Consider the following 72,089-nt stretch of genomic DNA (forward strand, 5'->3'; position numbering starts at 1 on the left):
CACGGGAGGGCATGGTGGGGTTGTGTCCCTCAGCCCGGCCTGCACCCTTTCCATTCTGGGACTCCTCTGGGGATGTTCAACTGTGGGATTGGGCCTAAACCAGAGTCAGACATCCCTCTCACAATCCAGGACTGCTGGCTCCTAACTGCTCACCTGCCTGTCTGCTGGATTGCCCCTAACCACTGAGCCTGCCGGCCTGCTCGCCCCCAACTGCCCCCCCCTTCCAGCCTGCTTGCCACCAACTGCCACACCCCCTGCCAGCCTGCTCGCCACCAATTGCCACCGCTCCATGGTCTGCTCACCCCCAACTGCCCCCCCCCCCCGCTGACCTGCCTGCCCCCAACTTCACACACACACACACACACACACACACACACACACCCGCAGGCCTGATCGCCCCTAACTGCCTCCGCCTTGGACCTGCCACCATGGCTTTGTCAGGATGGATGTCCAGAAGGTCTCCTGGTCTGATTAGCATATTACCCTTTTATTAATATAGATATTGTTTCAGGTCTATGATATAGTAATTCGACCATTTTATCACCTCACCAATTCTTATAATCAATCTGTCACCATGCAAATTTATCACAATATTATTGACTATATTTCCCTTCTACTTTTCACCCATCCCCCACACTGTCCTTCTGGTAACTATTCCTTTTTCCCTTTTTTTTTTTTAAATGAGTCTGTGTTTTGTTTTGTTTTTAGAGTCCACATATTAATAAAAGTCTATGGTAATTGTTTTTTGCCTCCTGAGTTAGTTCACTTAGTATAATACTCTCTAGACCCACCCATGTTGTTACAAATGGTAAGATTCCCTTCTTCTTTATGGTCCAGTAATATTCCATTGTACATATGCACCACTCATCTTCATCCATTCATCTGTTGATGGATACCTAGGTTACTCCCATATCTCGGCTATTGCAAATAATGATGCAGTGAACATAGGGGTAGAGCTTTTAGAAGCCTCCTAATATTAAACCATACTTGTGTTCCAGTATAAACTAATGAAGTAAATATGCTAATGTTTTATGTAGGCTTTTGTAGTCATATTTATTAATAAGTTGGTCCACAGCTGGTTTTTTGTATGTGCCAAACTTACTTTTTATTATGATATCTGTTGCATTAACTTCCATACTAAATTTGCTGTCACATGTGTTTATTTTATACTATTTGGATTTTGTTGAATTTTCTTTAATATCCTGAAGTATAAAATGTAAAGGAAGTAAAAATCACTTCACATCCTGTTTACATTTTCTTGAAAATTCTTCCCATTTTGTTTTCTTACTAAATTATTTTTTTTCACTCATTGTGCTGGTGAGCATACTCTGTAAATATTTTCATCATTTTTAATGGATGCATGCTATTACATTTTATGATTGCATAAGATATAGTTTTAATCAATATTGTGATGATAATATTTCGTTTTTTCCTGTTTTACCTATTACATAAAATGCATCAGTAAATGTCTTTGTACATCTTTTTTGGGTACATTTCTAGGTACATTCACAAGGAAACACACTTCATTTTTATACATATTGCCAGAGTGTCGCTCTGGAGTGCCTCAGAGCAGCATGCCATTGGGTAAAGCCAGCATCCACTCTATTCTGTTCACTGGGATTTTGTCTCTCAGGGCCAGACAGTGAAACAAAGGCACCAACTCAACAAACTCTTTGAAGGCCCACTGACAAATGCATTTGCAAAACATGTCATGTGCTTCTCTACGCACTTGAAGAAAAATGTCAAGGGAAATCTCGGGGTCTTTGATCCCAGTCAAAGATTCAAGTGATCACTTTTGATCCACAGGCATTTATTAATACCTTATGGGTGTCTACTCCTGCCCTGGGCACCTGGGCTCAGAGCTACCAGACATGGTAGAAGTTTAGTCCCCAGATCTCCTGGGACCAGGTCATAAACTTGTGCAAAGTGGAAATAACAAGACATGTTAACCTGGATTATCTCTGACCCCAGAGATAAAACCTGGCTCCATGTAGTCTCCAGGGAAAGGAGGAACTAGGCTGAGAGGGAGCATCAGGAGCGCCCACCAGGTCAGGCATGAGACTGCCTCAGTGTTCCCATCTGTGTCCTCACTAATGCGGCTCCAGGGAGGATCTGCTTCCTCCTCCCTCTAGGTTCCTTGACTCAGATGCTGCATTAATCACTAGGAAGGTCTCTGCCATCCATCCAGGTCAACCCACTTAGTGGGTAAAAGTTGGATTATTTGGAAGGTCTCTCAGAAAACCTGTTCCCCTTCCCAGACATGGGTCTCCAAAGGGCGAAGGAAAATAATGGATAAGGAGGTGGGTGGTTGTTGTTTTGATTTTTGTTTTCTTGGTTCAGGGCTCCATAAATCATATGCCTCAATTCATGACACCTCGTCACCACCATTCCTTGCAAGATATCTTCTTAATATTATTGTCTCTTATTACATCGAATCTCCATTCCCTTCTTTTCCCTCCATAAAGGTAGCCACTGAAAAATAGGTATGTGCACTTGAATAATTCATGTCTTTGTATGCTTGTGTGTTTTATATACACACAATGTTGTGCTGTAAACTCCAAAGTGTTTCTTACTTACTGTGCTAACACTATAATTTTTATGATCCACTTTGCTTGCTGTGTGGATACTCAAATACCTGCTTCTTTTATCTTTTTCCAAACCATTCTCTCTACACACAGATGAATTTTCTTAGTCTAAATCAAACCCTATCAATTTCTTGCTCAAAGCATTTAAAGAACTTCCCATTACCATTAAAAGATAAAAAGGAAACTAGCCTATGAGGTCTACTTGTCAGCTCCTACATACATCTCCAACCTCAACCAGTGTCCTCTTTCCTCTGCTCCCCACACTTCAGCCATATGGGCTTTCACTCAGTTTGTGGAATTCACCAAGCTCTTCATCTCAGCGCCTTTGCCTTCTCCCCCTCGCCCACCTCATCTCTTGGAAAGGCTTCCTCTTTCTCAGCCTTCAAGCCTCTCCTAACTGTGGACATTGGTGCAGCCCTTTTGGGGAGACTTTGGCAATTTTAGTCATCTTGGGCCAAGCTCCCTGGAAGCAGTGACTTCTGGGAACTGGGACAGAGTTTAGTGAAGGAGTGACCTCAGAAGGAGAAGATGGAGGGAGGTGAGCAGAGATGTGGACTCAGCACATTATGTTCAGCCTGGTCTTGAGAGGGGATCTGGAACAGGAATTGTACCCATTGAGTGAGTCCCATTGGAGGTAAGGAACCAGACTTGTCTACCCAGTGCCAGTCATCACTGGCCTCTGGCTGAGCCTACATCCCAGGGCAGTGGAGGGGGAGCGCCTACTCCCTCTGAACAGGGAAAGGGCTGTCAGGAGCCATGAGCAGCCAACATCCACAGCAGCTGTGAGGTGGGGATGGCTGAACCAGTGAAGTTGCACCCACTAGTAAAGCCTAAGGTGTGCATGGCCTTCCTGCTAGAAATTCATTCTTAGCATCATACTCTGGAGAACCTTCATTCACATGCCCATGAAGAAGGATACAAGAAGTCATTTCAGCATTGTTTATGATGGTGGAAAACCAGAGATAACCTAAATGTCCTTCAACAGGAGAATAAAGTAATCATAGTAAATACCTATTAAAGCGGTAAAAGTAATGGACTGGAGAATGTGTATCAACATGTACAAATCTCATAAAGCATGATTTGAGTGAAAAATCAAGACTAAATATAACTGTGGACACAACTTTCGAGTACAATTATAGAAACCTACTTAAGGACAAGCACAAAGTGGATGATAGTAAGTAGCTCTGGGGAAGGAAAAACTGGGATGAAATCAGGAGTTCAACTGTCTCCCAACTGACACCCTAATGTTCTATTTAAAGACACACATGAATGGCAGCATTTTAAGATTCAGTAGTAACACCAGTCATAATTTATTCTACATATATTTTATTCTTTTACATTTAATGCATAATATTCACACTTTAAATATTACAAAAACTATTTATGTGGCTATATGTACACCTATAGTGATACTTTTTGTTTTTCCTATGTTATCATTTTACTTGCAAATGACAACAGAAGGAAGTACACAGACGATCCATTCTCTTTTTTAGGCTCCATCACAGCACTTTGCCGCTTTTCATCATGTCACATGAGTTTGTTAGCCATGCTGTTCATATACAATACCATTAACATTGCGGGAGGATGTTTATGTCAGGGGGAAAATACTCATAAAAGGTTAATGTTTCTGAGATGGAATGGACAGGATAAGGTTTGGGGACACACTTACCCAGCTGTCTCTTTGCTATCTATCCTAGCAAATATTTCCAGTGGTCCATTCCCACCCAGTGATGCTGACCTGAAGAACCAGGTTCATGCTCTTGGACTCTGAGGGGCTATATTTTGACACAGAAGGCCTACTTTTCCCCGTGTGTCCCAGCCGAGCAAATGTTATTCAAAAAGTGATCAGTTCAAGCTTGAGAATGAGAGGCCTATGTTATAGGTTCTCCTACGGTGATTCTTCATGCCCTTTGGACTTAGCACAATTATATATGTGAATATTCAAATATCTAAAAGCATATTTAATTTTAATTTTGCTAAGTACTTATAGATGGTCTCCTGGATGCCTGAACTAGTTTACAGTCCCATCAGTCCATGATGTTTCCATTTGTCCCATAGCCTCACAAACACTTCGCATCATCACACTCTCATCTGTCATGCAGATGGGTATAAAGAGCGCCTCATTACTTCTCTGACTACAAGTGCAATTTAACGTCTCTTCATAGCTTGTTAACATTTTGCATTTCCCTTTATGAAATTCCCTTTTCAGATACTCTACCCATTTTTTATGTGACAGATGTTTCTTACAAACTCTAGATATTAATCCTAACATGGGATTTCAGAGAAAGCTTGCAAGTTTTAAGACAGAGCTCCTATAGACATTTGTGCTCAGGTTTTTGAGTGGATGAAAGTTTCGATTTCTCTAGGATAAGTGCCCAGGAGTTCAATTGCTGGGTTGTGTGGTAGTTGCATGTTTAGTTTTATAAGAAACAAACTAACTGCTTTCCCTAGTAGCTGTAATAGTCTACATTCCCACCAGCCTTGAATGAGTGAGTTTCTCCACATCCTCACCAGCATCGAGTGTTTTCACCGTCTTTTATTTTAGTCTCCTTGTTGTTTAATTAACCTTTTCCTAATGGCTTATGATGTTGAACTTTTCAAGTGCGCATGTGACATGTTATAGCCTCTTCAGTGGTCTGTTCATTTATTCCGTTTAATTCTCCAGTGAAACCACCTGGGCCTGGAAGCCCTTCATTAGAATGCTGTAACTACAAATTCCATCCCTGTAATAGACTAGTCAGGGCATCACATTCTTCTGAGGAAGGTTGAGTAGTTTGTTTCTTTCCAGGAATCGGTCATTTCACCTAACTTGTTGAAACTATGTGCACAGCGCTTTTCTCTGTTTCTTGATCAGAATGGCTAGAAATCTGTTTATTTTACCAATATTTCTAGAGAAGCAGTTTCCCAGTTTGTTGAAGGCTATTTTGAAATTCTTTGTTTTACTGATTTCTGCCATTATGTTTTCCCCTTCCTTGTTTCTTCAAGGTCACTCTGTTGCTCTCTCTAATTTACTATTTGGATACATAGATCTCACTTCACAGATGTAATTCTTTCCTTAGAAGTCTATTTAAAACTAAAACTCTCCTTTGTGGCTGCTTTTGATCTGCAGCTTTTCTTTATTGTTTTTTAGTTACCAGTATTCCATTATCTCACTCATGATTTCCTTTGAACTCAGGGTTTATGTAGAATATACTTCACTTCAGCTTCAGTTATACCTTCTTAAGCGTCCAGATATTTGGAAATTTTTAAGCCATCCTTTATTATTAACTTACCTTAGTACAGTATGTTAGAGAACATATATGCATCATACATTATGGTTCATGAACATGTCAGTGGAGAACAAACATATATTTATTCTTTGGAATTTATTGAGACTTCCTATGTGACATAGTAGGTGTTAATGATTTAATTTTGTTTAAAAGACTGGGTATTATCTGTTAGTCTGATATAATATGTATAACAAAACAAAAAATTACTTCCATTTGTCAAATTTTCTTCTGATTTTTAGAAAATCATTTATTGCTTCTCATTTAATAGGTTCTATTTCTTAAAGGAGGTTAAAATTAACACACTCTATTTTGCAAGACACAATGCTTTCCCTTAACTTAAAATACATTTACTTAAATGTATCCCTGTGGTTTCTTACACATGTCTATATTTCCTCAGCAAGATAAGCTTGTTAACATGCTCTCCCTCATCCACTACACAGTGCTGACACTATCTGTATTTTAGAATTTTTTCACACTTTTTCTATATTCTTTTAGCCAAGAATAAACTTAGCATGGAGCCGCATTGCTCACTTCTGGGATTTTTGGTTCTGGCTTCACCCAGGACCGGGACCCCTCATAGAATCTCTAATCTCTGTATTTAAGGAGAAAGGAGCTTAGACCAAGGCCTCATGTAGAATCGCAAATGAGGTAGAGGCTTTGTCATGAGGAAGAGAAAATGGCCCATGAGCTCAACCACAGCCCGTCCAGCAGACCTCTCCACTGTCCAGGCACCCAGAGAGCACTTTTTAGGGAGGACCCCACTGAGTCTCTACAATAAACCTGTGAGTTTGATCCTAGGCTCACCCCATGTTTAGAGGCACAAGCACTCAGACACACAAAGTAAACTGAGACTCACAGCAAGCAGATGGCAGAGGGACCACTGTGCTGTGGAGGGGCAGGGTGCTCAGCTGGGAAATCCATGGTCCCACACTTGTTGGGTGGTACAAATGTTCTGAAATAACACAGAATGATGAGGGCAAAAGTGGAGTTTCTGCTCAGGAAGCGGGCAGCTGGTGTTCCACCCGTTTGTCTAGTCCGTGTGCCTGGGGGTCTGCACCATACAAGGTATTTTTTTAGGGAACCACGAGTGGGTGGTACTGGGGCCACTTGGCTGGTTGGCAGCTGGGGCCCAGGGCTGGGCTGACTGGCCTCCGTGTTCTGCTCAGGACCCCCCATTGGGAGGCCAGCCCTTGGCATCTGACCACCAGCTCTGAGTCCTGTGGGGGCAGAGTCCTGGCTTCCAGGAAGGGCAGGTGGAGAAGGTGAGAGCCCTTCTATCTGGGATTGTTAGGGGTCCTGAGGCCAAACTCACCTTCTATGAGTCTCCAGCTCAGCACTGCCCACCAGACCTCCCACCACCAGAGAGTTCTGGGTAATCAGCAGAGCAGTTGAGGGCTCCCTGTGGGGTCCACCACTTTAGTTTCCGGGTTGTGAGCATATTTGTACTTACGAATGTTTCTCTTTGTGTTTCCAGGGTCAGTCTCTGTACAAAACTGAAACATTCAGAGAAAAGCAGATGGGCCCTCCTGTGCTTGGCGTCAGCAGGGCCACAGGCAGGGCTGGCAGGTGGACTCAGAGCGTCTGGAGATGCAGATGGGGAAGTGCTGGACGTGGGAGGACCCTGGGCTGCCAGCTGGAAGAACTTCACGTCATTCCACACCACACCTTTGATGAGGACCCGCAGCATGTTCTGCTGGTGCTGGCCCTGCAGACCAGGTGGCCTATGCCCTCCAGGCACTGGCTTTTGGACTACACGACCTTGTCCTTGGTTTTCTTGGGAAAAACAGCACCTTCTTCTTCTTCTCCTTCGTGAGCAATGTCATGGATGGTGGGTGTTGCTGTGGCCCCTCCACTGCTGGGCAGCCTGCTGACCTGGAGAGAGTGGGAGGTGCACTTGAGGGTGATATTGACAGGAGGCAGGTCTTTCTTCTTTGAGTCTCCCTGTCTGTGGACTGGGCTGCCGTCCAGTAATCCACTGGCCGCTCCATCAGCGTGGCACCATCGCCCTGGCTCGGGGAGGAAAACCCCACTCACTGACAGGGAGCAGAGTGGGGTGACGAGGCCTCCTTGGTGACCATTGGTCTGGACAGAGGGATGGACGAAAGCATGCTGCAGCCCAAGGGGGCCCATTATCTGAGTCTCCTGACATGTCTGCGGACTATTGCACTATCCTATCTTTCACCCACTCCCCCGAAGGGAATGAACCATAAGGACACCTCGTGGGGGCTCTTCTGCTTGTCGGAGAGCAGGGCTTCCACGATGGGCAGCTGGGAGGCACAGCTGGCCCTGTGATGTACTGTGTGATTCTAGTCACGATGTCCACCGTGTCCTGCATGGTGCTCTGGGCCTCAAGCTTGTGGAACAGGTCCCACCAGGCCAGGCCCTGGAAGAAGCTGTTGTAGAGGTAATGCACGGAGCCCAGGTGCCTGGCCATGGGATGGGAACCCAGCGGAATGACCAGGAAGCGCATGTAGCCCAGCCAGTCGAGCATCTTGTAGGACAGCAGCTCCAGGAAGATGCGCAGCACAGCGCTGAAGTAGTTGTGCTCCTGCCACCAGGATCTTCACTGGCTTCGGGGGCTGGGAATTATTGTCAGAGTATCTCTGTATCCGCCAGATGATGGAGCTGAAGGCCGCCAGGATGTCAGCAGGAGAGCAGTTGCACAACAAGGCAGCGTGTGCCCCTGCAAGATGTCCAGGGCTGATGGCTCTGCCTCCGGGCTGTCCTTGGGCTGTGCTGGCTGCTGCCCTGGGTGGGCATGCTCTGAGGCGCTAAGTGGGCGACACTGTCACTTGGCTATTGCTGCCTGGGCTTGGTCTTCTGGGGCAATGCAGCCAGAGTAGGAGGCTCCTTTGTTTGTTTAGTTAACCTTCACCGAAGTTTATTTTTCCACTGATTTTTTAGAGAGAGTTGAAGGGAGAGGGAGATATAGAGAGGGAGAGAAGCATCAATGTGAGAGAGACACATGGATTGGTTGCCTCCTGCACATGCCATGACCAGGGCTGGGGATCAGGCCTGTAATTGAGACAGGTGTGCCCTTGACCAGAATGGAACCCTGGACCTTTTAGTCCATGGGCCAACACACTAGCCCCCAATGAAACTTACTAGGGCTCGGAAGCTCTTCCTGCCTCTAGGCACCATGGATGCACCCATGACCTTTTTCGAACATAAATGTGACAGGCCTTCGCAGTATGGTCTGAGCTTGGCCTTGATGTTCTGAGAAGGTTGTCATCCTCCTCCCTGTCAGGGCTACTGTCGCTGGTTCTCAGCATGTCAGACAGAAGGTGCAGGTCCTCCTCCACTCAGGGACATGACTTGCAGGGTCCTGCTCTGAGTGTAGGACCTCCTCTGATACTTAGGCCCTGCTCAGCCAAGCCATGACTTTCTGATTTAAGTTTGGATGCCTAGTCATGGACATGGTTGTGACTTTCAATAGTCGCTGCTTCCTGGGCTCCCCCATGTCAAAGTCATCCTGGTCTGGGTCCTACCCATGGGCGGCATCTTCACTGGCCTCCTGTTCTGAGAATCTCTCGTACTCCTCCTTAGAGTAGTGATTTGTGGACTTGGCCTTGGGCCGGCCTGCATGGCACTGTCCTCATGATAGTCATGGCAAAGGTACAGACCCAGGAGACCTTGGGGTTGGGGCTGCTGTGGGCCACCGTGTTCCAAGCACTGTCGCTGGGCTGATTGATGCCTGGGGCTCATGTGTTCTCTCACACTTTGGCCAGATTTGCAGGCTACTGTTGGCTCCGGGCCCTGTGGATGCTCCCCATCTTTGTCTGTGAGCTGGAGTGTGCCAAGCCTTCAAAGAACAGCCTGAGCTTCGGCTTGGGGGTGCTGAGGGTGCTGTTATCATCCTCCATGTTTGGGTCACTGTTGCTGGAGTTTTCTATAGGGTCATATAGAAGGTCTAGATCCTCCTCCAACTTGGGGACATGCGCGAGTCCACAACCTCCTCTGACACTTTGAACTTGCCCAGCCATGCCACGACTTTCTCCTTGATATTTTGTGGCCTGGTAATGGACGTCTTTCCTAGTACCCATGGCCTCTGCTTGTTGGGCATCCCCATGTCAGTGCCCTTCTCAGCCTGGTCTAGCCCATTGGTGGCATTGTAGCTGGCCTGTTGTTCAGAGGAGAAGCTCTGATATACCACATTGGAGTAGTTAACCCTTGACTTGGCCTTGCATCTGCCCTGTATGGCACTGTCCTCCTGGAGGATGGGCTGGCTGGACAGGAAGCAGATCCAGATCTTGGCCACTTTGGCAGAAGCCTCGTTGATGCTGCTGCAGAGGCACAGCCCGTGGCCACCCTTCAGGGGTTGTTGCCTGACCTCGGCCTTGTGGATGGCGCCCGCAGGGAGTGTCTTGTAGCTCCAGATGATCTGGTTCTTAAAGCGATTGCTCCAGTGCACAGGACCTGTAGCTTGTTGCCTTCTCTCTTGAGGAAGTTGGGGTCTTGCAGTGAAGTCAGCCCCAAATCTGTCTCCAGTTGTCCACTGGGGAACAGCACACTCCCATAGGATGTGCTTGTAGCCCTGCATCTTCATGGTGATCACCATTGATATGAGGTTGGAGCCCTGCATCTTCATGGCAATCACCATGGAGATGAGGTCCTTCTCCAGCTCTTTGAAGACCACCATCTTCACTAAGGTCAGATTTCACAACCTGGGCACGAATCTGAGGTTGGGGCTCTCAAACTCCCAGGTAACAAACAGGTTCATGGGCATTGGTGTGTTGACCCTGGGCACGGGGGTGGGGGTGCAGAGGTTTGTGGAGACCAGTACTGTGGGCATCAAAGAAGCTGCAGCTGCTTGCCCCATACAAGTCCTTTCTGTATTCGGGGGTGATGGTTTCTCTTCCCTTGTTGGGACAGAGGAGAGACATTCTGTCAGGGGCAGCTGATGACCTGCCAGGTGGTTTGGGGGCTGTAGTGCAGACCGAACCCCTAAGCACTCAGTGATTGTTGTCAGGAGGTAGGACACGAGTGATCCAAGGACAACGTGTGCAAAAAGGGACCCCATGCTCTCTGACTAGCTCAGGGAAGGCCTGTGTGGTGTTCTTGCAAACTCAGAGACCTAAAGTTATTACAAAGGATGTTCTGAAATGAAAACTTGTAGCTAAATGCAGTTTATGGTGGGTAGTCATGTCCTAGGCTGGCATCTTCCCTGACTAAGGTCAATCTCTATCTTAACTGAGCCTGTCTATTGTCTTTTGGCAACTACAATAATATATCTTTGGAAGGTCAAAGGAATTTCCTTTTTTCCAGACCCCTCAAAGCATAGGCAATGCTCTGTGGAGACCACAAATGCCCTCATTGTACCCGAGTTAATTGTTGACTTGTAACTCTCCTATATCCACCTATGTAAAAGAAGTATGCCTGTGTCATTTTAATGTTTATCCAGTCACATAGGATTCCCCACTTTGATTTCTCTGGGACCCTAATGTATCACGACTGTATTTCATGTTACCAACACACATCTCCTGCTTTGATGTAATGTAGAGCATAAGGTGCACAACCGCCATTCTCCAGAGCATTATCTCAATCCACTGAGATTTTCTTCCCACCAATTGTTGACAGCTGGACTTAAATAAACTCACAAAAATTCTTCACAAGTTTGAGTGTTTCTTACTTTGACATTTACTTGGCATAGTGGGGCAGGATTCCAAAGAACCCGCTCCACCCCCCTCCCGGACCAAACTGTGGACCCAGTGGTAGGATTGAACAAAAAACCCATTGAACCCACTGGATCCCCACCCATCAGGTGAACCTGGGTGAATTGTGTCTTAGACCAAGGACTTTCCCTTGCTGGTGGTAGAGGGTTTGATTTATTTGAGCTGTATTTTAAATACTCCAGGTGTAACTAAGATTAAGGGTTGAGGGAATTTAGGCTAAGACAAGACAGGAGGAACAATGGATGCCTGGTTTTATATTGTGGCTTTCCAATTGGAATTGCTTTCTGAGAATCTGAGAAAAATTAACCTTTGCTGTATAAATTAAAGTTGAACTTGATCAGCTCCAAAAATACAGGGGCATGTCCTCTCTCCAGCCTGAATATCGCGTATTCTTAGGTGACTAAGAATCTCTGTGAAGGTGTCAGGTCTTTCCTCATGATGTGCAGGGGCCCCAAAGCCAAAATTTCAACTCAAGTGTAATTAAAGTGACTGGTTCTGGTGGGGGAGCACCCATAAGTTTTGGTCATCTAGTTCCCTGAACCCTCTGGTTGTTTTAGACAGCAGGGAGATAAACCGAGGCACATAAGAGGATTGAATGTTACTTAAGGGGTGAGAGCCTCATGAAGCTCAACCATAAGCAATAATTATTGACCAAGTACATTATATTACAATCCTAGAAAATTTGCTCAGATTCTACAGATATCAGAAAAACAAACAAACAAAACAACAACAACAACACACACACACACACACACACACACGCAGAAATACAAAAGAACAAGATCAAAACACACCTAAAATTAACATGGGATTGTGCCTCCAAGGCCAGGACATGCCAGATTCCAGCCCTCATTAATGCTCCTGACAGGAAGCTTTTACTTGCAAGTGCTTTACAGAAATGGGAAGATTTAACTAGAAAATATCCTCCTAAAAATGGCCAAAATGCAGTTTTATTTGCCTGCCTAAATTAATTTTTGGCATGCAATAAAAATTAGAAAAATGCCAGGTCTAACATTAAACTGAATGAATGAATGGAAGCATATCTTGATTTGGAAATGAGTAGATTCTAAGGAGAAGCACATATAAATTCTTTTTTAAAAAAATTAAGGAATTAGAAACTGTCTCTGAACTCCTCCGAAGCTAATGAATGCCAACATCCCATCTTCCCCCTTTTCTAGCTCCCCACTATATCCTTCACCCTTTCCCTCCATTCTTCCTTCCCCTTAAGTCCCCTCCACTACCACTCCCTACTGACTTAAGGAATAATGAGAATAGGAATTCCAACAGCTCCCTTTGGAGAAAAGCTTGTCTCAGCAAGAGAGGAACCAGCAATTGTTACTGATTTTCTCAATGACCCTGATGGGTTCACAAAGCATTTATCTGTTAGAACATGTAATCCTGGCTATTCTAACCGATTCCAATAAATATAGCTAATGGTTTCTGCCAGCAAATGCAACACAATTTCTAAATAAGGTTTGTAAGAAAATTCCTGTAGAGAAGTCTCTCCACTGTTAGAATCATAGGAAACTGAAATAAGATGTAGTAAAAGGGGAAAAAACCCCACAAAACAACCATAGGGTTGACCCAAGGGTGTTTCCCCTTCTCACTGATAGTTTGGGAGAAGTTGAAATGATCATAGAAAGGGAAGCCACTGAGACCCCTGTAGATACTGGGGCTACTTTATTTGTTCCTAACCACATCCAACTAAGAGGAATTTTCCTTTTATTTTATTTTCTTTGTATTGTTTAAAGTATTACGTATGTTTCGGTTTTCCCCCCAGGGACACCCCCAGCCACTCCCACCCCCTAGCACACGCTCTCACCCACCTCATTGTCCCTGTCCATTGGTCAGAGTAAAGCTTCTGTGCAAATAGCAGGAATATTTACCCAATGTCTGTTTTTAATCAAAACCTGTTTCCAACTAGGGAATGTTATAGCAATATCAGCAAATATATATCTTTGCTAATACAATCTGCCCCAATTCACCTTATAGGGAGAAGTGTTTGTTTGTTTGTTAATTTGTTTTATGAAATCAGTGATACCCACTCATGCTTTATCCAGAAGGGTAATATGTGTTTAGAAATAAATGAACAAGATACCGAACCCAACAGAGCCTCAGATGAACCCAGCGGTGTGTCCTCCAAGTTGGGGTCCTGGCTGCACCCAGGTTTCCTCAGGGGCTCTGGAAATGGATCTGCTGGTGGAATCATGCACAGACATGGAGAGGAATGGTGGAAATGGTGAGCATTCAGCAGGCAAGATGGGCATTTGGCCAACAATTGTCGGAAAGGAGCCCAGAGTTGGAACCACATTCATGCACCTCTGTCCAGTACCTACCCAGGGTGGAGGGAGCTAGGCCCCTTTGTTCTGACCTCAGGCTTATGCAGTTCGGAACCCAACCCTCAATGGAAAATGGGGAAACTGATGTTCATAGAGTGGCAGATGTTACCCAATGTCCATGACCTTCAGAGCCCAGAGTTTAGGAATGTTCAGACCTTCCAGGCCAAGGCTACAATCTCTCCAACAGAGTTGGTCTGGACATTAGAAATCTTGACATACTTGGAAGCTCCTTCCAGTTCCTCTGTATCTGGGGGCTGGGGTAGGAGGGAAGGGGGGTGCTTGGTTCTGGGATCCACAAAGAGCACTAGCTATTTTGTTTGTTTGCTTGTTTGGTTTTTACTAAGAGGAATTTTTATCTTTTTATTGTTTAAAGTATTACATATGTTTCCATTTTCCCACATGGACCCCTGCTCAGCCACTCCCACCCCCTAGCACATGCTCCCATACCCCCAGTGTCTGTGTCCATTGGTTATGCCTATATGCATGCATACAAGTCCTTTGGTTGAACTCTTACTCTCCCCACCACTCTCCCCTGCCTTCCCATTGAGATGTGAAGATCGGTTCAATGCTTCTCTGTCTCTGGATCTATTTTTGTTTATCAGTTTATGTTGTTCATTATATTCCACGAATGAGTGTGATCATGTGATATTTATCTTTCTCTGACTGGCTTATTTCGCTTAGCATAATGCTCGCCATGTCCATACAAGCTGTTGTGAATGGTAAGAGTTCTTTCTTTTTTCACAGCAGCACAGTATTCCATTGTACAGATGTAACACAATTTTTTAATCCACTCATCTGCTGATGGGCACTTAGGCTGTTTCCAAATCTTAGATATTGTGCTGTATGTACATAGGGGTGCATATATCCTTGCTGATTGGTTTTTCTGATTTCTAGGGATATATTCCTAGAAGTGGAATTACTGAGTCAAGTGGGAGTTCCATTTTTAATTTTTTAAACAAACTCCATACTGTTTTCCACATTGGCTGCACCAATCTGTGTTCCCACCAGCAGTGCACAAGGGTTTCTTTTCCTCCACATCCTCACCAGCATTTGTCCTTTCTTGATTTGTTGATGATAGTCACTGACAGGTGTGATGGTATCTCGTGTTTTTTTAAAATATATTTTTATTGATTTCAGAGAGGAATAGAAACATCAATGATGAGAGGGTCATTGATTGGTTGCCTCCTGCACACGCTCTATTGGGGATCGATCCCCCAACCTGGGCATGTGCCCTTGACTGGAATCAAACCCTGGACATTTCAGTCCACAGGCCGACACTCTACTCACTGAGCCAAACTGGCTAGGGCCCTCATTGTTGTTTTAATTTGCATCTCTTGGATGATTAGTGGCTTTGAGCATGTTTTCATAAGGCCAAGAGACATATGAAAATGGAATTTTTTTCTTGTGACTAATAAAAAGAATTTTATTAAACTCACTGAAGTCACATGTCCACATGAAACCATCATCATTGTGGCCAGGCCAGTGAGATGTGCTGATACCTCCACTCTGCGGCCCTGAACCACACTCCCCAGAACCAGCTGGATGTGGAAATTGGCAGCTGTTAGAAAGGAGGAAATGGAAGTCATGTCCACCACAGGCCATTGTCAAATAAAGCATAGACTTCTGGTTTCCACTCTGACATATAAGAGCTTGGAAGTCCTTACTCCCATCCTTATAAGAAAAAAAAAAAAAAAGATTAACAATCCAAAAAACAGGAACTCTTTATCAATTTATCTGAAATTAACTATGACTATGAAATACAATACAAGCTAGCCTATCTTCCTGATAAGACAGAAAACATCTTTTCCACTCAAAGTGAGAGACAAAATAAAGAAGCATGATAAGAGAAGACAGATTTGACCACATCAAAATGTAATGAACGTATTTGGCAAAACACACATCAAATTGAGACAAATGGCAAACTAGAGAAACCATTTGCAAGTTACAAAGCTGATATTCATGACAATTCAGATTTGCTAACAATCCAATGGAAAAGAGGGCAAAAGGTCTCAAACTGAAATTCCAAAACAAGGAATAGGCCGAAAGTATGAGAAAGATATCCAACTTCAGTTTAAACCAGAATGAACAATTCAGATGAAAATATTGCTCTTTCTCACCCTGGACAGGGTACCTCATCAGTTGGTTGGGAAGTCATCCCATATACCAAAGGGTTGCAGGTTTCATTCCCGGTCAGGACACATACGTAGGTTGTGGGTTCTGAAAATGTTCTGGAACTAGACCGTGTTTGTGATGTTATAGAACAGTTGCAAAAAATTGTGAATGTACTTGATGTTGGAATTTATACTTGGAAGGATCATAGGACGAAAATTTATAAAATTTAAATTTATTTTAATATATTTAAAATTCATTTTATTTTACTCACTAGTATAAAAAAAATACACCAAAATTCTAAGTGTGTGTAAGATAAACACAAAAATGTTTTAAATTGCTGTTATTGGGGAGGGGAAGTCCTCTCTGCCATGGCAGCTGACACACACTGAGGCCCAGGACCTGGGACCACAGACCTCGCAGGAGCTGAGGCGAGTGGCTCACAAGCTGCAGGTGGTTCCACATCTGGAAGTTCAGGGACAGCAGTGCCTGGAGCCTGCTCTGGCTCTGGAGAGGGCAGCAGAGTTGGCGTTTCCTCTTTAGGTGTTTCTTGATCTTTCTCTGGAGCTGCTTCTGTAGATCCAGGAAGAGAACATGTTACACCGTGACTGCCTTTTGTGCCTTCCAAAGAAGGGAACCTCCCATCTCCATCACTAAAGTTCCAGTTCAAACCATACCCCAGGAAGTCCTCCAGTCTGCAGGCCAAGGGCACTGACCTGAGCGGCTGTGTGCTCCTGCCTAACCACAGCCTCTGGGAGCTCTTCTCTGTGTGGTCCAGCCACATGGCCTCTTCCCTCGACCACACCACGTTCTCTGACTCCTCCTGTGTCTCCGCCTCAGTGGGCTCAGGTGTTCCAGCTGTGAGGGAGATACTGGGCCTGGTTTGGCAGGTCTGGGACTGGAAAGGTGAGCTCTATGTGGACAGAGCAAAAGCATGATGAGTCTGGGAAATTCTGGTGGCCGATATAAATCTGGAGGGTACTGGTCCAGCCAGATGCCCAGGGTGCAGGAGATGGCCTTGGGGAGAGAGAGAGGTGGAGAGCAGGTTTGAAGCCTGACCTTTCCTTCCACACAACCCTCCCAGAGCACCACTCAGAGAGCCAGGGGTCCTGTGCCTGCTGCTCCTGCCCATCCAGAAGCCAGACCTACTCTTTGCCCACCTTCAACCTGGCAGTCCTGGCAGAGACACGCCTGGTCACCCAGGAGGGGCTGGCAGAAAGCCCTCCTAACTGACAGCTCTGGATCAATGAGGGAACCACCTGCCCCCTTCTTCAGAGGAACCTGACATGCTCTCTCAGTGTCCCTGTCCCTCCCACTACCCTCCTCCCCAAATGTCAACTCCATGAGGACAGAGAGGGCTGGTGTCTGTTCTGTCATGTCTTTCACTCATTGGCACACAGTAGGTGCTCTAGAAATAGCTGACCAATGAGCGAGCAAAGAAAATCTGTCTCCACCTCCGGCGACCCAGAGACCTCCTAACACCTCAGATTTTGGCTCCTACACTTACATGCTGCCTAATTCACTAGCTGCCTGTGGGGTTCTTCTCCCGTTGACATATACCTCCCATGGGTAGAGAGCGACAGCCACACTGCCACTGAGGAGGTTCTACCAGATTAGTAAGCAAGGTCCCAGGATAGGGGTGCAGGCAGGGCTGGGATTAGGAGCGGAAGGGTATGAATTTTCTGAGGGGCTCACTCTGTCCACTGACCTCCCACTCGCACACACCACCCATATCCACATGCACAGCTCTCTGACTCGTGTCCTTTTTTCTAGAAGAAGCCCACAGACATCTGCCCTCTTCAGAAATCCCACCATGAGTGGGATCCAGGGTTCTGCCAGCACCTTGAATTCAGTCCCCATACTCCCCTCCTGGCTCTGATCCAACGCCAAATCACGTTTTCTGCTGGAACAGAGGTCCGCCGTCCTCTTCACTATACGGGAAGATTCGCCATAGGAAGAGGAGGCCAGGAGGACGTCACGTTGGCTGTCCTGTGGACACTACGAGCCTGTGAAACCTAGTGTGCCTGAATCACTCCCAACTACAAGGAAGCTCTGCAGTGCAGGCTTGGGGCATGCTCTGAGCACTGGATTATGGTCAGTGCCTAGAGAAGTATCTGCACCTGGCAGGACTTCAGATATATTTGCTGAATAAATGAGCCTAAACCAGCCCCATCTCAGATAACTGGAAGAGCCTGCGCCCCACTGCTCACCCCTGGGGTCTCTGCTCTGGCTTCACCCAGGACAGGGACCCATAATGGAAGTGCCAATCTCTTTATCTAATGAGAAAAGAGCTTAGCCCTGGGCCCTGAGGAGAATCACAAATTTGGCAGACTTTGTCAATATGAAGAGAAAATGACCAATTGGCTCAAACCTTCCAGCAGACCTCTCCACTGTCCAGGCACCCACAGGCACCCCACTGAGATCCTACACTAACCTTATTGGACCTCATTTCTCCCCATGTTCCGAGGAACAAACACTCAGAGGCATGCAGTGACCTGAAGTTTCATAGCAAACAGACGGCCAATGACCACTGTGCTGTGCAGAGGAAGGGGCTCACCTGGTACATGGCTGGTCCCTCATCTGTTATAGCAAATGCTGTATAACAACACGGAAAGGTGGGGACAAATGTGGGGTCCCTGCCCAAGAAGGTGGGCACCTGGTATTTGCCCCATTTGTCCAATCAGTGAGCCCAGGTGGTCAGTACCACACTGGTCTTTTGCTTTTTCTCTTCTGTTTTGCCTCGAGAGGATGGAGTTTATTGGACACCACAAGTGGGTGGTGCTGGGGCCACTGGGCTGGTTGGCAGCGGGGCCCAGGGGTGGCTGACCGGCCTCCGTTTTCTGACAGGTGCCCCCATGGGAGGCCCGCGCTGAGTCGGGCACACAGTGAGGCTGACTCCCCGGGAAACAGAGTCCTGGCTTCCAGAAGGGGCAGGTCTTGACAGTGAGAACCTTTCTCAATGGCGGTTTCCGCGTCCTGAGGGCCATCAACTCAATGATTGTCCAGCTCAACACTGACTGCCTGACCCCCCACTCGCCAGAGCATTCTGGTAATAAGCAGAGCAGCTGGGGCTCCCTGGGGGCTCCACCACGTTAGTTTCCAGGTTGTGAGCTCATTCACACTGAATAGGGTTCCACTTTGTGTTTCCTGGGTCTGTCTCGGTGCTAAACTGAACTGTGAACAGAAAAGCAGCTGGTCCTTCCCGGGCTTGGCTAGGGCAGGGGGATGGGCAGGGGACAGGCAGGCTCGAAGGTGGTATTGGAGTGTCTGAAGATGCGGGTGGGGAAGTGCTTGACGTGGGAGCTTCACATTGTTCCACTCCATGCCGTTGATGAGGACCCACAGTGTGTTCTGCGGCTGCTTGGCCCTGCAGATCAGGCGGCTGATGCCCTAGAGGCACTGGCTCTGGTACGCCACATCCTTGTCCTTGGTTTTCTTGGGCAAACACATCACCTTGTTGTTCTCCTTGTCCACAGTCATGGACCTGGAGGGCGTGTCTCCAGCCTCACCCCTGCTGGGCAGCCTGCTGACCTGCAGAGACTAGAAGGTGCACTTAAGGGTGTTGCTGGCAGTAGCCTGGTCTTTGTTCTCAGTGTCTCTCTTCCTGTCTGTGGGCTGTGCTGCCATCCAGTAATCCACATGTGGCCCCATCAGCTCAGCGCCAGCACCTGGCTGAAGGAGGACTCGGGAGGAGGGAAGATGTGTGAGGCCTCCTTGTTTGCCGCAGACCTGTGTGGCGGGGTGGACGACAACACGCTAGAGCCCAAGTGGGCCGCATAATCTCAGTGTCCTGAGGCGACCCAGAATGGTCCCACAATTCCAGTTCCACCACCCCCACGAAGGGAATGATGGTCAAGGACTCCTCATTGGGGCTCTTTTGTTTGTAGGTGAGTGTGGCCTCCACGAAGGGCAGTTGGTGGGCACAATTGTCCCCTGCCACGTACTGTGTGATTCTCAACACCATGCCCAACGTGTCCTGCACAGCCCTCTGGGACTCCTTGTAGACAGGTCCTGCCTGGCCAGGTCCTGGAAGAAGCTCTTGTAGCGGTAATGCACGGAGCCCAGGTACCTGGCCAAAGGGTGGGAACCCAGCAGATGACCAGGAAGTACATGTAGCCCAGCCGGGGGCCGGGAGGCACGGTTGTAGGACAGCAGTTCTAGGAAGAGCCACAGCACAGAGCTGAAGTACTGCTGTGCCCCTGCCACCGGGATCTTCACAGGGTTCAGGGGCTGGGAATTGAGGTGACAGTGTCTCTGAATCCACGAGATGATGGTGCTGAAGGCCACCTGGACTTCAGACTTGGAGCAGGTGCACACCTCGGGCAGCATGTGTTGCTGCAGGACTCAGACGGGAACTGCCCCTGTCAGTCAGAGGTGTTGAGGAGGAGGATGTTCTGGGGCAGCTGGTGTCAGAGATGAGGATGTGGTTCAGCTGGTCGTATACCGTCTCCCTGGGGATCTGCAGCTGGCTCAGAGGGTCGGGGCAGTGCTTGTTGTCCAGGCTGTGGGCCCACTTGTTCTGGCTGTGCCACCAGCTGCTCCTTCAGGGATGTGCCCCAGCCCCAGCCCCAGCAGCCCTCCTGCTCTCTGGGATCTGGTGGAGGGGATGAGGAGAGACTCGGTCTTGGTGATGCGCCCACTGGTTGCTTGGGGCTCGTCTTCTTAGGCACGTGGGTTGGACCTGGAGGCTCCTCTGGCGCTGGCACTGTGAATGCTCTAGCTCTCCATCTGAGAGCTGGGCTGGGACAGGTCTTCCAAGTATGGCCTGAGCCAGGGCTTCGGGGTCCTGAGGACACTCTCATGGGCCACTGTCACTGGGCTTCCCTAGTGAGTCATACAGCAGATCCAGGTCCTCCACCTCAGGGACCTGCTCCGAAGACTCCTGCTCTCAGTCCAGGACCTCCTTCCACATTGGGACCCTGCGCAGCCACCCCCCAACTTTCTTGTTGGCATCTTGTTGCCTGGTCATGAATGGCGATCTTACTTCTCCTTGGTGCTGCTTTTTGGACTCCTCAAAGTCAAAGTCCTCCTCCTCTTGGTCCTGCCCGTGCACGGAATCATGGCTGGCCTGCTGTTCCGAGAAGATTTCATACTCCATCTCCGAGTAATGAACCCTGGACTTGGCCTTGAGGCGGGCCTGCCGGGCGCTGTCCTCGGGGTCGATGGGTTGGCTGGACAGGGAGGAGATGCTGACCTCAGCCAAGTGGGCAGATGCCTCCATGATGGTGCTATGGAGGCTCAGCATCTGGCTACCCTCGAGGGGTCGCTGCAGCACCTCAGCCATGTCTATGGTGCCCTCGGCGAGCGCCCGGTAACCCAGGATGGTCTGGTTTTTAAGAGGCTGCTTCTGCTGCAGCATGATCTGTAAGTTGTTGCCTTCTCTCTTGAGGAAGTGAGGGTACTGCAGGGAGGTCAGTGCAAGGTCGGTCTTCACGTGACCACTAGGGGGCAGCAGAATCTCGTCTGACCTCAAGATGTTTTTGGAGCCCTGCATTTTAACAGTGATCACCACAGCTCTGAGCTCCTTCTCCAGCTCCTTGTAGATCAGCAGCTTGGCTAAGGTGAGGCTACACAGCCTTGGCACGCAGGCGGGGCTGGAGCAGTCCACCTCCCAGGTGGAAAACAAGTTCCTGGGCACCTGTGTGTTGAGTGTGGCGGGCATGCTGTCCAGGCCCGTGGGCGCTGACATAGTGGTCTTATTTCTACCCTGTGTTGGGAGAGGGGGCACATGCCATCAGAGGCAGCTCATAACCTGTCAGGTGGGTTGGGGGCTGCAGCTCAGACTGAACCCCAAGCACTCAGTGATTGGTGGCAAGTAGTGGGACAGGAGTGATCATAGGGACCACATGCTAACTTGGCGGCCTTGAAAACTAGAGACCTAAAGTGACCAAACAGGATGGTCTGAAATTAAAGTGTTTGTGTGTGTGTGTGTGTGTTTTACCTAAAGGCAGCTTATAGTGGATAGTGGTGTCCTAGGTTGTCATCTTCCCTTAAAAAGGTTTATCTTTATCTTAATTGAGCCTGCCTATTGTCTTTGTGCATCTATAAGAACATATTTTTGTAATATCAAAGGAATTTTCCTTTATTCAGACCCCTCAAAGCACAGGCACTGCTCTGCTCTCTGCAGAGACCACACTTGCCCTCATTGTTATTGAGTTCATTGTTGACTGTTCACATCCTGCACACACCTGAGTGAAAGAAGTATGTGTCTGTCATTTCACCTTTTATCCAGTCCCAGAGAGTTCCCTGCTGTGATTTCTCCTGCTTCCCTAATCTGTCACCAAAGGATTTCATGAAACCCACACAAGTCTCCACTTTTGATTGTAATGTATAAAATAATGTGCAAAGCTGCCATTCTCCGGAACATTATTATCTCATTTGGTTGAGATTTTGCTTCACCGCAATTGTCTACACTTTGGCTCAAATAAACTCAGAAAAATTCTGCACAGGTTTCCATGTTTTCTACACGGACAAGAGAAAAGGTTCTCGGCAGGCAACGTAGACTTGGAGGTTTGTGATGATGAGACACATTGGTGTCTTAGTCATTTCTTAGGAGAGGACAGACAGCACCTCCCTGTGTTAACATGGTCACCTTGAGATTTCTGACAGAACATCCCATTCTAAGATGGGAACACAGAGGCTTGTCCTGGGGTGGGAGGGTCTGGATATTAGAACAATGGGGTGTTCAGGGCAGCACCGTTGACATGACAACAGGAGGGGATCATGTCCAGGTCCCACAGCAGTGAAGAGATGGATCGCCAGCCCTGATAACAGGTCCCCCTCCAAGTATGTTGTGCAGCCCAGGGAAGCCCCAGCTCCTGACTGAGAGGGACCACAGGGATGTGATCCTCCGGGCAGCAAAGGGCAAAGCAACAGACTTGGTACCTTGAGCCCCGTGTCCTTTTGGGAAAAGCATCCCTACTAATCACCATGATGTGTAAGAGTGGGAGACGGTGAGTAAGGATTGTCTGGACAACATGGACACGTAGAGATGGGCATTAAAAGGGAAAGTCTGTAAAAAATACAAGAATACACTTGACTGAGCATGACATGAAATGGTACAAAGTCTTCTGATATTCCTAACACTTTGTGGGCAGTGACTTTCCATCAGTGAGAGTGGGTTGTGGGGAGGATATAGGCCCCAGATTCCTTTGGAAATTGGACTCTAGGAGGGAGCTAGGAGCGTGACAGGGCATCTTCTGGAACACAGGGCTCTCTTCAACTACATGGGATCCTGGAGTCTGGGTCACCTCAGCACCTGCACTCACCCTCCGGTCGTGCTGCACGCTGGAGGGTGGTAGGGGCACCTGTGCCTCCTACAGGGGCATGGAGTTGAGGACCCCATCTGTCAGCTCCTCTCTGTTGTCCTGTGCGGAGCTCTGTAAAGACAGTTCACAGTCACCAGGGGAAAGCCTCAGCGCCCTGTTTTGCTGGTTCTGTGACCCTGTGACCCTCCACTCCAGGCACACACACACACAGTGTGATGCGCTCCGAACTCCACTGCGAAGGAAAAGGCATGACAACCTGAGGGCTTGGATTCCCATTGGCAGAGATAAGGGACCCCTCTGGAACCACATCTCCAACTAACTGTACTTTCCTGGGGTGTGATCACAGCAGGACCTCTAGGTGATCCACTGCCCCAAAAGCTGTTCCTGCCCCAAGGTTCTCCCTTCAGTTCCCTCTTCTCAGCACATGAAAGGGAGGGGATTTGGGCTGTACAGGGATGGAGCACAGAGGTGGCCTGGCCTGAAAGGGTCTGCCCAGGCCACCTTGTGTTACCTGAGGCCATATTTTTTAAAATGGCTAGCAATGTCGGGGACAAGGGTTGAACCAATGTCTGCACCGTCTGGTAAAGCTCTCACTATGGGGTCTCCGGAAGCAAGAGCACCAATCACTGGGAACACAGCAAGAGAACATGCTGCACTGGCAAATGCCTCTTGGCAAGTATGCTGCCTGTGGGGCTGATGTGGGTGCCAGGTTACAGGGTGTCCAAGTTCTATTGGTTAGTGACCTCAGTACATGGGTTTGTCTTGCCTGAGTCCCCTCATCTCATGACAGCTATGCAAATAGTCCTGTGGGCTGCTGTCTGTTGTCCCCTCTTCTCCATGAAGCACCTGATCTGTACACACCCTTAGGGGCAACAACACATCTCTCCCCCAGCCCCCAGAAACTCTGGGTGCAGCCAGGGTCCCAGAGTTGAGTAAACCAAACTGGACTCAGACTCAACCCCTCATTCTTACCTCTTCTGGATCCTGGATAAGTCATTGTGCCTGTCAGAGCCCGTCTCTCTCCTCCTGCACAATGGGTTATGCAGCAAGTGCTTCTTAGGGCTGTTCAGGCTCATGTGGGGAGTAGCTGTGAAGCAGGAGGAGGACGGTCACATGTAGGTAGTTCCTCCAACCTGTTTTTCCATCCTGTTGTCACCTCCTCTGAGTCTGCTTTTCTTCTAATCCTACCCAAGATCATCGCATTTAGAGTGTGTGTGTGTGTGTGTGTGTGTGTGTGTGTGTGTGTGTGCATGCCAGTGCTCCCTTTCTGGATCCCAGAACAAAATGGCCCCACATAGGGAGGAACAGACAGGAGCTGCCCAGTATGTCAGGATTTCTAATTTCCAGACCAACTCTGTGGGGAAGGTGGGAGCCTTGGCCTGGGAGGTCTGAACATTCCTGAACTCTGGACTCTGAATGTCATGTACCCTGGTCAATCCTTGCCTGACTATGGGCTTCTGTTTCCCACTTATCCAATGAGGGTGTGATTCAGAACTACGTAAGCATGAGATCAGCATAGGGGGGCCCAGCCCCAGCTTTCTCCACTGTGGGTGGGTTGTGGACAGAGGTGCACCTTTGTGATTCCAAATCTAGGCGCCTTTTCAGACAAATACTGTCTAGGCTGCCAAATGCCCACTGTCCCACCATACCAACTCCATGTCTGTACACGATTCCACCAGCATAGCCTTTTCCAGAGCCCCTAAGGAAACCTGGGTGCAGCCAGGACCCCAACTTTCAGGACACACAGCTGGGTTTATCTCAGGCTCTGCATTCTGACCATCTGTGATTATGGGCAAGGCATGGACCTCTCGGGTCACTGGTTCTGTCGTCAGTGACTCCCCATGGTCTTCACCTTCCTCATGTGGTGTGAATGTGTGCCCTCCCTTTAAGTGTGGGTGTCAGTAGTGACTCCATAGAAGACAGCAAAGGGATCCAACACAACCTCCATGATTTGGCTCTAAAACATTAGTGATTAGCCCAGCCAGAGTGGTTGAGCATCATTCTGGGCATTGAAATTTTGCTGTTAGGTTCCTGGTCAGGGCACATACCTAGGTTGTGGGTTTGATCCCTATTCAGGGCGCATACAGGAGGCAATCAATTCATGCTTCTCTCTCACATTGATGCCTCTCTCTCTCCTCTCTCTCTCTCATCAATTTTTGGGGGAAAATGCATTTAACATTTTAAAGCAAATCCATTTCATTTACTTTTTTTAATCTTTATTGTTGAAAGTATTACATATGCCCTCATTTTACCCCATTGACCACTTCTAGCCAATTCCTGCCCCTCTCATCAGGCCTTTTCCACCCTATTGACTGTGTCTCTGGGTTATGCATATACGCATACAAGTTCTTTGGTTGATCTCTTCCCACCCTGAAAAGTTTTTTTAAATGTTGGTGTCTACCCACTTGTTCACTCTGATCTGTTCTCTCTCTCTCTCTCTCTCTCTCTCTCTCTCTCTCTCTCTCAGGCCACACTGAGGAATAAGCCTATGTGCTCTGTGCTGCTATCTGGAGAGACCCACACGGCCTAGCACTGAATGAGACCAACAGACAGAGAGGAAGTCAGGCCTTTCATCCAAACTGAATCCCAAAGTCCCCCCGGGTGAGCTCAGACCCTCAGTGACACTGATCCTGCCTCAGTTGACACCAGAGTAGTCCCAGCTGAGCCATGAGAGATTCCTTGTCACAGACATGTGAGCTAATAAGTGTGTGTTGGTTAAGTCTCTAGTGTGGGGGAACTCTCAACAATAGATCAATAGCACAGTCGTCCCACACCAGGTGCTGCCCTGCCCTCCTATCTCCCTCATTTTTCTCCTCCCAGTTCCCTCCAGTCCCCACCCCCTCCTTTCTAACACGCTCTGCCTCCAGTTTTGAGAATGGCTGTGAAACTTAGGAAAGGACCCTGGAAAGTAGAGCCAAACTGAAAAGTGTAATTTGAAATAGGAAACGGCATCTGCTGAGACCACAGTTCTGAGCTTCCAAGGTAAGGAGACGCTCCACGAAAGGCGGGTGGCTGCCCCTCCAGGCCCATTGCCAGTGCGCACAAGTGCACTGACCATCACCACGGACCTCTAAGGTAGACCTGCCCCCTTGATTTCCAGACCTCCATTTAATTTCACAAAGCTTTCATCAGCTGCCATTGTGAAATCAGGATTAAGAGGGTAGACAAGTATTTATTTCAACTTTCTGGTTTAGGAATTGCATCATAAAGAGCCTGTGTAATGTCCCCGCGATGGGCTCACGTTCTCAGGGCTTACGGTCCTCGGGGTCAATGGTAGGACTCATCACACTCCATTAGAATTTCCTTTCTATCTGCGTCAACCAACAGGGCTAAACTCCTTGAGAGCAGGGACCCTGGATGTGGTCAAAAGTTAATACCCATTTGTCCTGAGACAGTGTAGCTTGTGCCATGGCTGGGCGCCATACAAGGCTGTTAGTCCATCCTCACCAGGGTAGTTCAGAGCACAGAAGAGGATTGATGTAAAAGGAGAAGCCAGGCTGTCTCCACAACCTTGTTCAGCCTCAGGGCGTGAGAAATAATGGCCCCTGGGCTCTGGTGAGACGGAAGAGCATCAGGAAAAAGCCCAGCTGAACCCGAGCTCAGGGGCTGAGGGTGGAGAGAGGCTCTGACTCTAGAGGAGACTTTGAAGGGGTGTCTGTGGAGGAGATGAGTGTGGACCCCGGGCCCTAGAACATTCCCTGTCCCCTCTTCAGTGCTATGGGCCAACAGAGGAGATGCTCAGAAAGCTGTTCAGTGCTAGTGGAGCAGGGTGGTGTTTCTTTCCAGGTGCAGGTGGCAGTCAGTGTTCAGGAACTGCTTGCTGCTGGTTAAACCCTACAGCATTCTGCAATGTGGAAACCAGGGGGCGCATAAGGCCATGCTTTGTCCATGTGCTGGTGGGAGATGTCAAATAAAATGTGGGTTCCCAGGGGTAGCCCTGATATAAAGGGTCCCTGCCCCAATGCTCCTGGTCAATTTCCCCGAAGTCCCATTGTGCTGAGTCTCAAGAACACATTCGTAGAGCTGATGGCTCCTGAGAGACTAATTATTCCCAACCTATGACTCATTGTAACCCCACGAAGGCCCAGAAGAAACAGACTTGCTCAAGGCTCTGAAGGTTTATAGAGTTAAATTTTATAGAATCAAAATTAAATTTATACTTAAGAGTATTTAATTACATTTTCTTTCAAATAGATTATATGTTACTGGATAGTATAAGAAAAATACAGTAACATTTTAAGTATATATAAAATAAACAGAAATATTTTCAAACTGTATATAAAGGGGATGTGGGAGTCCCATCTGCCATGGCAGCTGACACACACTGTGGCCCAGAATCTGGCACCACAGGCCTCCCAGGAGCTGAGGTGAGTTGCTCAAATGCTGCAGGTGGTTTCACATCTGGGAGTTCAGTGACAGCTGTGCCTGGAGCCTGCTCTGGCTCTGGAGAGGGCACGATGGTTGGCGTTTCCTCTTCAGATGTTTCTTCATCTTGCTCTGGAGCTGCTTCTGGAGATACAGGAAGAGAACATGTTACACCATGACTGCCTTTTGTGCGCCTTCCAAGGAAGGGAACCTCCCATCTCCATCACTGAAGTCTCAGTTCAAGCCCCCACCCCAGGAAGTCCTCTAGTCTGCAGGCCAGGGGCACTGACCTGAGCAACTCTGTGCTCCTGCCTAACCCCAGCCTCTGGGACCTCTTCTCTGTGTGGTCCAGCCACACCCCTCCCCACTCCCCAACACTTCCCAAATCCGCATGCACAGCTCTCTTTGACTCCCTCCCTTTTTTCTAGCAGAAGCCCTCAAACCTCTGCCATCTTACAGAAATCCCACCATATGTGGGATTCAGGGTGTTGCCACCTTCTCCAAGTCACAGTCCCCATACTCCCCTTAAGTCTCTGATCCAAGCCCAATCACTTTTTCTGCTGGTCCAGAGATCCACATTCTACTTCAAAATATGAGAAGATGCGGCGATACTTTGAGGAAGAAGTCACATGACTGTCCTGTGGACGCTACCTGCCTGTTCAGCCTGGTGTGACTGAATCACTCCTGACTAGAAGGAAGCGCTGGAGTGCAGTCCTGGGGCCAGGGCATTTGCTGAATGAATGAGCCCAAATGAGACCCATCTCAGATAGCTGGGTGAGCCTGGGGTCCCCCTGCTCACCCCTGGGATTTCTAATCTGGCTTCACCCAGGACAGGGACCCCTAATGGAATCTCCACTCTCTTTATCACAAAAGAAAATAGCTTAACCTAAGGCCTGAGGAGAATCACAAATAAGGCAGAAATTTTGTTAAGAAGAAGACAAAATGGCCAATTAGAACAACCACAGCCCCTCCAGCATACCTCTGCAGTGTCCAGGCACCCAGAGGGCCTTTTCCCAGGAGGAAGCCCTCTTTCCGAGTCCCTACAATAACCCTATGAGGCTGGGCCTAGGTACTCCCCATGGTTAGAGAACCAAACACTCAGAGAGATTCAGTGACTTGAAGACTCACAGCAAGCAGGTGGCTGAGTGACCACTGTGCTGTGGAGGGTCAGGGCTCACATGGTATATGGTTGGACCCACCCATGTTGGGTAGTAGCAAATATTCTGCATCAAAACAGAAGGGTGAGTGGGGACGAATGTGGGGACGCTACCCAGGAAGCTGGGCAACAAGTATTTGATCAGTTCATCAAGTTACTGTTCCTGGGCAGCCTGCACTATACATTCTCAGCCCTGTGAGGGTCAAGTTTATTTGGAAGCCTGAGAGAGTGGTGTTGGGGTCAACCTGGAGGCCCAGGGCTGAGCATACTGGCCTCCATGTTGGGCTCAGGATGCCCCCATGGGAGGACATTCCCTGGCCTCTGGCCACCCAGCTCTGAGTCTGGGCACAGTGGGGAGCCAGCTCCCTGGGAAGCAGAGTCCTGGCTCCAGGAAGGGCAGGTGGAGAAGGTGAAGACAGTTCTCCCTGAATGGGTCAGGGTCCAGAAAAACAGACTTGCTCCAAGCTCTGAGGGTTAATAGGGTTAAATTTTATAGAATCTAAATTAAGGTTATATTTGTGAGTATTTCCTTAAATGTTTTCTACAATACACTCGATGTTAATAAATATCATAAAAATACAATAAAATTATAAAGATATGTAACATCAACAAAAAACATTTAACACTGCATCTAAATGGGGGCGGGGGGTGCTCTCTCTGCCATGGCAGCTGACACGTGCTGTGGCCCAGGATCTGGCCTCGCAGGAGTTGGGTGAGATGCTGCAGGTGGTTCTTCTGCCTCTTGCAGTTCAGTGAAAGCTGGGCCTGGATCCGGCTCTGGCTCTGGAAAGGTCACTAGGGTGGCGTTGCCTCTGGAGGTTTTCCTGATGTTCCTCTGGAGCTGGTTCTGCAGATCCAAGAACAGGACATGTTACCACCCTCACTGCCTTTTGTGTGCCTTCCAAAGGCACACTCACCCACACCACCCCCGGAGGCCGCCACCTCCTCCTTTCTCGGCCTCAGTGGGCTCAGGTGCTCCGCCTTGAATAGAGCCACTGGGCCTGGTTCAGCAGGTCAGGGACTGGAAAGTTGGGTCTACGGAGGCCAACAGCATCATCAGGCTGAGAAATTCTGGAGGTACTGGTCCAGCCAGATGCCCAGGATGCAGGAGATGGCCCTGGGGAGAGAGAGAGGTGGGCAGCAGAGTCTGAGGTGTGCACGTTCCTTCCACATGACCCTCCCAGAGGTCCTTTGCATCCTGCTCCTGCCCATCCAGAAGCCATACCTACTCCTTGTCCACCTTCAACCTGGAAGTCCTGGCAGAGACGCGCCTGGTCACTCAGGACGGGCTGGCAGAAAGCACTCCTAACTGACAGCTCTGGATCAATGAGGGATCCACCTGTCCCCTTCTTCAAGGGAACCTGATATGCTCTTTCAGTGCCCCTGTTCCCTCCCATTAGGACTGAGAGGGCTGGTGTCCACGCTGTTCATGTCACCCATTGGCACAGAGTACGAGTTTCAGGAATACTGACCAATGAGCGAACAAACGAACCCCAGGGCCTTCCTATCAACTCATACTTTGGATCCTGCTTCTACATGCTGTCTAATTCACTAGCTGTCCTGTGTGGTTCTTTGCCTCCCACTAAAATTCAACTCCCATAGGGTGGGGTACACCTGCCAAGCTGCCACTAAGGAGGTTATACCAGATTGATGAGCAAGGTCCCAGGATAGGGGTGCAGGCAGGGCTGGGATTAGGAGCGGAAGGGTATGAATTTTCTGAGGGGCTGACTCTCTCACTGAGCTCCCAATACTTGCCCACACCACCCATATTCACATGCACAGCTCTCTGACTCGTGTCCTTATTTCTAGGAGAAGCCCTCAGACCTCTACCCTCTTGGAGAAATCCCACCATGAGTGGGATCCAGGGTTCTGCCAGCACCTTGAAATCACAGTCCCCATACTTCCCTCCTGGCTCTGACCCAAAACGGACTCACCTTTTCTGCTGGAACAGAGGTTCACCTTCCTCTTCACAATACGGGAAGATGCAGCCATAGGGAGAGGAGTCCAGGAGGACATCACATCGGCAGTCCTGTGGGCACTACGAGCCTGTGCAGCCTAGTGTGACTGAATCGCTCCCGACTGGAAGGAAACTCTGGAGTGCAGACTTGGGGTCTGCTCTGTGCGATGGATTATGCTAAGTGCCTAGAGATATGTCTGCACATGGCTGGGCTTCTAATATATTTGCTGAATGAATGAGCCCAAACCAGCCCCATCTCAGAGAGCTGGGTCACCCTGGGACCCCACTGCTCACCCCTAGCATCTCTGATCTGGATTTATCTGGGTAAGGGACCCCTAATGGGATCTCCAATCTCTTTATGAAATGAGAAAAGAGCTTAGCCCAAGGCCCCAAAGAGAATCACAAATTTGGCAGAGGCTTCCTCAAGAGGAAGAGAAAATGACCAATTGGCTCAATCACAGCCCCTCCAGCAGACCTCTCCACTGTCTAGGCACCCATGAAAACTTACCAGGAGGACCCAGCCAGTCCCTACAATAGCCCTATGAGCTGGCTCCGGTGTTCACCGAGGGTTCAGAGGAACAAACACTCAGACAGTGCAGTGACCTGAAGGCAAACAGCCAACATGTGGCCTGGTGACCATGTGCTCTGAATGGGGAGGGGCTCACCTGGTAACTAATTGGTCCCACAGCTGTTGGGTGGTAGCAATGTTCTGTAGTACCAGACAGGAATGAAGACGGGTTCACTGCTCAGGAATTCGGCCACTTTGTCTAGCCAGTGTGCCAGGGCGATCTGCACCATATAGGTCTTTTTCTCTCCCTGTGAGGCTGAAGTTCATTGGGAACCCCAAGTATGTGGTTCTGGGGCCAGTTGGCTGGCTGGCAGCTGGATCCTAAGGTTGTGCTGACTGACCTCCATGTGGTAAGGCTCAGATGCCCGAAATCAGAGGCCAGCCCTTGACCACATGCCACCCAGCTCTGAGGCTGGATACAGGCTGGAGCTGGCTCCCAGGGAAGCAGAGTCCTGGCTTCCAGGAAGGGCAGGTCTTCAAGGCCAGAAGCTTCTCTCTGGGAATATTGGGCATCCTGAGGCCAAAACACATCGCCCATAATTCTCCAGCTCAACACTGCCCTCCAGTGAGGAGCTCCCAGTGAGGGGCAACCCCCTTAAGTTCCAGGCTGTGAGTGCATTCGAACCCAAAACAGTTTCTTTTTGGGTTTCCAGGATCTGTGTCTGTAGTAAACTGAACTGTTCACAGAAAAGCAGCTGGGCCCTTCTGGACTTGGCCAAGGCAGGGTGAGGGGCAAGCGAAGGGGCAGGGCTAGAAGGTGGAATGGGAGTGTCCGAAGATGCAGATGGGGAAGTGCTTGACATGGGACGACCACTGGGCTGCCAGCTGGAGGAATGTCACGTCGTTCCACTGCACATCATCAATGGTGACGGGCAGCATGTTCTGCTGGTGCTTGGCCTTGCAAACCAGGCGACTGATGCCCTTGATGCACTGGCTTTTGGACTCAACATCCTCATCCTTGGTTTTCTTGGGCGCCTTCTTGTTCTTCTCCTTGGTGACCACTGTCATGGACATGGCGGGTGTTGCTGTGGCCTCATCACTGCTGGGCAGCCTGCTGACCTGGACAGACTGGAAGAAGCACTTGAGTGTGTTCTTGGCGGTAGGCAGATCCTTCTTCTCCGCAACTCTCTTCTTGTCTATTGGCTGGGCTGCCGTCCAATAATCCACTTGCAGCTCCATCATCTCTGCATGGACACTCTGGCTGGGGGAGGACAGGCCCCCACTCATTGACGGGGGGAAAAGGGTGTTGGATGAGGGGGGCGCATCATCTGAGTCTCCTGACATGGCTGAAGATGGTTCCACTCTTCCAACCATCACTGCCCCCACAAAGGGAATGAGCTTCTTGGAGGACTTCTTGTCAGGGCGCTGTTGCTTAGACATGAGCATGGCCTCTGCGATGGGCAGCAGGTAGACACAATTGGCCCCCACGACATACTCTGTGATTCTCGACACAACGTCCTGTGTGTCCTGCAAGGTGTTCAGAGAATCCAGGTTGTTGAACAGGTCCCACCAGTACAGGTCCTGGAAGAAGTTGTCGTAGCGGCAATCCATGGAGCCCAGGTAGCTGGCCAAGGGGTGGGAACCCAGCGGGATGACCAGGAAGCGCATGTAGTCCAGCCATTGGGGTGGCTGGTGGGACAGCTGCTCCACGAAGACCCCCAGCACAGCGCTGAAGTAGGGCTGTGCTCCTGCCACCGCGATCTTCACAGGTGTCAGGGCCTGGGAAGTGCACGTGCAGTATCTCTGCATCCAGGAGATGATGATGCTGAAGGCCTCCTGGACGTCATCTGTGGAGCAAGTGCACACCATGGGCAGCGTGTGCCCCTGCAGGATGTCAGAAAGTAACTGTCCCTGCCAGTCTGAGGTGTTGACCAGGATGATGTTCTCAGGCAGCTTGTCGTGGGAAATGAGGATGTTGTTTAGCTGGTCACACACAGGCTTCCTAGGGATCTGCCGCTGGCTCTGTGGTTCTGGGTCCTCGTTGTCCCATCTGTTGAACCACTCATTCAGGGATGTGTTACAGCCTCGGTGGCCAGCCTGCTTCCTCTTGGACCTGCTGGAGGGGATGACTAGAGATTTGGTGAAGCGCACTATGGATGGCAGCTTCCTGGTGAACCAAGCCCGGGCAGAGGACTCTGCCTCCCGACTGTCCTCCAGCTGCTTCCTAGGGGAACGAATTCTGTGAGCCTTTGAGTCAGAGCCACTAAGACTTGACATGCTGTCAAAGTATCGCCTGAGCTTGGGCTTTGGGGTGCTGGGGACGCTGATATCGTCCTCCATGTCTAGGCTACTCTCGCTGGAACTCTCCACAATGTCATACCGACGACGGACCAGGGCCTTCTCCACTTTGGGGACATGCCTCACCAGGGCCTGTTCTGAGGACATGACCTCCTCCGACACTTTGGCCTTGAGAATAGATGCCACAGCTTTCTGGTGGTAATTCTGTTGCCAGGTCATGCACCTTCTTCTTACTATCAGGTTCCCTTCCTCAAAGTTATTCTCCTGGGACTGCCTGTGGGCGGCACTGCAGCTGGCCGCCTGCTGAAAGAAGAAGCTCTCAGACGGGCCGGCAGAGTCGGTAGGCAAGGTCAGGGCCGTTGTACTGGCCTGCCTGGCACTGGCCTCATGATCGATTTGCTGGCTGGACGGGGAGGCCATCTGGATCTTGTCCACCTTAGTGGTGGGTGTGCTAGGCCACAAATTTGGAGTCACTGTGGCTTGGCTGCTTGCCTCCCGGGGCACACTTCTTCCCAGGCAGGTGGGCCAGACTCAGAGGCTCCTTTCGGATCCTGGTGCTGTGGAGGCCCCACATCTCCATCTGCAAGCTGGAGTCTGACAGGCCCTCCATGCATGGCCTCAGTTTGGGATTGGGGCTGCTTAGGATGCTGTGATTGTCCTTCATGTCTGGGACGCAAGACAGGCTTTCGAAGTATGGCCTGAGCTTAGGTGTGGGGGTGCTGAGGACGCTGTCATCATCCTCAATGTCGGGGCCACTGTCACTGGGGTTTTCCAGCATATCATACAGGAGGTTCAGGTCTTCCTCCACCTCCAGGACATGCTCGCCAGGGTCCTGCTCAGGGTCCAGGACCTCCTCCGACACTTGGACTGTGTGCAGCCATAACAGGACTTTCTCATGGTAGGTCTGTTGCCCGGTCATGGTCCTTCCTCTGACATGGTCATTCCCCTCATTGAATTCATCCACCTCCTGGTCCTGCCTGTGGGCATCATTGGAGCTGGCCTCCAGCTGTGAGAAGAAGTCCTCACACTTGCACTCATAGTAGATATCCGAGGACTCATCCTTGGGACTGGATTGCCTGGCGCTGTCCTCGTGGTCGATGGGCGGCCTGTACAGGCAGGTCATCCGGATCTTGTCCACCTTGCTGGTGGGTGTGCTGTAGGACACAAATGCATTTTCAGTGTCACATGGCTGCTTGCTGCCCAGGGCCAATGCCTTCTCTGGCATGTGGGCCAGACTCAGAGGCCACGTTTGGGTCCTGTCACTGTGGCTTCCCCACATCTCCGTCTGCGAGCTGGAGTCTGACAGCCCTTCGAAGTATGGCCTGAGCTTGGGCCTGGGGACGCTGAGGACGCTCTCATCATCCTCTATGTATGGGTCACTTTTCTTGGCTTTCCTCATCATGTCAGACCGACGGCCCCTCTCTGAAACTTTGGACCTGTGAAACAGCGCCAGGACTTTTCGCTTCAAGTTTCCTCGTATTGATCGCCGCTGCTTCTTTGGCTTCTCCTTCTCAAAGTCATCCTTGTGCAGGTCCTTTCTGTGCTTTCTACTGCAGCTGGCTTCCCTCTCAGTAAAGGAGCTCTCATCCTGCCCCTCGGTGTAGTTACCTGCACACTTGGCCTTCGGGCTGGCCTGTCTGACACCGTCCTCGGGTTCGATGGGCTGACAGCAAAGGGAAGAGATCCAGATTTCAGCCACCTTGGTGGAGGACTCCTTGACACTGCTGTAGAGGCTCAGCATCTGGCCACACTTGGGGTTTCGCTGCATGACCTCAGCCATGTGGATGGCGCCCGTGGCCAGTGTCTTGTACTCCAGGACAGCCCGGTTCTTATAGAGCTTCCTCTGCTCCAGCATGACCTATAGTTTGTTGCCTTCTCCCTTGAGGAAGTGGGAGTACTGCAGGGAGAAGGTCAGTGCTAGGTCGGTCTGCACTGGTCTACTGGGGGGCAGCACAATCTCTTGGGACCTAAGGATGCCCTTGCAGTCCTGCATCTTCAGGGAAATCACCACAAACTTGAGGTCCTTTGCCAGCTTCTTGAAGATCACTAGCTTCTTTAAAGTGAGACTGCACCACCTGGGCACGCAGGTGGGACTGGAGTAGTCCACCACCCAGGTGGCGAATAGCTTCTGGGATACCTGTGTTTTGAGAACAGTGGATGTGCTGGCCAGGCCCACATTACGTGAGGAAGCTGCAGCTGCTGGCACCTTACCGGTCTTTTTCCTACTCAGGGTTGATGGTTTGTCCTCCTGTGGTGGGACAGAGAAGGGACATGATTGGTGACAAGAGGTGGGGCATAAGTGATCGAGTGTGAAAACACAAAAAGTGGCCACTCGCTAACCTGTGATTAGGTCAGGGAAGGCCTGGGTGGTGGTCTTTTAAACTCAGAGACCTAAAGTTGTCACAAAGGATGTCCTAAAGTTAAAACTTTTTAACTCAAAGCAGTTTATAGTGGGTGGCCATGTCCTAGGCTGAAATCTTCTCTAAAAAAAGGCCAATCTTCAACTTCCTTGAACCTGCCCATTGTCTTTTGGAATCTACAAGAACATAGCTTTAGAATGTCAAAGGAATTTTCCTTGTTGTGGACACTCTGTGCTCTGTGGAGACCACAAATCCCATCATTGTTATTGAGTTCATTATTGGCTGTTGTTTCCTATATGCACCTATCGGAAAGAAGTATGTGTCTATCATTTTACTTTTTATGCAATCTGTCAACAATGGATTTCATGCAACCCCCATACATCTCCACTTTTCACTGTAATATCTAAAATAAGGTGAAAGCTGCCATTCTCCAGAGCATTATTTCAATCCATTGAAATTTTGATTAAAGGCAATGACAGTTTGGCTCAGATAAAATCTCAGCAATTGTTCACATTTTTGATTGCTTCTTACATTGACATTTACTTGGCACAATACAGCAGGATCTCAGAAAAGCTCGCCCAGCACCACCCTGCACACCTACACCTGGTGCTTGGATGCAGCAAAGGGCCCATTGACCCACCAGTTCCCTGCCCATCAGGTGAACTTGTGTGAATTGTCTATTGGACCCAGGACCTTCCCTTGCTTGTGCTGCTGACTTTATTTGAGGCGTATTTTTGAATACTCCTGGTGGAACTAAGGTTAATGGTTTACACATCCCAGGCTAAGGAGAGACAGAAGGAAAAATTGGCCTGGTTCTGGCTTTTCTATTGGAATTGCCTTTTGAGAGTGTGGGGGAAAAACCTTGTCTGTATAAATGAGAGCTTATCTTCTTCAGCTCAGATCTTGAAGCAGCACATTCTCCTTGCTACACGAAACTCAGGTGTTCTTAGGCAACTGAGGATATTTGCAGATGTGTCAGAGGTCATTCCTCACCACATGAAGGAGCCCCAGAGGGAAATTCCCACACAAATGTAACTAAACTACCTGGCTCTCAGGGGGAGCACTAATCAGGTTTGGTCCACCTGCACTGGTAGCCCTTCCGGTTGTTTTACACAGCAGGGAGAGAAACCGAGGCACATAAGAAGGTTGAATGAGACTCTAGAGGAGTGAGCATCGTGTAGCTCAACCTATAAAGCAACACACTTCAACCCCCTACATAACACCCTAGAAAATATGCTGAGACACTGCAGACACCAAACAACAATAAAAACAACAGCAGCAAACACATCTCTGGTTAACATGGGAAGTTGCCTCCACAGCTGGGAACTCCCAGACTCCAGCCCTCACTAATATCACTGATAGGGAGCCTTGACTTGCAAGTGCCTTACAGAAATGGGAAGACTTATCTAGAAAATATCAACTATAAAGTGACCAATATATAGTTGTCTTTGCATGCCTAAGTTAATATTTCTCAGGGGAAAAAAAAAAACTAGAAAAAAATGCCAGCCTGAAAATTAAATTGATTGAATGAATAGGACGCATATCTTGGTTTGGAAATTAGCAAACTCTAAGTAGGAGTACCAATAAAATCTCCTTAAAAAAGAAATTAATAAGAAATTAAATGGCGGCATAGGTAATCACCTATACTTGCTGCCTCTCACAACCGCATCAAAACCACAACTAAATGGCAGAAAAACTACCACCCAGAACCATGGTAAAGCTGGCTGAGTGGAAGTTCCACAACTAGAAGAGGTGAAGAATGCGCATTGAGACCAGTAAGAGGTGCGGAGGCTTGGAAAGTGCTATCACCTGGATGTGCTGCTCTTTAAACCTGGAGATAAAAGCTCCCACTTGCTCTGAACTCCAGTTCCTGGCGAGACTCTGGGGGACCCAGGCACATACAGGGTGAAACTGAACTGTCTGGCATCAGGACAGGAACTCAAGGACGGCTTACTCTTAGAGGTGCTCACAGTGTTCATTGTTCATGTACCGGGCGGGGGGCCGGGGGGTGTGTGGTCAGAACCCAAAGAACCTGGGACTTTTCTGGTTCAGGGCAGCGACTGCTGTTTGCTCTGTCCTGGTGATTCTCAGAGAACCCGCCCCACCCAATTTACAACCCCATCCAAGCTGTGAGAATCAGCTTTTGCATAGGAATGGCCTGTCCTTTTGCCTAAAATAAACTGCAGCTGGGTCAGAGATTCCAAAAGAAGACCCACAATTTGGCAACAGCAGAGGCCTTGCGTCATAGCTGGGCCTCTTCTGGGCATATCCAAACCCCATACAAAGGGGAGGAATCTGCAGATATCTCTGTAGCTCCTGCTGGGCGGCACCAGACAATGACTGACCTTGAACCTCCTTGGTAGATCCAAGAGCCAGTGTACCCATTGGTCAGAGTGAGACCATACTGGATTACAACTGTTCACATCCATAAGAGACACACTCAAGGAGCAGACTCAGTGAGCAGCAAAGCCCCACTGAAGCAAGTCCTGCCCCATAAGGGTGTCTCCTGTGCAACAGATCTTCCAGTGTAGACACAGCTGGTCATCACAGCCAATTGGCTTGGAGGTCAATTCCTCCCAGTGATATCTACAGCAATCAAGGGTTAACTATAATAAGACTGTGCAAACAGCGCATAAAGGGGTGCACCAAGTGTGCCCACCTCGGGTCACTGGGGAGGCTGAACCACTGGGCCCTATAGGACAGTAAGACACAAAGCCAGTCTATCAACTCAAGGAGACTCAGCAGCTACCCAGTACATAGAAACAAACACAGGTAAGCAGCCAAAATGTGGAGACAAAGAAACATGTCACAAATTAAAGAAATGGATGAAAGCAAAATACTGGATATAGAGTTCAAAACCACAGTTATAAGGTTACTCAAGAATCTTCCAGAAACCTCCAAGAAATTTAGTGAGACCCTCAAGGATATGGAAAAGGACCAATCAGAAATCAAGTATACACTGACTGAAATAAAGAATAATATACAGAGATCCAACAGCAGACTAGAGGATCCCAAGAATCAAGTCAAAAATTTGAAATACGAAGAAGCAAAATACACCCAACTGGAAAAGCAACATGAAAAAAGAATCCAAAAATATGAAGAGAGTGTAAGGAGCCACTGGGACAACTTCAACCATACCAACATCCGAATTATGAGGGTGCCAGAAGAAGAGAGAGAGCAAGGTATTGAAAATTATTTGAAAAAATAATGACAGAAAACTTTCCCCACCTGGTGAAAGAAATAGACTTACAAGTCCAGGAAGTGCACAGAACCCCAAACAAAAGGAATCCAAAGAGGACCACACCAAGACACATCATAATTAAAATGCCAAAGGCAAAAGACAAAGAGAGAATCTTAAAAGCAGCAAGAGAAAAACAGTTAGTTACCTACAAGGGAGTACCCACATGACTGTCAGATGATTTCTCAACAGAAACTATGCAGGCCAGAAGGGAGTGGCAAGAAATATTCAAAGTGATGAACAGCAAGAACCTACAACCAAGATTACTCTATCCAGCAAAGCTATCATTCAGAATTGAAGGTCAGATGAAGAGCTTCACAGATGAGGGAGAAACCAAAATGGCGGCATAGGTAAACACCTAATCTGCAGCCTCGCACAACAATTTCAAAAATACAACTAAAGTGAAAACGGACATCATCCAGAACCACAGGAGAGCTGGCTGACTGAAACTCCCACAACTAGAAGGAAAGAGAAAACCACAAGGAAAATCAGAGGAGCCTTAAAAGCCTGAGGTACAGAGACACGGGCGGAGACACGGGCTCACGCACATGTGGTGAGGACGGAGCCGGAGAGGACGGGGCGGCTGAGTGCCTGTCCGGCGTTCTCTAGCGGGAAGGAGATAAAAGCTGCAGATTGTGCTGAACCCCAGCTCTGACTGCACTGAAACCCAGTTCCGGGCGAGACCCTGGGAAGCCAGGCTCATACTGGGGGAATCTGGGCTGTAAGGCAGAAACTCAGGGGAGCGGCGAAAGGCAGAGCTCCAGAGGCGCGCACGTGAATTCGCAGAGGACAGACTGTTGACTGTGCCGCTGAATTCTCCTTAGCGGGAAGGAGACAAAAGATCCGGACTGTGCTGATCCCCAGTTCCGACTGCACTGAAACCCAGTTCCGGGCGAGAATCTGGGATTCCAGATACATTGGGGAGAGACTAGACTTTTTGGCAGCGGGCGAAACTCCAGGGCGCCTTTCTCTCAGAGGTGCTTGCAGGGAGTACAGAGGAACACTGAGGGACACTGAGACCCAGGAACCTCATAGGGCGGGGCTGATGGGAAGCCAAGGCTGGAGGCTCCACCCTGAAACTCCGCCTCATCCAAGCTGAGCACAGAGGCTTTTACAATTTTGCATGTCTAGTTGAATAAGGCTGTCTCCCGGCGTAGACACAGCTGATCCTCACAGCCAATTGGACTGGAGGTCAAATCCTCCCAGTGTACCAACAGCAACCAAGGCTTAACAACACCAAGACTTTGCACTCAGCCCACAAAGGGGGATACCAAGAGCGACCACCTAGGGAGATTGGAGAAGCTGAGCTACCGGCCCCTATAGGTCACTGATCACACAAAGCCACTCCATCAACACAGGGAGGCAGCCAAAAGGTGGAGACACCAAAGCAGGTCATGAATAGAAGAGATGGAGGAAAGTAAACTAATGGACAACACAGTGTTCAGAACCACATTTATAAGGTTACTCAAGAATCTTCTAAAAACCGCTGATAAACTTGAAGAGACCTTCAAGGACCTTAATGAGAATACCAAAAAAATGGAAAAGGACCAGTCAGAAATTATGCATACACTGTCTGAAATAAAGAATATACAGAAACTCAACTATAGATCACCATACCCCAAGAGTCAAACCAAAGATCTGGAATATGAGGAAGAAAAAAACACCCAACCAGAGAGGCAGAAAGTAAGAAGAATCCAAAAGTGTGAGGATAGCGTAAGGAGGCTCTGGGACGGCTTTAAGCGTACCAACATCCGAATTTTTGGGGTGCCAGAAGAAGAGAGAGAGCAAGATACTGAAAACCTATTTGAAGAAATAATGACAGAAAACTTCTCCCACCTGGTGAAAGAAATAGACTTACAAGTCCATGAAGTGCACAGAACCCCAAACAAGAGGAATCCAAAGAGGACCACACCAAGACACATCATAATTAAAATGCCAAGGGCAAAAGACAAAGAGAGAATCTTGAAAGCAGCAAGAGAAAAACAGTTAGTTACCTACAAGGGAGTACCCATACGACTGTCAGCTGATTTCTCAACAGAAACTATGCAGGCCAGACGGGAGTGGCAAGAAATATTCAAAGTTATGAACAGCAAGAACCTACAACCAAGATTACTCTACCCAGCAAAGCTATCATTCAGAATTGAAGGTCAGATGAAGAGCTTCACAGACAAGAAAAAGCTAAAGGAGTTCATCACCACCAAACCAGGATTACATGAAATGCTGAAGGGTATTCTTTAAGAAGAGGAAGAAGAAAAAAAAGGTAAAAGTAAAAATTATGAACAACAAAAAGACATCAAATACATATCTACCAACAAGTGAATCTAAAAATCAAGTGAATAAAAAAAAATTGAAGAACAGAATGGACTGGTGAAGATAATAGAATCAGGGACATAAAAAGGGAGGCGACAGACAATTCTCAGGGGGAAGGGGGTCTGAGGGGTGCAGGAAGAGATTGGACAAAAATCTTACACCTATGGATGAAGACAGTGGTGGGGGGGTAAGTGTATGGGGTGGGGTGGGGAATCAGGTGGAGGAGAGCTATGCGGGGGGGGGGGGGGGGAGAGGAACACCTGTAATAATCTGAACAATAAAGATTTATTTTTTAAAAAAAAAGAGAGCTTCACAGACAAGAAAAAACTAAAGTTCATCACCACCAAACCAGTATTATATGAAATGCTGAAGGGTATTCTCTAAGAAGAGAAAGAAAAAGATAAATATAAAAATTATGGACAACAAATACATATCAACAAGTGAATCTAAAAATCAAGTGAATAAAAAATCTGAAGAACAGAATAAACTGGTGAATATAATAGAATCAGGGGCATAGACAAAGAGTGGACTGGTGGGCGGTGGCGCGCTCCTGCATGCACAGAGGAGAGGCAGCCCAGGTGGCAGTAGTGGGGTTTGCCTGGAGGGCGGGAGAGTCACCTGAGAGCATCAAAGCCCGACACCTGACTGCCCACCGCTACTGGATTGGGCAGGCTTCCTGGGCCTCCTGGCTGCGCACCCTGGCAGGCCCAGGCAGGGAGTGGAGCGGGCAGAGTCTGTGCCAGGCGCTCGGACACTGGGACGAGGAGGAGTCAGAGCTTGGCTGCTGCCGCTGCCCGCACCCGCCAGGGCTATTAGCAAAAGATGGTGGATCGTTTGGCAAACAGTGAAGCAAATACTGGGCCTATAAATATAGTAGGAAACTGTTTTGGAGCAGCTGGTCAACCCTTAACTATACCCAGACGGGTTCTTATTGGAGAAGGAGTATTGACTATGTTGTGCAGAAAAAAGCCCAAAGCCAGGCAGTTTTTCTTATTGAATGATATTCTTGTATATGGCAATATTGTCAACCAGAAGAAAAAATATAACAAACAGCATATTATTCCCCTGGAAAATGTCACTATTGATTTCATCAATGATGAGGGAGACTTGAGGAATGGATGGCTTATCAAGACACCAACTAAATCATTTGCAGTTTATGCTGCCACTGCCACTGAGAAATCGGAATGGATGAATCATATAAATAAATGTGTTACTGATTTACTCTCCAAAAGTGGGAAGACACCCAGCAATGAACATGCTGCTGTCTGGGTTCCTGACTCTGAGGCAACTGTATGTGTTGACAGAAAGCAAAATTTACACCTGTTAATCGTAGTCACCATTGCCGGAAATGCGGTTTTGTTGTCTGTGGACCCTGCTCTGAAAAGAGATTTCTTCTTCCTAGCCAGTCCTCTAAGCCTGTGCGGATATGTGACTTCTGTTACGACCTGCTTTCTACTGGGTACATGGCCTCATGCCAGCCTACTAGATCAGACTCTTACAGTCAGTCATTAAAATCTCCTTTAAATGTTGTATCTGATGATGATGATGACGATGACAGCAGTGACTAAAGACATAATTTGAAATATTTAATTGGGTGTGACTATCTGAGAAATCAGCTTTGCGGAGAATGTAAAATTCTGAACTCTCAATTTTGCTCCATCCATGCATTTGCCTAAGAAACTTTTAACCCATATGCCTCAATATATTCTATAGAAAATAGGTCCTGTTGTCATTACCCTATCCCCACCACAACCACACTCCCCCTACAGCCCCCAACTCCCCACTCTCATACAGGGATAGCCTATTGCAAATATAGCAGATAAAGTTTTGGCTTCTTATTGTTTAATTTTAGATTATTTTCATGGAAGATTGGGAAAAGGTGTTTATATAACAGATCATGTACTACATTGTTTATTCTATGTTCTGTTATGTGGAAATACTAAAAGCAAAGAATGATGGAAAAAAGGAATATAATGTGGTTAATTAGTAATATAAGCTTTTTTTCTAACCATTCTATCTAATGGTTAAGACACCAGTCACAAAACTACATGATTTAGAAATACTTTGGCTTTTTTATATACCAAGTGGTGCCTTACCATAATAGCACTGTTACATGAAATAAACCTCTACTTTCTCACTTTTTAATTTGCTTTAAAAATACACTGGTGCTCTTTGAATCAATAAAATGAGTGATTATGAATGGGTATAATTAGAAAATACTTGTCATCTGACAGCTACAAATAACTAAATTTAGAGGTTCTTCATTCTACATGAATAAGTATTTTTCCATAAAATAGTTATGATTATGTTTTTGTTTTATAGGTACCAAATTATAATTGTCATAAAATTTAAGTTAATAGGAGGTCTTTTTTAGGAATTTGGTTTGAAATTTATCCAATATAGAATTGTCATGTTGCATTACTTTCTGTTTTTAGTTAGACATTTGTAGGTATAAATTCATTTGCTTTAACATTATTTCTAGAATGAAAAATCTTATAAATTCTTATGATGAGTTAAAATCCTGTGATAGAGCACAGATCTACTTAAGCTAAGATTTGGAAGAAATAATATGTAAGAATGGTCAAGACAGACCAGGTTTGAGTAGACTTCTAGGGAAGTATTGTCTATTTCAGTGTGAAACTATCTTGAACTTACATAGTGTTATATTTTATAAAGTTTTGTAAAGTCCCAAACAATATTTCTATTTTTGTAAGACAATTGTATGTTTAATCTGTTTCTGAAATCATTTTGCCATGTATGGAACTAGAGTAGCAATTGATTTTCTAAATTGTGAACTTTACCGAGTCAGTCTAGATTGCTTTTGAGAAGTGGTAATTTTTCACTCTGCTTTGAGGCAGCCATTAGGTTGAAAGTATATTTATCATATAAAACTTGATGCATTTGGCACTACTCTCTCCATTTGTACGCTGCAAATAACTAGTCTTTCAAATACGAAAAATCAGTCTAAAAATTGTTTTAAATCCTAAATTCTTTTGTTTTTAAACCTTTAAATCTGGGTATATAGCATATGTTATGAGAGATTTGACTCAGTAACTTGTGTGGAGGATTCTTTGGTTTGGTTAAGGCACGCATTTTACTGTTAAATTGTGAAAGCATTGAGATATGTAGATCTCCCTATAGGAAATGTGAAAGAAAGGCACAGTAATTTTGTTTGTTTTAATATCAGATGGACTTTTGTGTCTAAGCAATATATCATATAATCAACATATCTAAAAAGGACCATGAAACCCGAGAAGTGCTAATGGAGACTTACTGGTACCTACAAGCCTAGCAGAGCCAGGAACTCAGGGAAGTGTTCTGTGATTACATTTGCATTGTCAGCCTCTTGACTTTTCTTTACAAGAAAAAATACCTTGCAACTTAAAAAAAACAAAAACAAAAAGAGTGGACTGACAATTCTCAAGGGGAACGGAGGTGTGGGTGGTGCAAGAAGAGATTGGACAAAAAGCTTACACCTATGCATGAGGACAATGGAGGGGGTAAGCGCATGGGGTGGGGTGGGAACTGAGTGGAAGGGAGTTATGCGGGGGGGGGGGGTAACTGTAATAATCTTAACAATAAGGATTTATTTTTTTAAAAAAAGTTTCAGAGTTAATCTCTGAACTCTCCTGAACCTAATAAATGCTAACACCCCATTTTCACCCATCTACAGTATGTCCACTACATCTTTTGCTCTCTGAGCTTCCTTGTTTAGACATGTTCCTTCCCTTCCCTTCTGCATTCCCATTCTGTCTCCTCCACTACCACTCCCTACTGACTTAAGGAAAAATGAGAATAAGATTCCAACAGCTCCCTTTGGACAAAAGCTACTCTCAGCCAGGTGGGAACCAGAAATTGTTCCCGATTTTCTCTATGGCCCTGTTGGTTCACAAAGAAATTTAACTGTTAGAACATGTACTCCTGGCTATTCTAACATATTCCAATTAATATACTCCTGATTTCTGGGAGCACAGCAACAGAATTACTAAATAAGGTTGTAAGATAACTCGTATAGAGAAGTCTGCCCTCTTTAAGGATGATAGGAAACTGAAATAGGATTTAGAAAAAGTAAACAAATACAAACAAGCATAGGGTTGCTCCAAGTGTGTTTCACCTTCTCACTGATACCTTGGGAGAATTTTAAATTATCATTAAAAGGGAAGCCACTGCTCTAGCCAGTTTGGCTGAGGAGATAGAGTATTGGCCTGCGGACTGAAGCTTCCCAGGTTTGATTCTTGTCAAGGGCACATGCCCAGGTTGTGGGCTCTATACCCAGTAGGGGGCGTGCAAGAGTCAGCCAATGGATGATTCTCATCATTGATGTTTCTATCTCTCTCTCCCTCTCCCTTTCTCTCTGAAATCAATAAAAATCTATTTTTTAACAAGGGGGAGGGGAGAAGCCATTAAGTACCCTGCATATACGAAGGCTGCTTTATTTGTTCTTAACCGAGCCCAATTAATTGCTTTCACCATTGGAATAAAGCTTCCCTACCAATGTCTGTTTTTTAATCAAAACCTGTTTCCTTCCAACGAGGCAATGTTATGGGAATATCTATATATATGGATTGCTTATCAAATCTTCCCCAATTCACCTGTTAAACGAGTGGAGGTTTTGTATTTTTAATGAATCAGTGAGGCTTACGTATGCTTTTTCCAGAATAGTTATATATTTAGAATAAGTGAACGAGATACTGAACCAAAAGGGAAATTAGAGATTTTAAAGGAACCTTCCAGGAGGAAACTAAGCTTGAGACTGACCAAAGGTTTGCTAATCAGCTTTTCTTCATTATTATCTTCCTGGAGAGCCTGTGAGATGGCTTCACAGGGTACCCATCCTACTCAGAATGGTCCCAAACAGCCCAGACACGGGCAGAAATGCCTGTAACACTTGGCTTGCTCTTATGTCTCTATATGTTATAGTTTACAAAAAAACAAAGTTTTTTTATCTATTGCATTACAATCAAAACTGTAACCATGGCACTTTGTTTTGTCATTCATAGGTAGTTATTGTTTTATTCTAATGAATTTTCAAATATGTTACATCTTTAGAAATATCCATGAAAAGGACTCTGACTTACTCTAAATTACAGGTTTCTAAGCAGGTCACATCTTTGAACTGAATGAAGAAGTATAGAATTCTAAGGAATAACTGAATTCATGAAAATACTGGCAAATAATCAGGATAAACAAAAAAAAATGGGTATGGAACTTAATGAAGTGAAGATGATTATTGTTGTTATGACTCTGTTTAAAATACTGCTGATTTTTAAATCTTTTTGTTTCCCAAATATAAGGGAAACTAAAAGAAGACATTCTACATTACTATCAATGACTCTCTAAGAAGGTTATAGGCCTGATAAATTTGTGACATTCATTTCACAGTACTCCCAAGAGAAAAAGACTTTAAAGACCAAAACTTACAACCAGGAGATTTTTATTTATTGATAAAGAAATTAATTAAAGGCTCTCCCCAACATGTTAAAAAGGACATTACCTTATCAGAGGCCTAGCCACAAATGGACATCTGTCTCTGACACTGGCCTCCATTCACCATGGAGATTGAAGACTTTTCAAGGATGAGGAACCACTGGACATGGGGGCTGACAGCTAGCCCAAGAAGTCAACAAGGCCTGAATGCTCACAAATTACTGCGGCTCAAACCTTGTTCTTCTATCTCCTACATGTTATTGATTGAATGTACATCAAATGAATTTTATATTGTTATTACCACTAGGTGCCCTGCGGAGATCACAAATCCTTTCGTTGTTACTGAGTTCATTGTTGACTTGAAGCTATCCTACATCCACCTATGGAAAAGAAGTATGTGCTTATCATTTTACTGTTTATCCAATCACAGAATTTCCACACTTTGCTTTACCCTCTCTCCCTAATCTACCACCAATGGAGTTCATGTAACCCACATAAGTCTGCACTTTGCTTGTAATGTGTAAAATAAGCTGCAAAATTGTCATTCTCCCATGCGTTCTCTCAACCCATTGAGATTTTGTTCCCTGGCAATTGTCGACACTTTGGCTCAAATAAACACACAAAATTTTTTCACAGCTTTGAATGTTTTTTTACATTGATAAGAGAAAAGGTTCTTGGCAGGAAAAGTAGAACTGGAGGTGAGGAATATGAAACACATTAGTATCTTACATTATTTTCTTAGCAGGAAAGAGACAGCACATGCTTCATTAACAGTGTCACCCGTGTGATTTCTGACAACAGATCCCAATGTAAGATGAGACACAGAGGCTTTTCCTGGGGTGGAGAATCTGGATATTAGGGCATGTAGTGTGTTCAGGGTGGCACCGTTGTCATGGCAACAGAGGTTATAAGGCCCAGGTCCCACAGGAATGAAGACCTAGATCGCAGTGATAAGCCATCCCTGTCCTGATGCAATGTGCAGCCCGGGGGTGGGGGGGGCAGCTCCTGACCTGGAGGAGATGGGGACGCAGATTCCTTTGGAAACTGGACACTAGGAGGGATCTCAGGGGAGTAGCAGGGAGCCTTCTGGAACCCAGGTCCTGGTGACTCCCAGGGGTTCAGGAGTCTGGGTCAACTCGGCACCTATACTCACCTTGCCGCCATGCTGCACGCTGGAGGAGGTATGGGGCACCTGTGCCTCCTGCAGGGGCATGGAGTTGAGGACCCCATCTGTCGGCTCCGGTCCATTCTCTTGTGCGGAGCTCTATAAAGACAGTTCCCAGTCACCAGGGGAAAGCCTCAGAGCCCTGTTTTGCTGGTTCTGTGACCCCTGTGAACCTCCACTCCAGACACACACACACAGTGTGTTCTGTTGAGACCTCAACTGGCGAGAAAAAGGTGTTACAGGCTAAGGGTTAGGACTCCCATTGGCACAGATAAGGGAACCCTCTGGAAGCCCATCTCCAACTACCTGCCCTTCCCTGGGTGTGATCACAGCAGGACCTCTAGGTTATCCACTGCCCCAAAGGCTGTTCCTGTCCTGGGGTTCTCCCTTCAGGTCCTCTTCCCACCACATGAAGGGAAGGCATGTGGGCTGCACAGGGCTGGCCCACAGAGGAGGCTGGCCTGGTGTGAATGGGTCTGACCCAGGCCTCCTTCTCTTACCTGACGGGATCTTCTTGAAAACGGCCAGAGATGTCGGGCACGAGTGTTGAACCGTCTGCAGAGTCTGGAACAACTCTCACTGCAGGGTCTCCGGGAACCAGAGCCCTGATAACTGGGAACACAACAAGAGAACATCTTGAACTGTCAACCGTCTCTTGCCAAGTGAGTGGCGGTTGGGCAGTTGTTAGAAAGTGGGTGCCTGGTTACGGGGGTTCAGAGTTCTATTAGGAAGTGACCTCATTTCCTGGGATTGCCCCCTCCACCTCCCCTCACCCAATAACAGCTATAGATAGTCCTGTGGGCTGCTGACAGTTCACCCACCTTCTCCATGGAATACCAACAGTGCACACAGTGACACCAACACACCCCTCTCCACAGCCCCTAGAAGGTCTGGCTGCAGCCAGGGCCCCAGATTTGAGGAGACAGACCAGGGCTCAGACTCAACCCCTCATACTTACCTATTCTTGATCCTGGATAAGTCACTGTACCTGTCAGGACCTGTCTCTCCCCTGCCTGCACCATTGGTTATTGCAGTATGTGCTTCTTAGCAATGTTCAGGCTCAGGAGGTGGAGTAGCTATGAAGTAGGAAGAGGAATGCCACAAAGCAAACGTGCCTACAAACGCTTTTTTCTTCCTCAGTGTCTGCTTTTCTACTGTGCGCGCACACACACAAGAGCTAGTGCTAGGTTGTATTGTGTTAACAGAGCCCTGAATCTCAGTGGTTTGCAGCAGCAAAGGTTAATTTCATAGACATGTGACTTCAATGATCTGGTGGATCTAAAAAGAATTTCTGTCTTTTGCATTGTTCATCGTTTTTATTCTTGTAAGGATATGAGTAAGGACTTCCAAGCTGTTATATGTCAGAGTAGAAACCAGAAGTCAATATTTTATTTGACAATGGCCTGTGGTGGACATGACTTCCATTTCATCCTTTCTAACACCTGCCAATTTCCACATCCAGCTGGTTCTGGGGTGTGTGATTCAGGGCCCCAGAGTGGAGGTATCAGCACATTTCTCTGGCCAGCCCACAGTGATGATGGTTGTATGTGGACATGTGACTTCAGTGAGTTTAATAAGATTCTTTATACAAGTGACCAGAAGAAAATTCTGGTTGTTTTCAATTAAATTAGAGCAGCCACTGAGTGAGAGAAAAAGATACAGCTGTTCGCCATTAATAGTTGGGAGCCTGTGGATAGGAGGGTCTTGGGTTTGATTCCAGTCAAGGGTACATACCTCAGTTGCAGGCTAGATCCTTGGCCCTGGTCTGAGCAAGCGAAGTAGGTAGCCAATCAATGTCTCTCTTTCTCACATCGATGTTTCTCTCTCTGTGTCTTCCTCCCTCCCTCCCACTCTCTCTAAAAAAGAGGAAACTTATCCTTCGGTGAGAATTAACTAAAAAAATTGTAGTGAGAAGAATGGCACTGCCACTTGCATTAAAACCTCAGGCATCTTAGCTGAGTTCACTAAGGCTTGTTCTTTTCACGAGAAAGATGAGTTGCAAGAATAAAATTGAGTAATAAAGAGCTTCACATAACGACTTGGCATGTGGTGAGCACTCAGTATATATTGCCCATTACTATTATAAATACACTAGAGGCCCGATGCACAAAATTCATGCAAAGAGCATGGCTCTCGCAACTGCTCACAGCACCGGCTGGCCCTGGCAGACCAGGCTTCTTCTGGAATGTCATCCAGACTGTTCGGTCTAATTAGCATATTAGCTCTTTATTATATAGGATATGTATGCAAACAACCATTAGGTGGAAATACAAAGTGTGACATCAACAAAATAATCTAAAGCAGTAAGATGTTAACAGAATTGCCCAGGGCCTTCCAATGCTCTATTTCTCCATTTAATCATAAGTGGACGGACTTACTAATTTCTGGATAGAAAGATAAAATATTGCAAAGGCACATAATCTCCTGAATTCATCTAAAATTTACTTATTTGAAGTAAAAATCATAGCAGGATTTTAGGGAAACAAAAATATTCTAAATTTTATCTAAAAATAAATATGCAAACAAATTAGGAAACAGATGAAAAGAATATAAGAAGGGGACTTGCTCTGTCAAAGAGACAGGATTCTCAAGCAGTGCAGAACGAGTGCTGGAGTGAGCAGGCCACGGGAGCTGGGCAGTGACATCAGGAACAGGGCCGAGCACACGTGGGACTGAGTGGATTATTATGGAGGCCCTTTGGTAGTAAGTAGCACTGGGACATCTGCTCAGTTATTGAGGGGAAAACTTTATTTATTTTTTAAAAATACATTTTATTGATTTTTTACAAGGAGGAAGGGAGAGGGATAAAGAGTTAGAAACATCGATCAGCTACCTCCTGCACACCCCCTAATGGGGATGTGCTCTTGACTGGAATCAAACTTGGAACCCTTCAGACCGCAGGCCAATGCTCTATCCACTGAGACAAACCAGTTAGGGGGTTGAGGGGAAAACTTTAGATCAATATTTCAGATCTTACAGAAACATTTAAATGTATTATAAATTAATACATTTTACTGTGTCTTTTTCCTTTTGAAAATCTAATGCAGGTGGAATGAAAATTTTAAAAATAAAAAATGAGAGGATATAAATAGACTCTATTTAATTCCATGATATAGAGATAGAGAACTCTTTCCACATGTTGATGTCTTTTTGGGTGAGATGTAAAGGAGAAAAAAGGTCAGTCCTATGAAGTCCTAAGCAAAGAGCCTTGTAGACAGAGAGGTGTGTGTGCAAAGGCCCTGAAGTGGGGAAGAGCTCACTGGGTTGAAGGAATGAAATAGGGCCAGTGTGGCTGGAGGAAAGAGGAGAGTGAGAGACAGGAAGTTGTTCAGGCCAACACTGTGCAGAACCTGCAGAGTCTTGTTCAGGCTGTAAAATGTATTCCAAGTGCAATGAGGCCTTTTAGAGGATTTTAAGTGAAAGACATTTAGCAACTATCTTTCTGTTTGTATTTGACAATAGTACTTTAGTAATCAGATATGGCTGTTGCATATTTCATCAGATGCTTTTTCAGTGCCTATCACTTTTTATTAACTTTTATTAAGATATGTTTTTAAATTTTAGAATATTCATTCCTAGTTTTAATTTTCTAAAAAACCTACAGCATCTGAGAAATTTATTTTTTTCTTTTTAATTTAAGTATAGTTGATATACAATCTTATATGGTTACTAGTGGCCCAGTGCACAAAATTTGTGCATGGGAGGGCATGGTGGGGTTGTGTCCCTCAGCCCGGCCTGCACCCTTTCCAATCTGGGACTCCTCTGGGGATGTTCAACTGTGGGATTGGGCCTAAACCGGAGTCAGACATCCCTCTCACAATCCGGGACTGCTGGCTCCTAACTGCTCACCTGCCTGTCTGCTGGATTGCCCCTAACCACTGAGCCTGCCGGCCTGCTCGCCCCCAACTGCCCTCCCTGCCAGCCTGCTCACCACCAACTGCCACCTCTCCATGGTCTGCTCACCCCCAACTGCCCCCCCCCCGCTGACCTGCCTGCCCCCAACTTCACACACACACACACCCACAGGCCTGATCGCCCCTAACTGCCTCCGCCTTGGACCTGCCACCATGGCTTTGTCCAGATGGATGTCCAGAAGGTCTCCTGGTCTGATTAGCATATTACCCTTTTATTAATATAGATATTGTTTCAGGTCTATGATATAGTAATTCGACCATTTTATCACCTCACCAATTCCTATAATCAATCTGTCACCATGCAAATTTATCACAATATTATTGACTATATTTCCCTTCCCCTTTTCACCCATTCCCCACACTGTCCTTCTGGTAACTATTCCTTTTTCCCTTTTTTTTTTTTTTTTAATGAGTCTGTGTTTTGTTTTGTTTTTAGAGTCCACATATTAATAAAAGTCTATGGTAATTGTTTTTTGCCTCCTGAGTTAGTTCACTTAGTATAATACTCTCTAGACCCACCCATGTTGTTGCAAATGGTAAGATTCCCTTCTTCTTTATGGTCCAGTAATATTCCATTGTACATATGCACCACATCATCTTCATCCATTCATCTGTTGATGGATACCTAGGTTACTCCCATATCTCGGCTATTGCAAATAATGATGCAGTGAACATAGGGGTAGAGCTTTTAGAAGCCTCCTAATATTAAACCATACTTGCGTTCCAGTATAAAATAATGAAGTAAATATGCTAATGTTTTATGTAGGCTTTTGTAGTCATAGTTATTAATAAGTTGGTCCACAGCTGGTTTTTTGTATGTGCCAAACTTACTTTTTATTATGATATCTGTTGCATTAACTTCCATATTAAATTTGCTGTCACATGTGTTTATTTTATACTATTTGGATTTTGTTGAATTTTCTTTAATATCCTGACGTATAAAATGTAAAGGAAGTAAAAATCACTTCACATCCTGTTTACATTTTCTTGAAAATTCTTCCCATTTCGTTTTCTTACTAAATTATTTTTATTCACTCATTGTGCTGGTGAGCATACTCTGTAAATATTTTCATCATTTTTAATGGATGCATGCTATTACATTTTATGATTGCATCAGATATAGTTTTAATCAATATTGTGATGATAATATTTCGTTTTTTCCTGTTTTACCTACTACATAAAATGCATCAGTAAATGTCTTTGTACATCTTTTTTGGGTACATTTCTAGGTACATTCACAAGGAAACACACTTCATTTTTATACATATTGCCAGAGTGTTGCTCTGCAGTGCCTCAGAGCAGCATGCCATTGGGTAAAGCCAGCATCCACTCTATTCTGTTCACTGGGATTTTGTCTCTCAGGGCCAGACAGTGAAACAAAGGCACCAACTCAACAAACTCTTTGAAGGCCCACTGACAAATGCATTTGCAAAACATGTCATGTGCTTCTCTGGGCACTTGAAGAAAAATGTCAAGGGAAATCTCAGGGTCTTTGATCCCAGTCAAAGATTCAAGTGATCACTTTTGATCCACAGGCATTTATTAATACCTTATGGGTGTCTACTCCTGCCCTGGGCACCTGGGCTCAGAGCTACCAGACATGGTAGAAGTTTAGTCCCCAGATCTCCTGGGACCAGGTCATAAAATTGTGCAAAGCGGAAATAACAAGACATGTTAACCTGGATTATCTCTGACCCCAGCGATAAGACCTGGCTCCATGTAGTCTCCAGGGAAAGGAGGAACTAGGCTGAGAGGGAGCATCAGGAGCGCCCACCAGGTCAGGCATGAGACTGCCTCAGTGCTCCCATCTGTGTCCTCACTAATGCGGCTCCAGGGAGGATCTGCTTCCTCCTTCCTCTAGGTTCCTTGACTCAGATGCTGCATTAATCACTAGGAAGGTCTCTGCCATCCATCCAGGTCAACCCACTTAGTGGGTAAAAGTTGGATTATTTGGAAGGTCTCTCAGAAAACCTGTTCCCCTTCCCAGACATGGGTCTCCAAAGGGCGAAGGAAAATAATGGATAAGGAGGTGGGTGGTTGCTGTTTTGATTTTTGTTTTCTTGGTTCAGGGCTCCGTAAATCTTATGCTTCAATTCATGACACCTCGTCAGCACCATTCCTTGCAAGATATCTTCTTAATATTATTGTCTTTTATTACATCGAATCTCCATTCCCTTCTTCTCCCTCCTTAAAGGTAGCCACTGAAAAATAGATATGTGCACTTGAATAATTCATGTATTTGTATGCTTGTGTGTTTTATATACACACAGTGTTGTGCTGTAAACTCCAAAGTGTTTCTTACTTACTGTGCTAACACTATAATTTTTATGATCCACTTTGCTTGCTGTGTGGATACTCAAATCCCTGCTTCTTTTACCTTTTTCCAAACCATTCTCTCTACACACAGATGAATTTTCTTAGTCTAAATCAAACCCTATCAATTTCTTGCTCAAAGCATTTAAAGAACTTCCCATTACCATTAAAAGATAAAAAGGAAACTAGCCTATGAGGTCTACTTGTCAGCTCCTACATACATCTCCAACCTCAACCAGTGTCGTCTTTCTTCTGCTCCCCACACTTCAGCCATACTGGCTTTCACTGAGTTTGTGGAATTCACAAAGCTCTTCATCTCAGCGCCTTTGCCTTCTCCCCCTCCCTCACCTCATCTCTTGTAAAGGCTTCCTCTTCCTCAGCCTTCAAGCCTCTCCTAACTGTGGACATTGGTGCAGCCCTTTTGGGGAGACTTTGGCAATTTTAGTTATCTTGGGCCAAGCTCCCTGGAAGCAGTGTCCTCTGGGAACTGGGACAGAGTTTAGTGAAGGAGTGACCTCAGAAGGAGAAGATGGAAGGAGGTGAGCAGAGATGTGGACTCAGCACATTATGTTCAGCCTGGTCTTGAGAGGGGATCTGGAACAGGAATTGTACCCATTGAGTGAGTCCCATTGGAGGTAAGGAGCCAGGCTTGTCTACCCAGTGCCAGTCATTACTGGCTTCTGGCTGAGCCTACATCCCAGGGCACGAGAGGGGGAGTGCCTACCCCCTCTGAACAGGGAAAGGGCTGTCAGGAGCCATGAGCAGCCAACATCCAAGCAGCTGGGAAGCGGGGATGGCTGAACCAGTGAAGTTGCACCCACTAGTAAAACCGAAGGTGTGCATGGCCTTCTTGCTAGAAATTCATTCTTAGCAACATACTCTAGAGAACCTTCATTCACGTGCCCATGAAGAAGGATACAAGAAGTCATTTCAGCATTGTTTATGATGGTGGAAAACTAGAGATAACCTAAATGTCCTTCAACAGGAGAATAAAGTAATCATAGTAAATACCTAGTAAAGCAATAAAAGTAGTGGACTGGAGTATGTGTAGCAACGGGGACAAATCTCATAAAGCATGATTTGAGTGAAAAATCAACACTAAATATAACTGTGTACACAACTTTCAAGGAAAATTATAGAAACCTACTTAAGGACAAGCACAAAATGGATGATAGTAACTAGCTCTTGGGACGGAAAAACTGGGATGGAATCAGGAGTTCAACGGTCTCCCAACTGTCACCCTAATGTTCTACTTAAAGACACACAGGCAAAGGCAGCATTTTAAGATTCAGTAGTAACACAAGTGATCATAATTTATTCTACATATATGTTATTCTTTTAAATTTAATCCATAATATTCACATTTTTAAAATTACAAAAAATGTATATGTGGCTATATGTACACCTAGAGTGATACTTTTTGTTTTTCCTGCATTATCATTATACTTACAAATAACCACAGAAGAAAGTACACAGATGATCCACTTTCCTTTTTTAGGCTCCATCACAGCACTTTGCCACGTTTCATCATGTCACATGAGTTTGTTAGACATGCTGTTCATATACAATATGATTAACATTGCAGGAGGATGTTTATGTCAGGGGGAAATACTCATAAAAAGGCTAGTGTTTTTGAGATGGAATGGACAGGATAAGGTTTGGGAACCCACTTATTCAGCTGTCTCTTTGCTATCTATCCTAGCAAATATTTCCAGTGGTCCATTCCCACCCAGTGATGCTGACCTGAAGAACCAGGTTCATGCTCTTAGACTCTGAGGGGCTATATTTTGACACAGAAGGCCTGCTTTTTCCCCTGTGGCCCAGCCAAGGAAGTATTATTCAAAAAGTGATCATTTCAAGCTTGAGAATGAGAGGCCTATGTTATAGGTTCTCCTATGGTGATTCTTCAGGCTCTTGGGACTTATCACAATTATATATGTGAATATTCAAATCTATAAAAGCATATTTAATTATAATTTGCTAAGTACTTACAGATGGCCCTCCTGGGTGCCTGCACTAGATTACCGTCCCATCAGTCCATGATGTTTCCATTTGTCCAATAGCCTCACCAACACTTCGTATTATCACACTCTAATCTGTCATACAGATGGGTGTAAAGAGCGCCTCATTACTTCTCTGACTACAAGTGCAATTTAATGTCTCTTCATTGCTTGTTAACATTTTGCGTTCCCCTTTATGAAATTCCCTTTTCAGATACTCTACCCATTTTTTATGTGACAGACTTTCTTACAAACTCTAGATATTAATCCCAACAAGGGATTTCAGAGAAAGTTTGCAAGTTTTAAGACAGAGCTCCTATAGACATTTGTGCTCAGGTTTTTGAGTGGATGAAAGTTTCGATTTCTCTGGGATAAGTGCCCAGGAGTGCAATTGCTGGGTTGTGTGGTAGTTGCATGTTTAGTTTTATAAGAAACAACCAAATTGCTTTCCCCGGTGGCTGTAATGGTCTACATTCCCACCAGCCCTGAATGAGTGAGTTTCTCCACATCCTCACCAGCATCGAGTGTTATCGTCTTTTATTTTAGTTAGTCTCCTTATGGTTTAATGAACCTTTTCCTAATGACTTATGATGTTGAACTTTTGAAGTGCGCATGCAAAATGTTATAGCCTCTTCAATGAACTGTCTGTTCATTTATTCCGTTTTATTCCCCAGTGAAACCACCTGGGCCTGGAAGCCCTTCATTAGAATGCTGTAACTACAAATTCAATCCCTGTAATAGACTAGTCAGGGCGTTACTTTCTTCTGAGGAAGGTTGTGTAGTTTGTTTCTTTCCAGGAATCGGTCATTTCACCTAACTCGTTGAAACTATGTGCTCAGTGCTTTTCTCTGTTTCTTGGTCAGAATGGCTAGAAATCTGTTTATTTTACCAATATTTCTAGAGAAGCAGTTTCCCAGTTTGTTGAAGGCTATTTTGAAATTCTTTGTTTTACTGATTCCTGCCATTATGTTTCCCTCCTTCTTTGTTTCTTCAAGGTCACTCTGTTGCCCTCTCTAATTTACTATTTGGTACGTAGATCTCTCTTCACAGCAGTAATTCTTTCCTTAGAAGTCTATTTAAAACTAAAACTCTCTCCATTATGGCTGCTTTTGATTTGCAGCTTTTCTTTATTGTTTTTTAGTTGTGAGTATTCCATAATCTCCTCATGATTTCCTTTGAACTCAGGGTTTATGTAGAATATACTTCACTTCAGCTTCAGTTATACCTTCTTAAGTGTCCAGATATTTGGAAATTTTAAAGCTACCCTTTATTATTAACTTCTTACCTTAGTGCATTATGTTAGAGAATATATATGCATCATGCATTATGGTTCATGAAAATGTCAATGGAGAACAAACATATATTTCTTCTTTGGAATTTATTGAGACTTCCTATGTGGCATAGTACAAGGTAATAATTTATTTTGTTTAAAAGACTGGGTATTGTCTGTTAGGTGCTGCTATAACATGTATAACAAAGCAAACAATAACTTCCATTTGTCAGATTTTCTTCTGATTTTTAGAAAATCATTTATTGCTTCTCATTTAATAGGTCCTATTTCTTAAAGGAGGTTAAAAATTAATGCATTCTATTTTGCAAGACACGATGCTATCCCTTAACTTAAAACACATTCAGTTGAATGTATTCCTGTGGTTTCTTACACATTTCTATATTTTCCTCAGCAAGATAAGCTCTTTAACATGCTCTTCCTCATCTACTACACAGTGCTGGCACTATCTAGTATTTTAGAATTTTTTCACACTTTTTCTGTATTCTTTTAGCCAAGAATAAACTTAGCATGGGGCCACATTGCTCACTTCTAGGATTTTTGGTTCTGGCTTCACCCAGGACACGGACCCCTCTTAGAATCTCTAATCTCTGCATCTAAGGAGAAAAGAGCTTATCCCAAGGCCTCGTGGAGAATCACAAATGAGGTAGAGGCTTTGTCACGAGGAAGAGAAAATGGCCAATGAGCTCAACCACAGCCCGTCCAGCAGACCTCTCCACTGTCCAGGCACCCAGAGAGCAATTTCCAGAGAGGCCCCCACTGAGTCTCTACAATAAACCCGTGAGCTTGATCCTAGGCTGACCCCGTGTTAAAGACACAAGCACTCAGAGACACGAAGTGACCTGAAGACTCACAGCAAGCAGATGGCAGAGGGACCACTGTGCTGTGGAAGGGCAGGGTGCTCACCTGGGAAACAGATGGTCTCACACCTGTTGGGTGGTACAAATGTTCTGAAATAACACAGAATGATGAGGGGGAAAGTGGAGTTTCTGCTCAGGAAGCGGGCAGCTGGTATTCCACCAGTTTGTCTAGTCCGTGTGCCTGGGAGTCTGCACCATACAGGTATTTTTTGGGGGAACCACAAGTGGGTGGTGCTGGGGCCACTTGGCTGGTTGGCAGCTGGGGCCCAGGGCTGGGCTGACTGGCCTCCGTGTTCTGCTCAGGACGCCCCCATTGGGAGGCCAGCCCTTGGCATCTGACCACCAGCTCTGAGTCCTGTGGGGGCAGAGTCCTGGCTTCCAGGAAGGGCAGGTGGAGAAGGTGAGAGCCCTTCTCGCTGGGAGTGTTAGGGGTCCTGAGGCCAAACTCACCTTCCATGAGTCTCCAGCTCAGCACTGCCCGCCTGACCTCCCACCACCAGAGAGTTCTGGGTAATCAGCAGAGCAGTTGGGGGTTCCCTAGGGGTCCACCACTTTAGTTTCCGGGTTGTGAGCACATTTGTACTTACGAAGGTTTCTCTTTGTGTTTCCAGGGTCCGTCTCTGTACTAAATTGAAACGTTCACAGAAAAGCAGCTGGGCCCTCCTGTGCTTGGCGTCAGCAGGGCCACAGGCAGGGCTGGAAGGGTGGAGTCAGAGCGTCTGGAGATGCAGACAGGGAAGTGCTGGACGTGGGAGGACCCTGGGCTGCCAGCTGGAAGAACTTCACGTCATTCCACACCACACCTTTGATGAGGACCCGCAGCATGTTCTGCTGGTGCTGGCCCTGCAGACCAGGCGGCCTATGCCCTCCAGGCACTGGCTTTTGGACTCCACAACCTTGTCCTTGGTTTTCTTGGGCAAAAACAGCACCTTCTTCTAATTCCCTTTGGTGAGCCCTTTCATGGACGGTGGGTGTTGCTGTGGCCTCTCCACTGCTCTGCAGCCTGCTGACCTGGAGAGAGTGGGAGGTGCACTTGAGGGTGTTGTTGGCGGTAGGCAGGTCTTTCTTCTTCGAGTCTCCCTGTTGGTGGTCTGGGCTGCCATCCAGTAATCCACCGGCCACTACATCAGCTTGACGACATTTCCCTGGCTAGTGGAGTTCAAGCTCCACTCACTAACGGGGAGCAGAGTGGGGTGACGACACCTCATTGGCGACCGGAAAGGTATGGACAGAGGGATGGACAAAAGCACACTGCAGCCCAAGGGGGCCCATTATCTGAGTCTCTTGACATGTCTAAAGATTGTTGCACTATCCCAACTTTCACCCACTCCCCTGAAGGGAATGAACCATAAGGACTCCTCCTGGGGGCTCGTCTGCTTGTCTGAGAGCAGGGCTTCCTCGATGGGCAGCTGAGAGGCACAGTTGGCCCCGTGATGTACTGTGTGATTCTCGTCACGATGTCCAGCGTGTCCTGCATGGTGGTCTGGGCCTCCAGCTTGTGGAACAGGTCCCGCCAGGCCAGGTCCTGGAAGAAGCTGTTGTAGAGGTAATGCACGGAACCCAGGTGCCTGGTCACGGGGTGGGAACCCAGCGGGATGATCAGGAAGCACATGTATCCCAACCAGCCGAGCATCTTGTAGGACAGCAGCTCCAGGAAGATGCGCAGCACAGCGCTGAAGTAGTTGTGCCCCTGCCACCAGGATCTTCGCCGGCTTTGGGGGTTGGAAATTATCGTGACAGTATCTCTGTATCCACCAGATGATGGAGCTGCATTTTCACTGGCCTCCTGCTCTGAGAAGCTCTCATACTCCTCCTTAGAGTAGTGATTTGTGGACTTGGCCTTGGGCCGGCCTGCATGGCACTGTCCTCATGCTAGTCATGGCAAAGGTACAGACCCAGGAGACCTTGGGGTTGGGGCTGCTGTGGGCCACCGTGTTCCAAACACTGTCCATGGGCTGATTGATGCCTGGGGCTCATGTGTTCTCTCACACTTTGGCCAGATTTGCAGGCTATTGTTGGCTCCGGGCCCTCTGGATGCTCCCCATCTTTGTCTGTGAGCTGGAGTGTGCTAAGCCTTCAAAGAACAGCCTGAGCTTCGGTTTGGGGGTGCTGAGGGTGCTGTTATCATCCTCCATGTTTGGGTCACTGTTGCTGGAGTTTTCTATAGAGTCATATAAAAGGTCCAGATCCCCCTCCAACTTGGGGACATGCTCGAGTCCACAACCTCCTCTGACTCTTTGAACTTGCCCAGCCATGCCACGACTTTCTCCTTGATATTTTGCGGCCTGATAATGGACGTCTTTCCTAATATCCATGGCCTCTGCTTCTTGGGCATCCCCATGTCAATGCCCTCCTCAGCCAGGTATAGCCCATGGGTGGCATTGTTGTTGGCCTGTTGTTCAGAGGAGAAGCTCTGATATACCCCCTTGGAGAAGTTAACCCTTGACTTGGCCTTGCATCTGGCCTGTATGGCCCTGTCCTCCTGGAGGATGGGCTGGCTGCACAGGGAGCAGATCCAGATCTTGGCCACTTTGGCAGAAGCCTCCTTGATGCCACTGCAGAGGCACAGCCCCTGGCCACCCTTGAGGGGTCGCGGCCTGACCTCGGCCATGTGGATGGCACCCGCAGGGAGTGTCTTGTAGCTCCAGATGATCTGTTTCTTAAAGCGCTTCCTCCAGTGCACAGGACCTGTAGCTTGTTGCCTTCTCTCTTAAGGAAGTAGGGTCTTGCAGTGAAGTCAGCCCCAAGTCTATCTCCAGTTGTCCACTGGGGAACAGCACACTCCAATAGGATGTGCTTGTAGCCCTGCATCTTCATGGTGATCACCATTGATATGAGGTTGGAGCCCTGCATCTTCATGGCAATCACCATGGAGATGAGGTCCTTCTCCAGCTCTTTGAAGACCATCATCTTCACTAAGGTCATGTTGCACAACCTGGGTACGAAACTGAGGCGGGGGCTGTCCAACTCCTGGGTAACAAACAGATTCATGGGCATTGGTGTGTTGAGCCTGGGCACAGGGGTGGGGGTGCAGAGGGTTGTGGAGACCAGTACTGTGGGCATCAAAGAAGCTGCAGCTGCTTGCCCCATACAAGTCCTTTCTGTATTCTGGGGTGATGGTTTCTCTTCCCTTGTTGGGACAGAGGAGAGACATTCTGTCAGGGGCAGGTGATGACCTTCCAGGTGGGTTGGGGGCTGTAGTGCAGACCGAACCCCTAAGTACTCAGTGATTGTTGTCAGGAGGTGGGACATGAGTGACCCAAGGACAGCGTGTGCTAAAGGGACCCCATGCTCTCTGACTAGCTCAGGGAAGGCCTGTGTGGTGTTCTTGCAAACTCAGAGACCTAAAGTTATTACAAAGGATGTTCTGAAATGAAAACTTGTAGCTAAATGCAGTTTATGGTGGGTAGTCATGTCCTAGGCTGGCATCTTCCCTGACTAAGGTCAATCTTTATCTTAACTGAGCCTGTCTATTGTCTTTTGGCATCTACAATAATATATCTTTGGAATGTCAAAGAAATTTCTCTTTTTCCGGACCCCTCAATGCATAGGCAATGTTCTGTGGAGATCACAAATGCACTCATTGTACCCGAGTTAATTGTTGACTTGTAACTTTCCTATATCCACCTCCATAAAAGAAGTATGCCTGTGTCATTTTAATGTTTATCCAGTCACATGGGATTCCCCACTTTGATTTCTCTGGACCCTAATGTATAACGACTGGATATCATGTTACCAACACACATCTCCTGCTTTGATGTAATGTATAACATAAGGTGCACAACCGCCATTCTCCAGAGCATTATCTCAATCCACTGAGATTTTCTTCCCACCTATTGTTGACAGCTGGGCTTAAATAAACTCACAATAATTCTTCACAAGTTTGAGTGTTTCTTACTTTGACATTTACTTGGCATAGTGGGGCAGGATTCCAAAGAACCCGCTCCACCCCCCTCCCGGACCAAACTGTGGACCCAGTGGTAGGATTGAACAAAAAACCCATTGAACCCACTGGATCCCCACCCATCAGGTGAACCTGGGTGAATTGTGTCTTAGACCAAGGACTTTCCCTTGCTGGTGGTAGAGGGTTTGATTTATTTGAGCTGTATTTTAAATACTCCAGGTGTAACTAAGATTAAGGGTTGAGGGAATTTAGGCTAAGATAAGATGGGAGGAACAATGGATGCCTGGTTTTATATTGTGGCTTTCCAATTGGAATTGCTTTCTGAGAATCTGAGAAAAATTAACCTTTGCTGTATAAATTAAAGTTGAACTTGATCAGCTCCAAAAATACAGGGGCATGTCCTCTCTCCAGCCTGAATATCGGGTATTCTTAGGTTACTAAGAATCTCTGTGGAGGTGTCAGGTCATTCCTCATGACGTGCAGGGGCCCCAAAGCCAAAATTTCAACTCAGGTGTAATTAAAGTGACTGGTTCTGGTGGGGGAGCACCCATAAGTTTTGGTCAACTAGTTCCCTGAACCCTCTGGTTGTTTTAGACAGCAGGCAGATAAACCGAGGCACATAAGAGGATTGAATGTTACTTGAGGTGTGAGAGCCTCATGAAGCTCAACCACAAGCAATAATTGTTGACCAAGTACATTATATTACAATCCTAGAAAATTTGCTCAGATTCTACAGATGTCAGAAAAACAAACAAAACAACAACAATAACAACAACAACACACACACACACACGCACACACACACACACACACGCAGAACTACAAAAGAACAAGATCAAAACACACCTAAAATTAACATGGGATTGTGCCTCCAAGGCCAGGACTTGCCAGATCCCAGCCCTCATTAATGCTCCTGATAGGAAGCTTTTACTTGCAAGTGCTTTACAGAAATGGGAAGATTTACCTAGAAAATATCCTCCTAAAAATAGCCAAAATGCAGTTTTATTAGCCTGCCTACATTAATTTTTGGCATGCAATAAAAATTAGAAAAATGCCAGGTCTAACGTTAAACTGAATGAATGAATGGAAGCATATCTTGATTTGGAAATGAGTAGATTCTAAGAAGAAGCACATATAAATTCTTTTTTAAAAAAATTAAAGAATTAGAAACTGTCTCTGAACTCCTCCGAAGTTAATAAATGCCAACACCCCATCTTCCCCCTTTTCTAGCTCCCCCACTATATCCTTCGCCCTTTCCCTCCCTTCTTCCTTCCTCTTCAGTCCCCTCCACTACCACTCCCTACTGATTTAAGGAATAATGAGACTAGGAATTCCAACAGCTCCCTTTGGAGAAAAGCTTGTCTCAGTAAGAGAGGAACCAGCAATTGTTCCTGATTTTCTCAATGACCCTGATGGGTTCACAAAGGCATTTATCTGTTAGAACATGTAATCCTGGCTCTTCTAACCGATTCCAATGAATATAGCTAATGGTTTCTGCCAGCAAATGCAACACAATTTCTAAATAAGGTTTGCAAAAAATTCCTGTAGAGAAATCTGTCCACTGTTAGAATCATAGGAAACTGAAATAAGATGTAGTAAAAGGGGGGAAAAAACACACAAAATAACCATAGGGTTGACCCAGGGGTGTTTCCCCTTCTCACTGATAGTTTGGGAGAAGTTGAAATGATCATAGAAAGGGAAGCCAATGAGACCCCTGTAGATACTGGGGCTACTTTATTTGTTCCTAACCACATCCAACTAAGAGGAATTTTTATTTTATTTTATTATTCTTTTTATTGTTTAAAGTATTACGTATGTTTCTTTAAACAATAAAGAAATGTACCCATCCCCAGCCACTCCTACCCCCTAGCACATGCTCCCATCCCCTCAGTGTCTGTGTCCATTGGTCAAAGTAAAGCTTCTGTGCAAATGGCAGGAATATTTACCCAATGTCTGTTTTTAATCAAAACCTGTTTCCAACTAGGGAATGTTATAGCAATATTAGCAAATATATATCTTTGCTAATAAAACCTGCCCCAATTCAACTGATAGGGAGAAGTGTTTTGTTTGTTAATTTGTTTTATGAAATCAGTGATACCCACACATGCTTTATCCAGAAGGGTAATATGTATTTAGAAATAAATGAACAAGATACCAAACACAACAGAGCCTCAGATGAACCCAGAGGTGTCCTCAAAGTTGGGGTCCTGGCTGCACCCAGCTTTCCTCAGGGGCTCTGGAAAAGGATCTGCTGGCAGAGTCATGCACAGACATGGAGCGGCATTGGGGAGACGGTGAGCATTCAGCAGGCAAGATGGGCATTTAGCCAACAATTGTCTGAAAAGGAGCCCAGAGTTGGAACCACATTCATGCCCCTCTGTGTAGTACCCACCCAGGATGGAGGGAGCTGGGCCCCATTGTTCTGAGGTCAGACTTATGGAGTTCGGAACCCAACCCTCAATGGAAAATGGGGAAACTGATGTCCATAGAGGGGCAGATGTTACCCAATGTCCATGACATTCAGAGCCCAGAGTTCAGAAATGTTCAGACCTTCCAAGCCAAGGCTTCAACCTCTCCAACAGAGTTGGTCTGGACATTAGAAATCCTGACATATTGGGAAGCTCCTGCCTGTTCATCTGTATCTGGGGGCTGGGATGGTGGGGGACAGGGAGGTGCTTTGTTCTGGGATCTAGAAAGAGCACTAGCTGTTTTTTTTTGTTTGTTTGTTTGTTTTTTACTAAGAGGAATTTTTATTTTATTTTATTTTATTATTATTGTTTAAAGTATTACATATGTTTCCATTTTCCCACATGGATCCCTGCCCAGCCACTCCCACCTCCTAGCACATGCTCCCATACCCCCAGTGTCTGTGTCCATTGGTTATGCCTATATGCATGCATACAAGTCCTTTGGTTGAACGCTTACTCTCCCCACCACTCTCCCCTGCCTTCCCATTGAGATTTGAGGATCGGTTCGATGCTTCTCTGTCTCTGGATCTATTTTTGTTCATCAGTTTATGTTGTTCATTATATTCCACGAATGAGTGTGATCATGTGATATTTATCTTTCCCCAACTGGCTTATTTCGCTTAGCATAATGCTCACCATGTCCATCCAAGCTGTTGTGAATGGTAAGAGTTCTTTCTTTTTTTCACAGCAGCACAGTATTCCATTGTGCAGATGTAACAGTTTTTTAATCCACTCATCTGCTGATGGGCACTTAGGCTGTTTCCAAATCTTAGATATTGTTCTGTATGTACATAGGGGTGTATATCCTTTCTGATTGGTTTTTCTGATTTCTTGGGATATATTCCTAGAAGTGGAATTACTGAGTCAAATGGAAGTTTCATTTTTAATTTTTTAAACAAACTCCATACTGTTTTTCACATTGGCTGCACCAGTCTGTGTTCCCACCAGCAGTGCACAAGGGTTCCTTTTCCTCCACATCCTCACCAGCATTTGTCCTTTCTTGATTTGTTGATGATAGGCACTCTGACAGGTGTGATGGTATCTCATTGTGTTGTTTTTTTAATATATTTTTATTGATTTCAGAGATGAATAGAAACATCAATGATGAGAGGATCATTGATTGGTTGCCTCCTGCACACACTCTATTGGGGATCGAACCCCCACCCTGGGCATGTGCCCTTGACTGGAATCAAACCCTGGACTTTTCGGTCCGCAGGCCGACACTCTATCCACTGAGCAAAACTGGCTAGGGCTCTCATTGTTGTTTTGATTTGCATCTCTTGGATGATTAGTGGCTTTGAGCATGTTTTCATAAGGCCAAGAGACATATGAAAACAGAATTTTTTTCTTGTGACTAATAAAAAGAATTTTATTAAACTCACTGAAGTCACATGTCCACATGCAACCATCATCACTGTGGTCTGGCCAGTGAAATGTGCTGATACCTCCACTCTGGGGCCCTGAACCACACTCCCCAGAACCACCTGGATGTGGAAATTGGCAGCTGTTAGAAAGGAGGAAATGGAAGTCATGTCCACCACAGGCCATTGTCAAATAAAATATTGACTTCTGGTTTCCACTCTGACATATAACAGCTTGGAAGTCCTTACTCCCATCCTTATAAGAAAAAAAAAAGATTAACAATCCAAAAAACAGGAACTCTTTATCAATTTATCTGAAATTAACTATGACTATGAAATACAATACAAGCTAGCCTATCTTCCTGATAAGACAGAAAACATCTTTTCCACTCAAAGTGAGAGACAAAATAAAAAAGCATGATAAGAGAAGACAGATTTGACCACATCAAAATGTAATGAAGATATTTGGCAAAACACACATCAAATTGAGACAAATGGCAAGCTAGAGAAACCATTTGCAAGTTACAAAGCTGATATTCACGACAATTCAGATTTGCTAACAATCCAATGGAAAAGAGGGCAAAAGGTCTCAAACTGGAATTCCAAAACAAGGAATAAGACAAAAGTATGCAAAAGATATCCAACTTTAATTTAAACCAGAATGAACAATTCAGATGAAAATATTGCTCTTTCTCGCCCTGGACAGGGTACCTCATCAGTTGGTTGGGGAGTCATCCCATACACCAAAGGGTTGCAGGTTTGATTCCCAGTCAGGAAACATACCTAGGTTGTGGGTTCTGAAAATGTTCTGGAACTAGACTGTGTTTGTGATGTTATGGAACAGTTGCAAAAATTGTGAATGTACTTAATGTTGGAATTTATACTTGGAAGGATCATAGAATGAAAATTTATAAAATTTAAATTTATTTTAATATATTATTTAAAATTCATTTTATTTTACTCAATAGTATAAGGAAAATACACTAAAATTCTAAGTGTGTGTAAGATAAACACAAAAATGTTTTAAATTGTTATTATTGGGGAGGGAAAGTCCTCTCTGCTGTGGCAGCTGACATACACTGAGGCCCAGGACCTGGGACCACAGACCTCGCAGGAGCTGAGGCGAGTGGCTCACAAGCTGCAGGTGGGTCCACATCTGGAAGTTCAGGGACAGCTGTGCCTGGAGCCTGCTCTGGCTCTGGAGAGGGCAGCAGAGTTGGCGTTTCCTCTTTAGGTGTTTCTTGATCTTGCTCTGGAGCTGCTTCTGTAGATCCAGGAAGAGAACATGTTACACTATGACTGCCTTTTGTGTGCCTTCCAAGGAAGGGAACCTCCCATCTCCATCACTGAACTCCCAGTTCAAGCCCCCACCCCAGGAAGTCCTCCAGTCTGCAGGCCTAGACACTGACCTGAGCAGCTGTGTGCTCCTGACTAACCTCAGCCTCTGGGAGCTCTTCTCTGTGTGGTCCAGCTACATGGCCTCTCCCTCGACCACATCACGCTCTCTGACTCCTCCTGTGTCTCCACCTCTGTGGGCTCAGGTGTTCCAGCTGTGAGGGAGATACTGGGCCTGGTTTGGCATGTTTGGGACTGGAAAGGTGAGCTCTATGTGCACAGAGCAAAAGCATGATCAGGCTTGGAAATTCTGGTGGCCAATATAAATCTGGAGGGTACTGGTCCAGCCAGATGCCCAGGGTGCAGGAGATGGCCCTGGGGAGAGAGAGAGATGGACAGCAGGGTCTGAGGCCTGACCTTTCCTTCCACACGACCCTCCCAGAGCACCACTCAGAGAGCCGGGGGTCCTGTGCCTGCTGCTCCTGCCCATCCAGAAGCCAGACCTACTCCTTGCCCACCTTCAACCTGGCAGTCCTGGCAGAGATGTGCTTGGTCACCCAGGAGGGGCTGACAGAAAGCCCTCCTAACTGACAGCTCTGGATCAATGAGGGAAACACCTGCCCCCTTCTTCAGAGGAACCTGACATGCTCTCTCAGTGTCCCTGTCCCTCCCACTACCCTCCTCCCCAAATGTCAACTCCATGAGGACAGGGAGGGCTGGTGTCTATTCTGTCATGTCTTTCACTCATTGGCACACAGTAGGTGCTCCAGGAACAGCTGACCAATGAACGAGCAAAGAAAATCTGTCTACACCTCTGGCAACCAAGAGACCTCCTAACACCTCAGCTTTTGGCTCCTGCACTTATATGCTGCCTAATTCACTAGCTGCCTGTGGGGTTCTCCTCGTCCCATTGACATTTACCTCCCATGGGTAAAGAGCAACAGCCACGCTGCCACTGAGGAGGTTCTACCAGATTAGTAAGCAAGGTCCCAGGATAGGGGTGCAGGCAGGGCTGGGATTAGGAGCGGAAAGGTATGAATTTTCTGAGGGGCTCACTCTGTCCACTGACCTCCCCACTCGCCCACACCACCCATATCCACATGCACAGCTCTCTGACTCGTGTCCTTTTTTCTAGGAGAAGCCCTCAGACATCTGCCCTCTTGCAGAAATACCACCATGTGTGGGATGCAGGGTTCTGACAGCACATTGAATTCACACTCTCCATACTCCCCTCCTGGCTCTGATCCAACACCAAATCACGTTTTCTGCTGTAACAGAGGTCCGCCGTCCTCTTCACTATACGGGAAGATTCGCCATAGGAAGAGGAGGCCAGGAGGACGTCACGTCAGCTGTCCTGTGGACACTACGAGCCTGTGAAGCCTAGTGTGCCTCAATCGCTCCCAACTACAAGGAAGCTCTGCAGTGCAGGCTTGGGGCGTGCTCTGAGCACTGGATTATGGTCAGGGCCTAGAGAAGTATCTGCACCTGGCAGGACGTCAGATATATTTGCTGAATGAATGAGCCTAAACCAGCCCCATCTCAGATAGCTAGGAGAGCCTGGGCCCCACTGCTCACCCCGGGGTTTCTGCTCTGGCTTAACCCAGGGCAGGGACCCATAATGGAAGTTCCAATCTCTTTATCTAATGAGAAAAGTGCTTAGCCCTGGGCCCTGAGGAGAATCACAAATTTGGCAGACTTTGTCAATATGAAGAGAAAATGACCAATTGGCTCAAACACAGCCCCTCCAGCAGATCTCTCCACTGTCCAGGCACCCAGAGGCACCCCACTGAGATCCTACACTAACCTTATTGGACCTCATTTCTCCGCATGTTCCAAGGAACAAACACTCAGAGGCATGCAGTGACCTGAAGTTTCACAGCAAACAGACGGCCAATGACCACTGTGCTGTGCAGGGGAAGGGGCTCACCTGGTACATGGCTGGTCCCTCACCTGTTATAGCAAATGCTGTATAACAACACGGAAGGGTGGGGACAAATGTGGGGTCCCTGCCCAGGAAGGTGGGCACCTGGTATTTGCCCCATTTGTCCAATCAGTGAGCCCAGGTGGTCAGTACCACACTGGTCTTTTGCTTTTTCTCTTCTGTTTTGCCTCGTGAGGATGGACTTTATTGGACACCACAAGTGGGTGGTGCTGGGGCCACTGGGCTGGTTGGCAGCGGGGCCCAGGGGTGGCTGACCGGCCTCCGTGTTCTGACAGGTGCCCCCATGGGAGGCCCGCGCTGAGTCGGGCACACAGTGAGGCTGACTCCCCGGGAAACAGAGTCCTGGCTTCCAGAAGGGGCAGGTCTTGACGGTGAGAACCTTTCTCAATGGCGGTTTCTGCGTCCTGGGGGCCATCAACTCAATGATTGTCCAGCTCAACACTGTCTGCCTGACCCCCCACTCACCAGAGCATTCTGGGTAATAAGCAGAGCAGCTGGGCCTCCTGTGGGCTCCACCACGTTAGTTTCCAGGTTGTGAGCTCATTCACACTGAATAGGGTTCCACTTTGTGTTTCCTGGGTCTGTCTCGGTGCTAAACTGAACTGTGAACAGAAAAGCAGCTGGTCCTTCCCGGGCTTGGCTAGAGCAGGGGGATGGGTAGGGGACAGGCAGGCTCGAAGGTGGGATTGGAGTGTCTGAAGATGCGGGTGGGGAAGTGCTTGACGTGGGAGCTTCACGTTGTTCCACTCCACACCGTCGACGAGGACCCGCAGTGTGTTCTGCGGCTGCTTGGCCCTGCAGATCAGGCGGCTGATGCCCTCGAGGCACTGGCTCTGGTACGCCACGTCCTTATCCTTGGTTTTCTTGGGCAAACACATCACCTTGTTGTTCTCCTTGTCCACAGTCATAAACCTGGAGGGCGTGGCTCCAGCCTCACCCCTGCTGGGCAGCCTGCTGACCTGCAGAGACTAGAAGGTACACTTAAGGGTGTTGCTGGCAGTAGCCTGGTCTTTGTTCTCAGTGTCTCTCTTCCTGTCTGTGGGCTGTGCTGCCATCCAGTAATCCACCTGTGGCCCCATCAGCTCAGCGACAGCACCTGGCTCAAGGAGGACTCGGGAGGAGGGAAGATGTGTGAGGCCTCCTTGTTTGCCGCAGACCTGTGTGGCGGGGTGGACGACAACACGCTAGAGCCCAAGTGGGCCGCATAATCTCAGTGTCCTGAGGCGACCCAGAATGGTCCCACAATTCCAGTTCCACCACCCCCACGAAGGGAATGATGGTCAAGGACTCCTCATTGGGGCTCTTTTGTTTGTAGGTGAGTGTGGCCTCCACGAAGGGCAGTTGGTGGGCACAATTGTCCCCTGCCACATACTGTGTGATTCTCAACACCATGCCCAACGTGTCCTGCACAGCCCTCTGGGACTCCTTGTAGAACAGGTCCTGCCTGGCCAGGTCCTGGAAGAAGCTCTTGTAGCGGTAATGCACGGAGCCCAGGTACCTGGCCACAGGGTGGGAACCCAGCAGATGACCAGGAAGTACATGTAGCCCAGCCAGGGACAGGGGGGCACGGTTGTAGGACAGCAGTTCTAGGAAAAGCCAGAGCACAGAGCTGAAGTACTGCTGTGCCCCTTCCACCGGGATCTTCACAGGGTTCAGGGGCTGGGAATTGAGGTGACAGTGTCTTTGAATCCACGAGATGATGGTGCTGAAGGCCACCTGGACTTCAGACTTGGAGCAGGTGCACACCTCGGGCAGCATGTGTTGCTGCAGGACTCAGACGGGAACTGCCCCTGTCAGTCAGAGGTGTTGAGGAGGAGGATGTTCTGGGGCAGCTGGTGTCAGAGATGAGGATGTGGTTCAGCTGGTCGTATACCGTCTCCCTGGGGATCTGCAGCTGACTCAGCGAGTCGGGGCAGTGCTTGTTGTCCAGGCTGTGGGCCCACTTGTTCTGGCTGTGCCACCAGCCGCTCCTTCAGGAATGTGCCCCAGCCCCAGCAGCCCTCCTGCTCTCTGGGATCTGGTGGAGGGGATGAGGAGAGACTCGGTCTTGGTGATGCGCCCACTGGTTGCTTGGGGCTCGTCTTCTTAGGCACGTGGGTTGGACTTTGAGGCTCCTCTGGCGCTGGCACTGTGGATGCTCTAGCTCTCCATTTGAGAGCTGGGCTGGGACAGGTCTTCAAAGTATGGCCTGAGCCAGGGCTTCGGGGTCCTGAGGACACTCTCATGGGCCCCTATCACTGGGCTTCCCTAGTGAGTCATACAGCAGATCCAGGTCCTCTACCTCAGGGACCTGCTCCGAAGACTCCTGCTCTGACTCCAGGACCTCCTTCCACATTGGGACCCTGCGCAGCCACCCCCAACTTTCTTGTTGGCATCTTGTTGCCTGGTCATGAATGGTGATCTTACTTCTCCTTGGTGCTGCTTTTTGGACTCCTCAAAGTCGAAGTCCTCCTCCTCTTGGTCCTGCCCGTGCACGGAATCATGGCTGGCCTGCTGTTCCGAGAAGATTTCATACTCCATCTCTGAGTAATGAACCCTGGACTTGGCCTTGAGGCCGGCCTGCCAGGTGCTGTCCTCGGGGTCGATGGGTTGGCTGGACAGGGAGGAGATGCTGAACTCAGCCACCTGGGCAGATGCCTCCATGAAGGTGCTATGGAGGCTCAGCATCTGGCCACCCT

General features: G+C 47.0%; 1 protein-coding gene and 1 pseudogene across 2 annotated transcripts; one reads left to right on the forward strand and one right to left on the reverse strand.

The window, feature by feature from the left end:
• Window positions 1-32,038: 32,038 nt before the first annotated feature.
• On the reverse strand, window positions 32,039-37,865 carry LOC307115379 (phosphofurin acidic cluster sorting protein 2-like; the record flags this gene model as incomplete). Its single annotated transcript, XM_079798598.1, is given in 4 exon segments — window positions 32,039-33,977; window positions 34,033-35,384; window positions 35,388-35,663; window positions 37,857-37,865. Coding segments are annotated over 4 exon segments (3,576 nt in total).
• A 4,370-nt stretch (window positions 37,866-42,235) lies between these two features.
• On the forward strand, window positions 42,236-43,002 carry LOC307115759 (pleckstrin homology domain-containing family F member 2-like; annotated as a pseudogene). The gene has a single exon. The product of its transcript is annotated as a pleckstrin homology domain-containing family F member 2-like (transcript).
• The last annotated feature ends 29,087 nt before the right edge of the window (window positions 43,003-72,089 follow it).

This window comes from Cnephaeus nilssonii, assembly GCF_951640355.1.
Source record: "Cnephaeus nilssonii genome assembly, chromosome: 19".
NCBI classification, from domain to species: Eukaryota; Metazoa; Chordata; class Mammalia; order Chiroptera; family Vespertilionidae; genus Cnephaeus; species Cnephaeus nilssonii.